At 42.2% G+C, this 72,089-nt stretch overlaps 1 protein-coding gene across 1 annotated transcript; it reads left to right on the forward strand.

Annotated features, from left to right (window-relative positions):
- The first annotated feature begins 16,259 nt into the window (after nucleotides 1-16,259).
- On the forward strand, nucleotides 16,260-49,186 carry LOC145952284 (uncharacterized). The gene is made up of 8 exons (XM_083064622.1): nucleotides 16,260-16,485; nucleotides 16,742-16,757; nucleotides 46,984-47,095; nucleotides 47,267-47,581; nucleotides 47,819-47,870; nucleotides 48,240-48,751; nucleotides 48,809-49,003; nucleotides 49,094-49,186. Exons 1-8 carry the CDS (start codon nucleotides 16,260-16,262, stop codon nucleotides 49,184-49,186), a joined length of 1,521 nt encoding a protein of 506 aa, XP_082920748.1.
- The last annotated feature ends 22,903 nt before the right edge of the window (nucleotides 49,187-72,089 follow it).

The following is a 72,089-nucleotide window of genomic DNA, read 5'->3' on the forward strand; positions in this document are numbered from 1 at the left end:
GATTATCTTGACGTTCGGTGTTTGGTTGAATACCGAATTCCGCTTGGGGAATGGGTATTGATCTTTTTGGATTTTCCTTTTTTGGAGGAGTGCCTCTGAGTAGGCGAATGGGGATTGAGGATCTTATGTATCCCAGAGTATTATTTAGAAAGCCTCTGCAGGCTTAGCTTCACTCGTCGCTCGAGTTGGAAAGCTATCTTCCACTGAGGAAGTCTGAGTCCTTTGACTCGGATATTTTGTTTGGATGATCATGCTTCCATTGGGGAATCTTGCTGATCTTGCTCTGATAGCTTTCACTGGGAATTCGGCCCAAGAGTGCAAGCTGAGATGTCTCTGGGGAGTATTATTTCGGCAAGCCTCTCCAGGCTCAGTTATTCTATACGATTTGTTGGATTTTCTGAATTTTTGCCTTTTTTGTCGATTTCGGCTTTTTCCTTTGGCTGCTGTCATACACAAGAAATTTTTCCTATTTTCTATTTTATGCGACTGCCTCATGATAAGGTCTTTGAATGTGTAACTAATGTGGTGGACGTTATGGCCAATACGGCCGTATTCATTTCAGTACGCCCGTATTGAGTTGAAAATTTGTTCATAACCCTAATTTTAGTACGGGCGTACTGAACATGGTACGGGCGCATTGTTTTTTCTGAAGTTTATATGTTTTTTTGTTTTTTGTTTTTTTGTTTTTTTGTTTTTTTGTTTTTTGTTTTGTTTTGTTTTGTTTTTTTTTTTTTTTGAATAAACAGAGAATAAGTGATCTTCCAGTACACCTATCATCTGTATGCATGTATGCGGTATGATGCACCTAATTCTATTTGATTTATTTTTCAAAAGAATTAACCGATGCGTTTCTTTGCTTGGATTTTTGCCGTTCCTCTAGACGGGCTGTGCGCTGCCGATTTCAGTAACCGAGGAACGATGCGTGTTATATCGAGATTGGTGTCATCGACCCAGTGATCATTCCCTTCCTTTAGAAGATGTATTAACCTTCCTATTGACCACTATATCTCCATGTTTCCACTAGATTATTCTAAAATCGTTTGGGACAAGAGAAAAGAAGGGAAAGGTATTTTTGTTCAAAAGTTTGTGTTTTAGAGGGGATTATTTATTGTTTTGAAAACGGTTTTTGTAAGAATGGCTGGCCAAGGTAGGCTCATGTGTTTAGGCTTGTTTGATTAAACACTTATGAAGTTAAGAAAGTCTTGTTATTGACGTTGTGATTCGACAACTTAGATAGTTTCCCTTGAACCTTTCTTTTTGAATTCAGCTCATGGTACCATCTTGGATTTCTTTTGATTTTTGATAGTCCTTATTTTTTTGCCTAAAACACCCTTTTGTGGCGTCTCAGCGGACCTTTGTTTTTGTTTATTTTTGCAACCCTAATTTTTGCCTAGGTCACCCTTTCGTGGGATTCCTAGCGGGTTCTTTGCTCTTATTTTTGCGCAGCCCCCTTTTTGGGTTTCCTGCCGAGCTTTTTTGTTTTTATGATTTTTGTTTTTAAAGGATTTCTTTTTTATCCATGATGGCACTTGTCGAGGCCAAGGAATGGTGCTCCAAGTTGTCACACACACTTCCACATAAAAATGATGCGGGTTTATTGTTATTAAGACAATTTTAACCTCATTCATGCTTATTCAAACAGGGTTAAAATAATGTGGTCTAGAAATTTATTGCAAGCAAGAAAAGAAGCAATAAGTAATAATAAAGAACGATTTTATTATAATTATAGCGGAAACATGTGCCCTATCGAGGCTCGGGGGTCGGGCTGTCCCCGAGGAGTAATCTCTAACAGTCATCAGGTCTATACATCCCTATCGGAAGGAGAAGAGCACTTGATGACGACGATCGGCCTTGACGCTTGTGAACTGGCCTTCCTAAAGATCTGGCTTAAAGAACGTCGAGAAGGATCTTGGTTCCTCTTCGTCCTTTGATCTTTATTAGGGTTGTATCCTAACCCTTGTTTCCCCGAATTATCCTTAATAATGGGTAGCTCGGGAATTCCTTGGGAATCCTTGCCAAGTCCTTGTCCAGGCAAGTATCCGTTCTTGGTGAGCATGTAGGCTACCTTCTTCATTTCTCGGGGAAACGTTTCGACATTGGCGATCTCCAATGCTTGGAAGGCGGTCTCTAGAGCTTCCTCTGCTGCATCCACGTAAGGTATGGCAGATGGCTTGCTGATGAGTATGTCATCTTCAGCTTGTACGGTCACCAGCTTGTCACCCACTATGAATTTGACTTTCTGGTGGAGCATAGAGGGAACAGCTTTCGCATCATGAATCCAAGGTCGGCCGAGGAGACAGCTGTACGCGGGAGTAATGTCCATCACTTGAAATTCGACATTAAAAATGGTGGGTCCAATTTGGATTGGAAGATTAATTTCTCCTACCACTTCTCTTTTAGAACCGTCGAAAGCTCGGACGATCATGTTGCTCGGGCGCATTTGGATTCCCTTGATTGCCACTTGATCAAGCGTTCTTTTTGGCATCACATTCAAGGAAGATCCATTATCCACCAAGACTTTAGCGATGTGATATTCCTTGCACTTTACAGAGATGTGCAAGGGCTTGTTGTGGTTCGGTCCCTCAGCAGGGATTTCTTCATCGGTGAAAGTGAGGTGATCATTAGTCGTGATGTGACTAACAATCCCCTCAAATTTGTCTTGGGAGATAGTGTGCGACACGTATGCCTCGTTCAAGACTTTCAACAGAGCTTGCCGATGCGGTTCGGAGCTTAGGATCAACGACAACAGAGTAATCTTTGCTGGCGTCTTATGAAGTTGATCCACGATGGAGTACTCGCTCTGTCGGATATATTTTAACAGCTCGTCAGTCTCCTCCTCGGATTCTTTATTTTCCTCGGTTTTCTCTTTTTCTTTTTTCTTTCCTTTATTCTTGGGAGCTTTATCATGAAGATCTTCGGGAGTGTAGATCCTGCCACTCCTAGTCATGCCCCCAAGTCCAGCGATGTTAGAGTTATCGCTGTCGGCAGAAGAATGGATGTCGTATATCCATGGCACAACCTTATTTGATTCGTAGGGAAAAGGTCTTGGAACAGTAATCTTCAACGGTGTCGGACCTTCCCCTTTATTCGTCTTGATTACCAACAATGGAGTTGATGTGCGTTCGCTTGGCGCGGTTGTTGGTTTACACTTAATAACAAACGGCGTGCGATCCATTCTGAACATACGCATCGATTAATCCTTTCTTTTTATTAATGTTATTAATGAATTACTAGGAGAGATGTATGCAATGCACTCCCCTAGATCCCTTCATGATCTTTGATAAGAATGCATGATATGAGATGATGGCGTTGAATATGCATGCACTGTATTTATTCAACTAAGCATTATCATGTTTTCAGAATGTTCTTAAGATGATGCATGATATTGCTTGGTTTGGATAAATAACTTTTTCTTTTTTGGGTATTTTGTTTTTTGTATTTTTTCGGGTGAAAAGGGAAACTACCTATATGAATGTGATGAAGGTAGATGTTAACACCATGTAATGGAAGATTCTTATTCCTATTTATTCTTATTTTAAAAGGGAATGTTGTATGTTTAAAGAATGCAATGTATGCTCAAACAATGTCACATAAACAATGCACAAACAATTCACTCATCCACGAACAGTCACGAGCGAATCACGAGGTAGGGGTATCCTGCAGAAAAGTGCATATTCAAGGAGGTTCTAACTGTTCTCACCGGTCCAAGGCCCCCAAGGTGCCCCCATTATAGGGACCCAATTCCTCTCGTCGTAAGTCGATGGAAAGCTCCAACGCACTGTCGGACTCGAGTTCATGGTTTTCACCTTGAGTGATGTTTTCCGACAACGGTCTACGGGCACCTATAGACCCATTCGACAACCGGCCGTACTAACATCCACTCCCTATGGCTTTCCACTCATGCCCCCGGGTATAGAGGGAACTGTTGTGTGCAAAGGTTCGTGTGCAGTTTGTATTTCAAACAATTGCGAAAATTTAAACATTCAACAGTTATTAAAGCCAATTAGATAAAACATATTATCATACAAGCGAGGGGTAATGAAGTAATTTTGAACTATCATTTTAGAAATAATCCATCACTAAATGGGACTGACTCTCGAGGCTTCCCCAGTGGAGTCGCCATCTGTCGCCACCCGCCGAAACGGACATTGGCATTCGCGACGATGGTCGGACTCTTTTTAAGTTTTGAAAGATGATGGATTGTTAGAACGACTTATTCTCAAACTGAGACCTCATCGAGCTAACAATTTTGTTAAATGATTCTCACCAATCCATGTTAATCCCAAGCGAGACCCTCCATGGATTAGTGGTTTTCGCAAAAAGGGGTTCTTGGAGTCGCCACCAATGTTTTACTCAAAACATTGGAAAAAGATATAAGGCAATTGATTTTCACAAATCAACTTGGCCATCACAACCAGAGTTGGGTAAGGGAGTCGATTACGTGCGGGGAAGGTGTTAGCACCCCACAACGCCCCTTTCGGGTTCCCTATGACAGATTATTTCATAAATAATAACGTAAAATTACTAAACTACCCCTATTTATTGGAACGATTATAAGTGAACTATCTACATGATGAAAACTTTAAACGTGCAATGCAACAATCAAAAAGCGGTAAAAGAAAGGATTTGGGAAGAAACCTTTGAAGCGTGCTTTTATATACTCAAAACGAAGTTTAGGAGGCTTTTTGGCGCTCCTTCCCACTACACGTCCGCTCGCTCCTTTCCCTAAAGATAATTTTTACTATGGAAATCAAAGAGATTTCCCTTCGACTTGTTCGAGTCTCAAGCTAATGGCTCATGACTCAAGAACTTCGTCGGATTGGCTCTCGGAGAGACTTCTAGGGTAGAGAATAGCTCAAAAACCCAAGAATACTCAGCACGAGGGTCCAGAAGTGTGCAAAAAGTGTGGAATGACGTGCAAATGACGTCCTATTTATAGGATTGAGGCGCAATACGGCCTGGGAGGTCAATACGGCCCGTACTGGGTTTTTGAACTACAGTACGACCGTATTGAATTTGGTACGGCCGTACTGAAGTTCAAAAACTTCAGTACGGCCGTATTGATTTCACTACGGCCCGTACTGAGTTTTTGAACTACAGTACGGCCGTATTGAATTTGGTACGGCCGTACTGAAGTTCAAAAACTTCAGTACGGCCGTATTGATTTCACTACGGCCGTATTGTAGTTCAAATGGCTCAGTACGGCCGTACTGAACCTCTAGGAGGGTGTATTGAGCTCCAATCCTCGCACACCCTTATTCTAAGCTACTCTAAGACTTCTAGACCTACAAAGAATCATCCTAGGGTCTTCCAGGAGTCCTTCCGGCTAACTTTCCTTCGGTCTTCGAGAGTCTTCGAGTCTTATTTCCGACCCGGACAATTTTAGGGGTCTACAGTGACCAACATGGACCTCGAGAGAGAACACTTAGGGAGATGGCTGCACCTGATTTCACATATGAGAGTCTATGCATTCAATATCCTGAGGAAGATGTTCCTTTTGTGCTTAAAACTGGACTAATCCATTTGTTGCCTAAGTTTCATGGTCGTGCAGGTGAGGATCCACACAAGCATCTCAAGGAGTTCCACATAGTTTGTTCCACCATGAGGCCAAAAAATGTCCCTGAAGATCACATCTACCTGAAGGCATTCCCTTTTTCATTGGAGGATCTTGCCAAGGACTGGTTGTACTATCTGGCTCCTGGTTCAATAACAAGCTGGGATGACTTGAAAAGAGTGTTCCTCGTAAAATTCTTCCCTGCATCCAGGACCACAACAATCCGAAAGGACATATCTGGAATTAGGCAACTCATGGGGGAGAGCTTATACGAGTACTGGGAGAGATTCAAGAGGCTATGTGCTAGCTACCCTCACCATCAAATTTCTGAGCAGCTATTATTGCAGTATTTCTATGAAGGGCTCAACACAATGGATAGAAGCATGATTGATGCAGCTAGTGGAGGAGCTTTAGGGAATATGACACCTGCTTCTACTAGAGGGCTGATTGAAAAAATGGCGTCCAACTCACAACAATTCAATATGAGATGCCATAGTTGTGAGGGGTGTGCATGATGTGGTAGCCTCAGATTCCACAGAACACAAAAAGTTGGAGAGTAAGATTGATGCTCTCACCACCTTGGTTTCACAACTAGCTACAAATCAAAAATCAGCTTCACCACCAGCAAGAGTATGTGGCATCTGCACTTCAATTAATCATCCAACAGATGGTTGTCCCTCCTTGCAAGACTCTTCTACAAGTCCTAATGCCCCACAAGCATATGCTGCCAACATTTACAACAACAGACCTCCTGTGCAGCAGCAACAACAGCAAAATTATGACCTATCCAGTAATAAGTACAATCCAGGTTGGAGAAATCATCTTAACCTCAAATGGTCTAACCAACAACAACAACAGCCATCCCCTCCCTTCCAAAATAATGTTAGTCCTAGTAGATATGTACCTCCTGTAGACCCCTAAAATTGTCCGGGTCGGAAATAAAGCTTGAAGACTCTCGAAGACTGAAGGAAGATCAGCCAGAAGGACTCCTGGAAGACCCTAGGAGGGTTCTCTGTAGGTCTAGAGGTCTTAGAATAGCTCAAAATAAGGAAGTGGAGGGAATGAAGCCCAATACGGCCGTACTGAACTTAATACGGCCGTATTGAAGCTTCAATACGGCCGTAGTGAACTCAATACGGCGTATTGAAGTTTCTAAAACTTCAATACGGCCGTACTGAAACCAATACGGCCGTATTGAAGCTTCAATACAGCCGCAGTGAACTCAATACGGGCGCATTGAAATTTCTGAATTTCAATACGGCCGTATTGAACTCAATACGACCGTATTGAAGTTCAAAAATTTCAATACGGCCGTATTGCTTCTGTAGGCCGTATTGCGCCTATTCCCTATAAATATGACGTCAATTGGACGTCATTCCACACTTTTTCACATAGTTTTAACCCTCTCCTTGAGTATTCTGGGGTTTTTGAGCAGTGTTCTGCCCTAGAAATGACTCGGAGAGTTGATCCGACGAAGTTCTTGAGCCCCGAGCCATTTTGCTTGAGGATCGAACCTAGTCGAAGGGAAATCCTCCGGATTTCCATAGTTAAAAGTTTTTTAGGAAGGAGCGAGCGAGCTTGTAGAGCGAGGGAACGCCAAAAAGCTTCCCAGTTTCACTCAATATATAAAAGCACGCTTCAAGAGGTTTCTTCTTAAATCCTTCCTTTTACTGCTTTCTGTGTGCATATTTAAACTGTCAACATGTAGATAGTTAATTTATAATTGCTTAGAATAAATAGGGGTAATTTAGTAATTTTACGCTATCATTTTAGAAAATAATCTGTCATAGGGAACCCGAAAGGGGCGCTGTGGGGTGCTAACACCTTCCCCACGCGTAACCGACTCCCTTACCCAACTCTGGTTGTAATGGCCAAAGTTGATTTGTAAAAATCAATTGCCATATCCCTTTTTCCAATGTTTTGAGTAAAACATTGGTGGCGACTCCACGAACCCCTCCTTTTTGCGAAAACCACTAATCCATGGAGGGTCCCGCTTGGGATTAACATGGATTGGTGAATCATTTAATAAAATTGCTCATTTGACAAGGTCTCAGTTTGAGAATACGTCATTCTAGCAATCCATATTTTTAAACAAATAAACGAGTCCAACCATCCTTCGCGAATGCCGAAAGCCCGTTTCGGGCCGGTGGCGACAGATGGCGACTCCACTGGGGAAGCCTCGAGAGTCAGTCCCATTTAGTGACAGATTATTTTTAACAAATAATAGTTAAAAATTACTTTATTACCCCTTGCTTGTATGATAACATGCTTTATATATTTGGCTTTAAATAACTGTTGTTTGTTTAAATTTCCGCAATTGTTTGAAATAAAAATTGCACACAAACCTTTGCACACAACAGTTCCCTCTATACCCGGGGGCATGAGTGGTAATCCATAGGGAGTGGATGTTAGTACGGCCGGTTGAATGGGTCTATAGGAGCCTACGAGACCGTTGTCGGAAAACATCACTCAAGGTGATAACCATGAACTTGAGTCCGACGGTGCGTTGGAGCTTTCCATCGACCTACGATGAGAGGAATTGGGTCCCTATAATGGGGGCACCTTGGGGGCCTTTGACCAAGTGAGAACAGTTAGATCCTCCTTGAATATGCACTTTTCTGCAGGAGACCCCTACCTCGTGATTCGCTCGTGACTGTTCGTGGATGAGTGAATTGTTTGTGTAAATGCTTATGTGCAATTGTTTGTGCATTAATAAATAACCTCGTGATAAGGTCTAAGAATAATCCCCATGCATGAAAATACCATGACATGAGAGGAAAAATCATGTGTGAAAATATAATAAAAGTAAGGAGCATAGGCATCATTATCAATAATACCTCATGCATCCTCATCATCATTTATAGGTTCACTAATACCCTCTCGATGTGAGTGAAAGAGACCCGTGACTATTGAGATTCTCCGTTGTGGAGAGATAATAGCCTAGGGAGGGTGATAAACTTTCATCTTAAAAAGGCAGCGCCTCAAAGATGAAAGATTATCAAGCTCACATCAAGAGTGTATTCATATCATAAATAAGCTAATTAGAATAAACATTCATTTTAGAAAGTGGCTGGTCATCTCTCTGTCCTCACACGCGCAAAGAAAATCAAGAAAATGGAAGCGCTAGAGGAACAAAACAAGAAGCTCACGACCGAGCTTTCACAGCTCAAAGAGCAGATGGCGCAAATGTTGGAACTCATGCGTCACCATAACATTCATGGATCTCATCACAGTGACCATGGGTCCCATCATGAGGGAGAGGAAGAAGAGCATGAAAAAGATCCTCCACACACTGTACCCCTTGGGGCTGGAATTATGATTAAAGAGCCCGAGGTTTCAAAAGAACAATTCCACGCCCTAGAGGATCGGTTGAGGGCTATGGAGGGGCATGATTTCGACATCAAAGATGCCGCTGACATGTGCTTGGTGAGGGACATCCAATTCCCTCCCAAATTCAAAGTGCCCGATTTCCCAAAATATGTGGGATCGACTTGCCCCAAAAGTCATCTCACCATGTATTGCCGAAAAATGGCTGCATATGCTACCAATGAAAAGCTCTTGATCCATTGCTTCCAAGAGAGCTTGGCTGACACCGCACTCAATTGGTATATGCAGCTGGATGGAAGTCAAGTGTGCACATGGAGGCAGTTGGCCGACGCCTTTCTCAAGCGCTATAAATATAACATCGACCTAACACCCGATAGGTCCGATCTTCAAGCCTTGAGTAAGACAAATGATGAATCCTTCAAGGCGTACGCCCAACGATGGAGGGAATTGGCGGCACAAATAGAGCCCCCGCTGTCGGATAAGGAGACGGTGTCCCTATTCATAAACTCGTTGACCGGTCCCTATTATGACAAGATGATAGGGAACACGACAACACTCTTCTCGGACATCATCACCATTGGCGAAAGAGTGGAACAAGGGCTGAAAAGTGGGAAGCTAGCTGGGCTTTCCCAATCATTTGAAGCCAAGAAGACCTACGGGAAGAAGAAGGAGGGAGGAGTCAATGCCGTAAATATTTCTTCATCTTCTTCCACTTCGAAGTCAGGAAAGTCGCAATTCACCCCTGTGAAGAAGTTTGATAAACTTCCGACCACCTACAGCGATCTCCTGCCGAAGCTAGTAGAAGCCAAACTTCTAGCTTACGTTCCACTAAAGAAGATTGATCCACCTCACCCCTATTGGTACAAACCGCAAGACAAATGTCTATACCATTCGGGGGCATCGGGGCATTCAACGGAGAAATGTAGAGCTCTCAAAAATAAGGTCCAAGACCTTATCGATGCAGGGTGGATCACTTTTGATTCAACAGCGCCCGACATGAGCAAGAATCCTCTACCAAAGCAGGAGTAGAGAGAAGAACAAGCCACGATAGGGCCCCTTCATATTTCTCTTTTAGGGACTCATGATCAGTACCCAAGATCATGAGAACCTTTTCATGTAAATAAGGGTTTTTGTACAGTTTTACATACATATATCAATAAAGAGGCATATTTCACACATTATTCTCTTTTTATTCTTTTCTCTCTTTCCCCATTAACATTAATAAATTCTAAACCTAAACAGAACCAATAAAATAATTATGTCTGTAATTGTTCGCTCTGACCGGGATCCAAAAGTGAATGGGTTGAGTTGGAGAGTGATGAGGAGACCATCTCTCCGGATCTGCAAAGACTGCTAAAACGAGAAGCTCGCTTACTCCAACTCGTCAAGAGAAATTGGAGACTGTGAATTTGGGGCATGGCCGAGAGATAAAAGAGGTCAACACTGGGACCCTTATCAGTGATGAAATAAGGACACATGTTTCCACTATGATTATAATAAAATCATTCTTTCTCATTGCTTCTTTTCTTGCTTATAATAAAATTCTAAACCACATTTTTTAACCCTGTTTGAATAAACATGAATGAGGTTAAAATCATCTTAATAATAATAAACCCACATCATTTTTATGTGGAAATGTGTGTGACAACTTGGAGCACCTCCCCTTGGCCTCGACAAGTGCCATCATGGATAAAAAGAAATCCTAAAAACAAAAAAGCTCGGCAGGAAACCCAAAAAGGGACTGCGCAAAAATAAGAGCAAAAAACCCGCTAGGAATCCCACGAAAGGGTGACCTAGGCAAAAGTTAGGGTTGCAAAAAATGAATAAAAACAAAAGTCCGCTAAAACGCCACAAAAGGGTGTTTTAGGCAAAAATAAGGACAATCAAAAAACAAAAGAAATCCATGATGGTACCATGAACCGAATTCAAAAAGAAAGGTTCAAGAGAAGCTATCCAAGTTGTCAAAATCACAACGTCAATAAACAAAGATTTTCTTAACTTCATAAGTGTTTAATCAAACAAGCCTAAACACATAAGCCCACCTTGGCCAAACATTCTTACAAAATCCATTTTTCAAAAATAAAATAATCCCCTCTAAAACACAAACTTTTGAAAATATATCCCTTCCTTCTTTTCTCTCTTGTCCCAAAAGATTTTGGAATAATCTAGTGGAAGCATGAAGAAATAAATCATCACTGATAATGGATCTAATCTGAACAACAAAATGGTGGAAGAACTGAGCCAAGAATTCAAGATCCAACACCACAACTCTTCCCCATATCGGCCAAAGATGAATGGGGCAGTCGAGGCAACCAAAAAGAACATCAAGAAAATAGTGCAAAAGATGGTTGTCTCATTTAAAGACTGACACGAGATATTACCCTTTGCTCTTCATGGTTATAGGACTTCAGGAGGCAGTTCTACCCGTCGAAGTCGAAAAACCTTATATAAGGGTAATCATGGAAGCAAAACTTTCCGAGGCAGAAAGGGTTCAAAGCCGATACGACCGGTTGAACCTTATCCAAGAGAAACGGCTGAACGCCATATGCCATGGTCAAGCCTATCAGAGGAAGATCAAAAAGGCTCTTGACAAGAAAGTCCACCCTCGAGTCTACCATGAGGGAGAGTTGGTAATGAAGAAATTACTACCAACTCAAAAGGACAAAATCGGAAAGTGGGCCCCAAATCACGAAGGACCGTATGTGGCAAAGCGAGCTTTCTCAAAAGGAGCATTAATCCTCATAGACATGGATGGAGAAGAACTTCGATACCCAGTCAACGCTGACGTGGTAAAGAAGTACTATGCTTGAAGACGTTGCTTGCATAGGCCCGCTAGGATGAAAACCCAAAAAGGGCATCCTAGGCAAAAGTTAGGGCAAAATAAAAAGCCTGCCAGTACAAGGGTACTAGGCAAAACAAAGGCAAATTTACCCCGTTAGGATACGTCCTAAGCAAAAGTTAGGGGCAAAAGAATAAGATATAAAAACAAAGCAAGCAACGATCACTTGAACCGAAAACCGAAAGGCGGTTCAAGTGATAATCTTCTAGAAGCAAGCGTCTTGCAGTATCTACACTCCTGGCTCAGGCATCTCACCCGAAACGATTAGGGGAACAGGAAGAGCGACAATTACAGATATAATTGTTTAAGCCAAAAATGTATAGCCTACCTTGGCCAGCCATTCTTCAGAAATTTCCTTCTGTATATCTTTCTGTAAAAACACTTGTGAATATCAATAAAAATATCCATTTGTTTCTTTTCTTTCTTGACCATGTGATTATGCCTCTGAATTGGTTTTTCATAAAAATTGTACGAAATTCCATTATTAATCGGTCAATAAAAGAAAATTGGAGGGGTTCCTGTAAAATCCATAATCTCCTGCATAAAGGCTCACAAAAATACTCCCTCGCGTCAATGACAGAAAGTCCTCCAAGAAGAAGAGGATAGGGAGAGCCACTCACTTTTCTAAATAAATGAACAAAAATAAAAATTGTATTGCATTTGTGCATCACACACACATTAGTTGCACATTCAAAGACCTTATCATGAGGCAACCGCATAAAATAGAAAAATAGAAAATTGCTTGTGTATGACAGCAGCAAGCAAAATACAAAGATTCAGAAAATCAACAGCATCATACAGAATAACTGAGCCTGGAGAGGCTTGCCGAAAGAATACTCTCAAAATAACTGAGCCTGGAGAGGCTCGCCGAAATAATACTCTCTCAGAATAATTGAGCCTGGAGAGGCTTGCCGAAATAATACTCGTACAGAATAATTGAGCCTGGAGAGGCTTGTCGAAATAATACTCCTTCAGAATAATTGAGCCTGGAGAGGCTTGCCGAAATAATACTCCTACAAAATAACTGAGCCTGGAGAGGCTTGCCGAAATAATACTCTCTCATAATAACTGAATTTAATTTCTTTAGCACTTTTAATTTCTGTACAGCAAAAGCCAAAAACATAAAAAAGGCAAAATACAGAAAAAGCCAAATCAGAAGAAAAGGCAAAATACAGGAAAAGCCGAAAATAAAAAAGGCAAGGATATAGAAAATCCAACAAACAATTTATACCGAATAACTAAGCCTGGAGAGGCTTACCAAAATAATACTCCACATCCTCCACAGTATGCAGAATAACTGAGCCTGGAGAGGCTCGCAGAAATAATACTCCCCAGAGGGAACCTCAGCTCAAGCTCACGGAAAAATCCCCAGCGAGAGCTATCAAAGAAAAATCGACGCAATCCCCAATGGAAGTGCGATCATCCAAACAGTATATACAAGTCAAAGGACTTAACACTTCCTCAGTGAAGATAGCTCTCCAACTCAAGTGTTGAGTGAGGCTAAGCCTGCAGAGGCTTCCTAAATAATACTCTGGGATACATAAGATCCCTCATTCCCCAATCGCCTACTCAGAGGCATCCCTGCAAAAAGAGAAAAATCAAAAATATCAATAAGTATTCCCCAAGCGGAATCTGGCACTCAGCCGAACACTGAACTTCAAATCCCCAGTCGCCTACACAAGAGGCACTCCTTCAAAAAGGAAAACCCAAAAAAAGAAAAAAAAATCAATAACAATTCCCCAAGTGGAATTTGGCTTTTTAGCCAATCATTGAACGTCGAACTGATACGCCTAACAGAAGAGGCTAATCAAAATCAACGACAGAATCCCCAGCGGATAACAGCCTACACAGAGGCAACAAAATCCAAAAATTAAAAAGAGTTACCCGAATAAGGACAACCGGGATACTCCACCCACGTCAAAATGACGTCAGCCAAACATAAGGCATCGCTCAACTCAGAGAGAGAGCATCTGTGTCTATACCCCAAGGAGTCAAAAATTCCCCATGGGTACCAACAATGCAATGCAAGTTGGGGCACAAGAACCTATGAATGACTGCACATCCCCTAGACGGATCCCTGCGTTATCCAGCCCTCAGTGGCACAAAAATCAAAAAACAACCGTCGAAGCAGCATCGTGGACTGTGGAGACAAAATCATCACAAATCCCTGGAAAGGAGATATTCACGCTACCCCGTCGTCACAAACACGGAGGTATGCAGCTTCCGGCTCGAGCAATGAGCGAAGCTATCTCTGGAAAGGAGGTACTCACTGCTTACCGTTGTCACAAGGGTACTTAGCTTCCGGCTCGAATAAAGAGTGAAGCTAAGCCTGGAGAGGCGGTACTCACAGCTTCCAGCTTGGGCAGCAAGCAAAGCAAAGCCTGGAGAGGCGAAACTCACACTGCTCACCGTCGTCACAAAGGTGCTTAGTTTCCGGCTCGAACAAAGAGCGAGACTAAGCCTGGAGAGGCGAAACTCACACTGCTCACCGTCGTCACAAAGGTGCTTAGTTTCCGGCTCGAACAAAGAGCGAGACTAAGCCTGGAGGGGCGAAACTCACACTGCTACCGTTGTCACAAGGGTACTTAGCTTCCGGCTCGAACAAAGAGTGAAGCTAAGCCTGGAGAGGCGGTACTCACAGCTTCCAGCTTGGGCAACAAGCAAAGCAAAACCTGGAGAGGCTACTCGACAATTTTCCACCGGAAGACGCTACAAGTCAGAAGGTCGGCGCATCACCCAACAATTGGGTCAACTCCTTTACTTGTCAGCCGGTACACCAAAAGGCCGTCCGACTAAGTAAAGGGGGGGCAGCTGTAGACCCCTAAAATTGTCCGGGTCGGAAATAAAGCTTGAAGACTCTCGAAGACTGAAGGAAGATCAGCCAGAAGGACTCCTGGAAGACCCTAGGAGGGTTCTCTGTAGGTCTAGAGGTCTTAGAATAGCTCAAAATAAGGAAGTGGAGGGAATGAAGCCCAATACGGCCGTACTGAACTTAATACGGCCGTATTGAAGCTTCAATACGGCCGCAGTGAACTCAATACGGCGTATTGAAGTTTCTAAAACTTCAATACGGCCGTACTGAAACCAATACGGCCGTATTGAAGCTTCAATACAGCCGCAGTGAACTCAATACGGGCGCATTGAAATTTCTGAATTTCAATACGGCCGTATTGAACTCAATACGACCGTATTGAAGTTCAAAAATTTCAATACGGCCGTATTGCTTCTGTAGGCCGTATTGCGCCTATTCCCTATAAATATGACGTCAATTGGACGTCATTCCACACTTTTTCACATAGTTTTAACCCTCTCCTTGAGTATTCTGGGGTTTTTGAGCAGTGTTATGCCCTAGAAATCACTCGGAGAGTTGATCCGACGAAGTTCTTGAGCCCCGAGCCATTTTGCTTGAGGATCGAACCTAGTCGAAGGGAAATCCTCCGGATTTCCATAGTTAAAAGTTTTTTAGGAAGGAGCGAGCGAGCTTGTAGAGCGAGGGAACGCCAAAAAGCTTCCCAGTTTCACTCAATATATAAAAGCACGCTTCAAGAGGTTTCTTCTTAAATCCTTCCTTTTACTGCTTTCTGTGTGCATATTTAAACTGTCAACATGTAGATAGTTAATTTATAATTGCTTAGAATAAATAGGGGTAATTTAGTAATTTTACGCTATCATTTTAGAAAATAATCTGTCATAGGGAACCCGAAAGGGGCGCTGTGGGGTGCTAACACCTTCCCCACGCGTAACCGACTCCCTTACCCAACTCTGGTTGTAATGGCCAAAGTTGATTTGTAAAAATCAATTGCCTTATCCCTTTTTCCAATGTTTTGAGTAAAACATTGGTGGCGACTCCACGAACCCCTCCTTTTTGCGAAAACCACTAATCCATGGAGGGTCCCGCTTGGGATTAACATGGATTGGTGAATCATTTAATAAAATTGCTCGTTTGACAAGGTCTCAGTTTGAGAATACGTCATTCTAGCAATCCATATTTTTAAACAAATAAACGAGTCCAACCATCCTTCGCGAATGCCGAAAGCCCGTTTCGGGCCGGTGGCGACACCTCCTCCTATCCAACAGCAACAACAGAGACAACATGAAGCTCCTGCACCACCAGCTCCTCAACCTTCTACTTCTGAACCTTCATTGGAGGAGTTAGTGAGGCAGATGACTCTTCAAAACATGCAGTTCCAAAAAGAGACCAGAGCTTCCATTCAAAGTTTGACAAATCAAATGGGTCTGATGGCCACTCAGCTAAATCAGGCACAGTCCCAAAATTCAGACAAGCTACCTTCACAAACTGTGGAAAATCTGAAGAATGTGAGTGCCATAACCTTGAGGTCTGGCAAACAAATTGACATACCAGCACCTACACCTACAGTTGTTGTACCTCCACCTGAGCCTACACTTAAGAAAGAGGGCCACACAGGTAGTAGCAAAAATTTTCATGCAGGTGGACCTTCTTCCAGTGCACACAGTGATGATCTACATCAGCCTCATATCCCTCTTCCATTTCCACCAAAACCAATTCCAAGCAAAAAGATGGAAGAGGTGGATAAGGAGATCTTGGAGACTTTAAGGAAGGTGGAGGTGAACATACCTTTGCTGGATGCTATCAAGCAAATTCCCAAATATGCTAAATTTCTGAAAGACTTGTGCACCCACAAGAGGAAGCTGAAGGGCAATGAGCGAATCAGCATGGGCAGAAATGTCTCAACACTCATAGGTAAATCTGCTCCACACATTCCTGAAAAGTGTAAGGACCCAGGTACATTTTGTGTACCTTGCATTATTGGTAACAATAAATTTGAAAATGCCATGCTTGATTTAGGAGCTTCAATTAATGTCATGCCTCTGTCTATTTTTAATTCTTTGTCTCTTGGTACTTTGCAACCTACGGGTGTGGTCATTCAGTTGGCCAATAGGAGTGTTGCCCACCCCACAGGTTTTGTTGAGGATGTCTTGGTTCGGGTTGGTGAACTTATTTTTCCTGCTGATTTTTATGTTCTTGATATGGAGGACAGATTCTCCCATGGTTCTGTCCCAATCATTCTAGGCAGACCATTTTTAAAAATAGCCTGAACTTAGATTGATGTGTATGCTGGCACCTTGTCTATGGAATTTGGTGATATTGTTGTTCATTTTAATATTTTGGATGCCATGAAATTTCCTTCTGAAGCTCATTCTATTTTTCATGCTGAATTGATTGATGATATAGTTGATGAGCACATTCATGGTTTAGATTCTTCTCATTGTCGCCACCCGCCGAAACGGACATTGGCATTCGCGACGATGGTTGGACTCTTTTTTTAGTTTTGAAAAATGATGGATTGTTAGAACGACTTATTCTCAAACTGAGACCTCATCGAACTAACAATTTTGTTAAATGATTCTCACCAATCCGTGTTAATCCCAAACGGGACCCTCCATGGATTAGTGGTTTTCGCAAAAAGGGGTTCTTGGAGTCGCCACCAATGTTTTACTCAAAACATTGGAAAAAGACATAAGGAAATTGATTTTCGCAAATCAACTTTGGCCATTACAACCAGAGTTGGGTAAGGGAGTCGATTACGTGTGGGGAAGGTGTTAGCACCCCACAACGCCCCTTTCGGGTTCCCTATGACGGATTATTTCATAAATAATAGCGTAAAATTACTAAACTACCCCTATTTATTAGAACGATTATAAGTAAACTATCTACATGATGAAAGCTTTAAACGTGCAATGCAACAATCAAAAAGCGATAAAAGAAAGCGGTAAAAGAAAGGTTTTGGAAAGAAACCTTTGAAGCGGGCTTTTATATATTCAAAAAGGAGTTAGGAGGCTTTTTGGCGCTCCTTCCACTACACGTTCGCTCGCTCCTTTCCCTAAAAATAAATATTAACTATGGAAATCAAAGAGATTTCCCTTCGACTTGTTCGAGTCTCAAGCTAAAGGCTCGTGAACTCAAGAACTTAGTCGGATCAGCTCTCGGAGAGATTTCTAGGGCAGAGAATAGCTCAAAAACCCAAGAATACTCAGCCAGAGGGTGGAGAAATGCTCCAAATGTGTGGAAGAACGAGCCAATGACGTCCTATTTATAGGATTGAGGCGCAGTACGGCCTAAGGAGTCAATACGGCCCGTACTGAGTTTTTGAACTACAGTACGACCGTACTGAATTCAGTACGGCCGTACTGAAGTTCAAAAACTTCAGTACGGCCGTACTGAACCTCTAGGAAGGCGTATTGAGCTCCAATCCTCACACACCCTTATTCTAAGCTACTCTAAGACTTCTAGACCTACAAAAAATCATCCTAGGGTCTTCTAGGAGTCCTTCCGGCTGACTTTCCTTCGGTCTTCGAGAGTCTTTGAGTCTTATTTCCGACCCGGACAATTTTAGGGGTCTACAGCTGCCCCCCCTTTACTTAGTCGAATGGCTTTTTTTGGTGTACCGGTTGACAAGTAAAGGAGTTGACCCAATTGTCCGGGGAGTAAGCCATCCTTCCGACTTGTAGTGTCTTCAGGTGGGAAAATTGTTGAGTAGCCTCTCCAGGTTGAGTTTGCCCTCTCCAGGGTGAGTATTAGTCGTCGCCTCTCCAGGCTCGTGCATACCTCGGTGTTTCTGACGACCTTGGTAGCGTGAGTTTGCCCTCTCCAGGGTCTGCATGCCTCCGTGTTTCTGACGACGTTGGCAGCTGCATACCTCCGTGTTTCTGACGACGTCGGTAGCTGAGTATTATTCGTCGCCTCTCTAGGCTCGTGCATACCTCGGTGTTTCTGACGACCTCGGTAGCGTGAGTTTGCCCTCTCCAGGGTCTGCATGCCTCCGTGTTTCTGACGACGTTGGCAACTGCATACCTCCGTGTTTCTGACGACGTCGGTAGCTGAGTATTAGTCGTCGCCTCTCCAGGCTCGTGCATACCTCGGTGTTTCTGACGACCTCGGTAGTGTGAGTTTGCCCTCTCCAGGGTCTGCATGCCTCCGTGTTTCTGACGACGTTGGCAGCTGCATACCTCCGTGTTTCTGACGACGTCGGTAGCTGAGTATTAGTCGTCGCCTCTCCAGGCTCGTGCATACCTCGGTGTTTCTGACGACCTCGGTAGCGTGAGTTTGCCCTCTCCAGGGTCTGCGGTTTGCCCTCCCCAGGGTTGCATACCTCCATGCTTCTGGTCACTTTGGTAGCGTGAGTTTGCCCTCTCCAGGGATTTGTGATGATTTTGTCTCCACAGTCATCGATGCTGCTTCGACGGTTGTTTTTGATTTTGGTGCCGCTGAGGGCTGGATAACGCAGGGATCCGTCTAGGGGATGTGCAGTTACTCATAGGTTCTTGTGTCCCAACTTTCCATTGCGTAGTTGGTGCCCACTGGGGAAATTCTGATTCCTTGGGGATGCAGACACAAAGATGCTCTTTCTGAGGTGAGCGATGCCTTATGATTGGCTGACGTCCTTTCGACGTTGGTGGAGTATCCCGGTTATCCTTATTCGGGTGACTTTTTTTGATTTTCTGGTTTTGTTGCCTCTGCGTAGGCTGTTATCCGCTGGGGGATTCTGTCGTATTGATCTTGATTGGCCTCTTCTGTTAGGCGGATTATCTTGACGTTCGGTGTTTAGCTGAATACCGAATTCCGCTTGGGGAATGGTTATTGATCTTTTCGGATTTTCTCTTTTTGAAGGAGTGCCTCTGAGTAGGCGAATGGGGATTGAGGATCTTATGTATCCCAGAGTATTATTTAGAAAGCCTCTTCAGGCTTAGCTTCACTCGTCGCTCGAGTTGGAAAGCTATCTTCCACTGAGGAAGTCTAAGTCCTTTGACTCAGATATTTTGTTTGGATGATCATGCTTCCATTGGGGAATCTTGCTGATCTTGCTCTGATAGCTTTCACTGGGAATTCGGCCCAAGAGTGCAAGCTGAGATGTCTCTGGGGAGTATTATTTCGGCAAGCCTCTCTAGGCTCAGTTATTCTGTACGATTGTTGGATTTTCTGAATTTTTTGCCTTTTTTGTCGATTTCGGCTTTTTCTGTTGGCTGCTGTCATACACAAGAAATTTTTCCTATTTTTCTATTTTATGCGACTGCCTCATGATAAGGTCTTTGAATGTGGAACTAATGTGTGTGTGATGCACAAAATGCAAGTTTAATCATTTTGTTAATGTTTTTAGAAAAATGAATGGCTCTCCCTATCCTCCTCTTCTTGGAGGAATTTCTATCGTCGACGTGAGGGAGGATTTCTGTGAGCCTCTTACGCAGGAGATTACGAATTTTATAGGAACCCCTCCAACTTTATTTATTGACCGATTATTAAAGGAATTTCGTACAATTTTTTAAGAAACACCAATTTAGAGGCATAATCACATGGTCAAGAGAAGAGAAATGAATAGATATTTTATTGATATTCACAAATGTTTTTACAGAAAGATACACAAAAGGAATTTCTGAAGAATGGCTGGCCAGGGTAGGCTATATACATTAGGCTTAACAATTATATCTGTAATTGTTGCTCTTACGTTCCCCTAATTGCTTCGGGTGAGATGCCTGAGCCAGGAGTGTAGATACTGCAAGACGCTTGCTTCTAGAAGATAATCACTTGAACCGCCTTTCGGTTTTCGATTCAAGTGATCGTTGCTTGCTTTGTTTTTGTGTCTTATTCTTTTGCCCCTAATTTTTGCCTAGGACGTATCCTAGCGGGGATAAATTCGCCTTTATTTTGCCTAATACCCTTGTACTGGCGGGCTTTTTATTTTGCCCTAACTTTTGCCTAGGACGCCCTTTTCGGGTTTTCATCCTAGCGGGCCTATGCAAGCAACGTCTTCAAGCATAGTACTTCTTTACCACGTCAGCGTTGACTGGGTATCGAAGTTCTTCTCCATCCATGTCCGTGAGGATCAATGCTCCTCCTGAGAAGGCTCGCTTCACCACGTATGGTCCTTCATAATTCGGGGCCCACTTTTCGATTTTGTCCTTTTGAGCTGGTAGCAACTTCTTCATTACCAGCTCTCCCTCATGGTAGACTCGAGGGTGGACTTTCTTGTCAAAAGCCTTTTTGATCTTCCTCTGATAGGCTTGACCATGGCATATGGCGTTCAGCCGTTTTTCTTCGATAAGATTCAACTGGTCGTATCGGCTTTGAACCCATTCTGCCTCGGAAAGTTTTGCTTCCATGATTACCCTTAGAGAAGGTATCTCGACTTCGACAGGTAGAACTGCCTCCATCCCATAGACGAGGGAGAATGGAGTAGCTCCTATAGATGTGCGTACTGAGGTCCTATAACCATGAAGAGCGAAGGGTAACATCTCATGCCAGTCTTTAAATGAGACAACCATCTTTTGCACTATTTTCTTGATGTTTTTATTGGCTGCCTCGACTGCCCCATTCATCTTTGGCCGATATGGGGAAGAGTTGTGGTGTTGGATCTTGAATTCTTGGCACAGTTCTTCCACCATTTTGTTATTCAAATTAGATCCATTATCAGTGATGATTTTATCGGGAATACCGTATCTGCATATAATGTTCTTCTTGATGAAGGATGTTACCACCTTTCGGGTCACATGAGCATACGATGCCGCTTCTACCCATTTGGTGAAGTAGTCAATGGCCACAAGGATGAATCTATGTCCATTGGATGCTTTCGGCTCGATGGGTCCAATAACATCCATGCCCCACATTGCGAATGGCCAAGGTGAAGCCAATACGTTGAGTGGAGTCGGTAGGACATGAATGTTGTTGGCGTATGCTTGACACTTATGGCATTTTCGCACGTACTGGTAACAATCCCTTTCCATGGTCGACCAATAGTATCCCGCCCTGAGGATCTTTTTAGCCATTGCAGGCCCGGGGATATGGGTACCGAAAACCCCCTCATGTACTTCTTTGATCATATTTTGAGCTTCGACTCGGTCTATACATCTCAACAAGACCGAGTCATAATTTTTCTTGTAGAGGGTTTCACCGACTAGCAGAAATCCCATAGCCCTTCTTCGGATATGCTTCTTGTCATTATCGTTGGCCGCATCAGGATATTCCTCTTTTGTTAAATATTGCTTGATGTCATGGAACCATGGACGATCATCGACAGCTTTATCTATCAGAAGGCAGAACGCTTGCTTATCGTGCCGCCGGATATTGATGATGGGCATTTCATGCTCACTATCCAAGGTGAACATCGATGAGAGCGTAGCAAGAGCGTCGGCAAACTGATTCTCCTCCCTTGGAATGTATTTAGAGACGACACTTTGGAAGAGATGTGTCAAATCTTTGATGTGCTCAACATATGGTATCAGTTTAGGATTTCGGACTTCCCAATCACCTCGTAGTTGATAGATGAATAGGGCCGAATCACCAAACACTTTGAGCTTTAGGATACCATTGTTGATGGCTGCTTGGATTCCCAACGCGCAAGCCTCGTATTCAGCCATGTTGTTTGTACAATCGAAGTTGAGTCTTGCCGTTATGGGAATGTATTTTCCTTGTGGAGAGATTAGCACTGTGCCAATCCCTCGTCCAAGCATGTTGGAGGCTCCATCAAAATACATGGTCCACGCATCATCTTTAGGCTCTTCATGTTGTAGATTCATTATATCCTCATCGGGGAAATTATCCTGAAGGGATTGGTAGTCGTTGGTCGGCCCGTGTGCTAGGTAATCAGCTAGGGTACTGCCCTTGATGGCCTTTTGTGTGACATGTTGTAGACCCCTAAAATTGTCCGGGTCGGAAATAAGACTCGAAGACTCTCAAAGATCAAAGGAAAGTCAGCCAGAAGGACTCCCAGAAGACCATAGGATGACTATCTGTAGGTTTAGAGGTCTTAGAGTAGCCAAAAATAAGAAAGTGGGAGGTTTGGAGCTCAATACGGCCTCCTTGGAGTTCAGTACGGCCGTACTGCACATTTTGTACTACAATACGGCCGTACTCAAACCAATACGGCCGTATTGAAGTTTCTGTATTTCAATACGGTCGTACTGAATTCAATACGGCCGTATTGAAGTACAAAAACTCAATACGAGCCGTATTGAACCCAGGGGTCGTACTGCGCCTCATCCCTATAAATAGGACGTCATTTGGACGTCATTCCACACTTTTCCACACAGTTTTGACTCCCTCCTTGAGTATTCTAGGGTTTTTGAGCAGTGTTCTGCCCTAGAAATCTCTCTGGGAGTCGATCCGACGAAGTTCTGGAATTCCGAGCATTTAGCTTGGAGATTCGAACTTAGTCGGAGGGAAATCTTTTGGATTTCCATAGTCAAAAATTATTTTTAGGAAGGAGCGAGCGAGCTTGTAGAGGGAGGGAGTGCCAAAAAGCCTCCTAGACTTCATTGATATATAAAAAGCACGCTTCAAGAGGTTTCTTTTCTAAAAATCCCTTCTTTTACCGCTTTCTGATTGTTGCATATTTAAATTTATCATCATGTAGATATTTAATTTACAATCGCTTATAATAAATAGGGGTAATTTAGTAATTTTGCGCTATTATTTAATAAATAATTCGTCATAGGGAACCCTAATGGGGCGCTGTGGGGGTGCTAACACCTTCCCCACACGTAACCGACTCCCTTACCCAACTCTGGTTGTAATGGCCAAAGTTGATTTATAAAATCAATTGCCTTAAATCTTTTTCCAATGTTTTGAGTAAAATATTGGTGGCGACTCCAAGAACCCTAATTTTTGCGAAAACCACTAATCCATAGAGGGTCCCGCTTGGGATTAATATGGATTGGTGAATCATTTAATAAAATTGGTAGCTCGACAAGGTCTCAGTTTGAGAATAAGTCGTTCTATCAATCCACCACTTTTCAAAACTTTAAAAAGAGTCCAACCATCGTCGCGATTGCCAAGGTCCGTTTCGGCGGGTGGCGACAGATGGCGACTCCGCTGGGGAAGCCTCGAGAGTCAGTCCCATTTAGTGATGGATTATTTTCAAAATAATAGTTTAAAATTACTTTATTACCCCTTGCGTGTATGATAACATGCTTTATCTATTTGGCTTTAATAACTGTTGTATTTTTAAATTCTCGCAATTGTTTGAAATAAAAACTGCACACAAACCTTTGCACACAACAGTTCCCTCTATACCCGGGGGCATGAGTGGTAAGCCATAGGGAGTGGATGTTAGTACGGCCGGTTGTCGAATGGGTCTATAGGTGCCCGTAGACCGTTGTCGGAAAACATCACTCAAGGTGATAACCATGAACTCAAGTCCGACAGTGCGTTGGAACTTTCCATCGACTTACGACGAGAGGAATTGGGTCCCTATAATGGGGGCACCTTGGGGGCCTCAGACCGGTGAGAACAGTTAGAACCACCTTGAATATGCACTTTTCTGCAGGATACCCCTACCTCGTGATTCGCTCGTGATTGTTCGTGGATGAGTGAATTGTTTGTGTATAGGTTTATGTGATATTGTTTGTGCATTAATAATAAACCTCGTGATAAGGTCTAAAGAATAATCCCCATGCATGAAAATACCATGACATGAGAGGAAAGACCATGTGTGGAAATATAATAAAAGTGAGGAGCATGTACATCATTACTGTAGACCCCTAAAATTGTCCGGGTCGGAAATAAAGCTTGAAGACTCTCGAAGACTGAAGGAAGATCAGCCAGAAGGACTCCTGGAAGGCCCTAGGAGGGTTCTCTGTAGGTCTAGAGGTCTTAGAATAGCTCAAAATAAGGAAGTGGAGGGAATGAAGCCCAATACGGCCGTACTGAACTTAATACGGCCGTATTGAAGCTTCAATACGGCCGCAGTAAACTCAATACGCCGTATTGAAGTTTCAATACAGCCGCAGTGAACTCAATACGGGCGCATTGAAATTTCTGAATTTCAATACGGCCGTATTGAATTCAATACGGCCGTATTGAAGTTCAAAAATTTCAATACGGCCGTATTGATTCTGTAGCCCGTATTGGGCCTGTTCCCTATAAATATGACGTCAATTGGACGTCATTCGACACTTTCACACTCAGTTTTGACTCCCTCCTTGAGTATTCTGGGGTTTTTGAGCAGTGTTCTGCCCTAGAAATCTCTCTGGGAGTCGATCCGACGAAGTTCTGGAATTCCGAGCACTTAGCTTGGAGATTCGAACCTAGTCGAAGGGAAATCCTCCGGATTTCCATAGTCAAAAGTTTTTAGGAAGGAGCGAGCGAGCTTGTAGAGCGAGGGAACGCCAAAAAGCTTCCCAGTTTTACTCAATATATAAAAGCACGCTTCAAGAGGTTTCTTCTTAAATCCTTCCTTTTACTGCTTTCTGTGTGCATATTTAAACTGTCATCATGTAGATAGTTAATTTATAATCGCTTATAATAAATAGGGGTAATTTAGTAATTTTACGCTATTATTTTAGAAATAATCTGTCATAGGGAACCCGAAAGGGACGCTGTGGGGTGCTAACACCTTCCCCACGCGTAACCGACTCCCTTACCCGACTCTGGTTGTAATGGCCAAAGTTGATTTATAAAATCAATTGCCTTATCCCTTTTTCCAATGTTTTGAGTAAAACATTGTTGGCGACTCCACGAACCCTCCTTTTGCGAAAACCACTAATCCATGGAGGGTCCCGCTTGGGATTAATATGGATTAGTGAGACTTTTAATAAATAAATTGGATAAGATCGACAAGGTCTCAGTTTGAGAACAAGTCGTTCTAATAATCCAATACATTTTCAAAACTAAAATAAAAGCGAGCTCGACCGTCTTCGCGACCGCCGAGGCCCGTTTGGGCCGGTGGCGACAGATGGCGACTTCACTGGGGAAGCTTCGAGAGTCAGTCCCATTTAGTGACAGATTATTTTTAACAAATAATAGTTAAAATTACTTCATTACCCCTTGCTTGTATGATAACATGCTTTATATATTTGGCTTTAAATAACTGTTGTTTGTTTAAATTTCCGCAATTGTTTGAAATAAAAATTGCACACAAACCTTTGCACACAACAGTTCCCTCTATACCCGGGGGCATGAGTGGTAATCCATAGGGAGTGGATGTTAGTACGGCCGGTTGAATGGGTCTATAGGAGCCTACGAGACCGTTGTCGGAAAAACATCACTCAAGGTGATAACTATGAACTTGAGTCCGACAGTGCGTTGGAGCTTTCCATCGACTTACGACGAGAGGAATTGGGTCCCTATAATGGGGGCACCTTGGGGGCCTTTGACCAAGTGAGAACAGTTAGATCCTCCTTGAATATGCACTTTTCTGCAGGAGACCCCTACCTCGTGATTCGCTCGTGACTGTTCGTGGATGAGTGAATTGTTTGTGTAAATGCTTATGTGAAATTGTTTGTGCATTAATAAATAACCTCGTGATAAGGTCTAAAGAATAATCCCCATGCATGAAAAAAACATGACATAAGAGGAAAGACCATGTGTGAAAATATAATAAAAGTGAGGAGCATGTGCATCATTACCAATAAAGATATCATGCATCCTCATAAATCATGCATTCTAGGTTCACCAATACCTCTTGACATGAGTAAAAGAGACCCATAATTATCGAGTTTCTCCGTTGAGGAGAGATCATAAGTCAAGGAGGGTGATAACACTCTGTTTTAAAAAGGCAGCGCCTTAAAAATGGAGGGTTATCAAGCTCATGTCAAGAGCGTATTCATGAATAAACTAATTAGATTAAAACATTCATTTTAGAAAGTGGCTGGTCATCTCTCTGTCCTCACACGCGCAAAGAAGATCAAGAAAATGGAAGCATTGGAGGAGCAAAACAAAAAGCTCACAACCGAGCTTTCACAACTTAAAGACCAAATGGCGCAAATGATGGAACTCATGCGTCATCACAACATCCATGGATCTCATCACAGTGATCATGGGTCCCATCATGAGGGAGAGGAGGAAGAGCATGAAAAAGATCCTCCACACGCTGTACCCCTTGGGGCTGGAATTATGATTAAAGAGCCCGAGGTTTCAAAAGAACAATTCCACGCCCTAGAGGATCGGTTGAGGGCTATGGAGGGGCATGATTTTGATGTCAAAGATGCCGCCGACATGTGCTTAGTAAGGGATATTCAATTCCCTCCCAAATTTAAAGTGCCAGATTTCCCGAGATACGTGGGATCGACTTGCCCCAAGAGTCATCTCACCATGTACTGTCGAAAGATGGCTGCATATGCCACAAACGAAAAGCTCTTGATCCACTGCTTCCAAGAGAGCTTGGCTGATACCGCGCTCAACTGGTATATGCAGCTAGATGGAAATCAAGTATGTACATGGAGGCAGTTGGCCGACGCCTTTCTCAAGCGCTACAAATACAACATCGACCTAACACCTGATAGGTCAGATCTTCAAGCCTTGAGTAAGAAAAATGATGAATCTTTCAAGGCGTACGCCCAACGATGGAGGGAGTTGGCGGCACAGATAGAGCCCCCGCTGTCAGATAAGGAGATGGTGTCCTTATTCATCAACTCGTTGACTGGTCCCTATTACGATAAAATGATAGGGAACACAACGACACTCTTCTCGGACATCATCACCATTGGGGAGAGAGTGGAACAAGGACTTAAAAGTGGGAAGCTGGCTAAGCCTTCCCAATCATATGAAGCTAAGAAGGTCTTCGGGAAGAAGAAAGAGGGAGAAGTCAATGCTATAACCATACCCTCGGCTACTTCCACTTCGAAGTCGGGAAGATCGCAATTCACCCCTGTGAAGAAGTTTGATAAACTTCCGACCACTTATAGCGATCTCCTGCCGAAGCTAGTAGAAGCCAAACTTCTAGCTCATGTTCCACCAAGGAAGATCGACCCACCTTACCCCGATTGGTACAAGCCACAAGACAAATGTTTATACCATTCGGGGGCACCAGGGCATTCAACAGAGAAATGCCTAGCTCTCAAATACAAGGTCCAAAACCTTATTGATGCCGGGTGGGTCACCTTCGATTCGACAGCGCCCGACGTGAGCAAGAATCCTCTGCCAAAGCAGGAGTAGAGAGAAGAACAAGCCACGATAGGGCCCCTTCATATTTCTCTTTTAGGGACTCATGATCAGTACCCGAGATCATGAGAACCTTTTCATGTAAATAAGGGTTTTTGTACAGTTTTAATACATATCAATAAAGAGGCATTTTTCACATTATTCTCTTTTTTGTTCTTTTCTCTCTTTCCTCATTAACATTAATAATTCTAAACCTAAACAGAACCAATAAAATAATTATGTCTGTAATTGTTCGCTCTGACCGGGATCCGAAGGTGAAAGGGTTGAGTTGGACAGTGATGAGGAGACCATTTCTCCGGATCTGCAAAGATTGCTAGATTAAGAAGCTCGTCAAGAGAAATTGGAGACTGTGAATTTGGGGCATGGCCGAGAGATAAAAGAGGTCAATATTGGGACCCATATCAGTGATGAAATAAGGACACATGTTTCCACTATGATTATAATAAAATCATTCTTTCTCATTGCTTCTTTTCTTGCTTATAATAAAATTCTAAACCACATTTTTTAACCCTGTTTGAATAAACATGAATGAGGTTAAAATCATCTTAATAATAATAAACCCACATCATTTTTATGTGGAAGTGTGTGTGACAACTTGGAGCACCTTCCCTTGGCCTCAATAAGTGCCATCATGGATAAAGAAATCCTAAAGATAATAAGCTCGGCAGGAAACCCAAAAAGGGGACCGCGCAAAAATAAGAGCAAAAGACCCGCTAGGAATCCCACGAAAGGGTGACCTAGGCAAAAGTTAGGGTTACAAAAATAAACAAAAACAAAGGTTCGCTAAAACGCCACAAAAGGGTGTTTTAGGCAAAAATAAGGACAATCAAAAAACAAAATAAATCCATGATGGTACCACGAACCGAATTCAAGAAAGGTTCAAGGGAAGCTATCCAAGTTGTCGAATCACAACACGACTTTTTTAACTTCATAAGTGTTTAATCAAGCAAGCCTAAACACATAAGCCTACCTTGGCCATCCATTCTTACAAAAACCATTTTTGAAAAATAATCCCCTCTAAAACACAAACTTCAAAACAAAAATATCTTTCCCTTCTTTTCTCTCTTGTCCCAAAAGATTTTAGAATAATCTAGTGGAAGCATGGAGAAATAAATCATCACTGATAATGGATCTAATCTGAACAACAAAATGGTGGAAGAACTGTGCCAAGAATTCAAGATCCAACACCACAACTCTTCCCCATATCGGCCAAAGATGAATGGGGCAGTCGAGGCAACCAATAAGAACATCAAAAAATAGTGCAAAAGACGGTTGTCTCATTTAAAGACTGACACGAGATGTTACCCTTCGCTCCTCATGGCTATAGGACTTCAGTACGTCCATTTACAGGAGCTACTCCATTCTCACTCGTTTATGGGGTGGAGGCAGTTCTACCCATCGAAGTCGAGATATTCTATCTAAGGGTAATCATGGAAACAAAACTTTCCGAGGCAGAATGGGTTCAAAGCCAATATGACCAGTTGAACCCTATCAAAAAGAAACGGCTGAACGCCATATGCCATGGTCAAGCCTATCAGAGGAAGATCAAAAAGGCTTTTGACAAGAAAGTCCACCCTCGAGTCTACCATGAGGGAGAGTTGGTAATGAAGAAATTACTACCAACTCAAAAAGGGCAAAATCGGAAAGTGTGCCCCAAATCACGGAGGACCATACGTGGTAAAACGAGCCTTCTCAGGAGAAGCATTGATTCTCACAAACATGGACGGCGAAGAACTTCGATACCCAGTCAACATTGACGTGGTAAAGAAGTACTATGCTTGAAGACGTTGCTTGCATAGGCCTGCTAGGATGAAAACCCAAAAAAGGCGTCCTAGGCAAAAGTTAGGGCAAAATAAAAAGCCCGCCAGTACAAGGGTACTAGGCAAAACAACGGCAAAATTATCCCCGCTAGGATACGTCCTAGGCAAAAGTTAGGGGCAAAAGAATAAGATGTAAAAGCAAAGCAAGCAACGATCGTTTGAATCGAAAACCGAAAGGCGGTTCAAGCGATTATCTTCTAGAAGCAAGCGTCTTGCAGCATCTACACTCCTGGCTCAGGCCGAAGCAATTAGGGGAACGTAAAGAGCAACAATTACAGATATAATTGTTAAGCCCAATGTATATAGCCTACCCTGGCCAGCCATTCTTCAGAAATTTCCTTCTGTATATCTTTCTGTAAAAACACTTGTGAATATCAATAAAAATATCCATTTGTTTCTTTTCTTTCTTAACCATGTGATTATGCCTCTGAATTGGTTTTTCATAAAAATTGTACGAAATTCCATTAATAATCGGTCAATAAAAGAAAATTGGAGGGGTTCCTGTAAAATCCATAATCTCCTGCATAAAGGCTCACAAAAATACTCCCTCGCGTCAATGACAGAAAGTCCTCCAAGAAGAAGAGGATAGGGAGAGCCACTCACTTTTCTAAATAAATGAACAAAAATAAAAAATTGTATTGCATTTGTGCATCACACACACATTAGTTGCACATTCAAAGACTTTATCATGAGGCAACTGCATAAAATAGAAAAATAGAAAATTGCTTGTGTATGACAGCAGCAAGCAAAATACAAAGATTCAGAAAATCAACAGCATCATACAGAATAATTGAGCCTGGAGAGGCTTGCCGAAAGAATACTCTCAAAATAACTGAGCCTGGAGAGGCTTGCCGAAATAATACTCTCTCAGAATAATTGAGCCTGGAGAGGCTTGCCGAAAGAATACTATCAGAATAATTAAGCCTGGAGAGGCTTGCCGAAAGAATACTCTCAGAATAATTGAGCCTGGAGAGGCTTGCCGAAATAATACTCATACAGAATAATTGAGCCTGGAGAGGCTTGCCGAAACAATACTCCCACAGAATAATTGAGCCTGGAGAGGCTTGTCGAAATAATACTCCTTCAGAATAACTGAGCCTGGAGAGGCTTGCCGAAATAATACTCTCTCATAATAACTGAATTTAATTTCTTTAGCACTTTTAATTTCTGTACAGCAAAAGCCAAAAACATAAAAAAGGAAAAATACAGAAAAAGCCAAATCAGAAGAAAAGGCAAAATACAGAAAAAGCCAAAAATAAAAAAGGCAAGGATATAGAAAATCCAACAAACAATTTGTACCGAATAACTAAGCCTGGAGAGGCTTACCAAAATAATACTCCACATCCTCCACAGTATGCAGAATAACTGAGCCTGGAGAGGCTCGCAGAAATAATACTCCCCAGAGGGAACCTCAGCTCAAGCTCACGGAAAAATCCCCAACGAGAGCTATCAAAGCAAAATCGACGCAATCCCCAATGGAAGTGCGATCATCCAAACAGTATATACAAGTCAAAGGACTTAACACTTCCTCAGTGGAAGATAGCTCTCCGACTCAAAGCGCTGAGCGAGGCTAAGCCTGTAGAGGCTTCCTAAAAAATACTCTGGGATACGTAAGATCCCCAAATCCCCAGTCGCCTACTCAAGAGGCATTCCTACAAAAAGAAAAGATCAAAAATTTCAATAAATATTCCCCAAGCGGAATGCGGCACTCAGCCAAACACTGAACATCAAGATAATTCGCCTACTTAGAGGCACTTCTTCAAAAAGAGAAAATCGAAAAGATCAATAATAATTCCCCAAGTGGAATCCGGCTCTTAGCCAAACATCAAGCGTCAAGATGATACGCCTAACAGAAGAGGCTAATCAAAATGAATGACAAAATCCCCCAGCGGATAATAGCCTACACAGAGGCGACAAAAATCAGAAAACCCAAAAGAGATACCCGAATAAGGATAACCGGGATACTCCACCAACGTCCAAAGGACGTCAGCCAATCATAAGGCACTGCTCATCTCAGAAAGAGCATCTTCGTGTCTACACCCCAAGGAAACAGAAATTCCTCAATGGGCGCCAACTACTCAATGGAAAGTTGGGACACAAGAACCTATGAGTAACTGCACATCCCCTAGACGGATCCCTGCGTTATCCAGCCCTCAGTGGCATAAAAATCAAAAATAATCGTTGAAGCAGCATCGTGGACTGTGGAGACAAAATCAACATCCAGAATCCCCAGCGGATAACAGCCTACACAGAGGCAGCAAAAATCAGAAAATCAAAAAGAGATACCCAAATAAGGATAAACCGGGATACTCCACCAACGTCAAAGGACGTCAGCCAAACATAAGGCATTGCTCAAATTCAAAAAGAGCATCTGTGACTACACCCAAAGGAAACAGAAATTCCCCATGGGTACCAACTAAGCAATGCAAGTTGGGGCACAAAAACCTATGAATGACTGCACATCCCCTAGACGGATCCCTGCGTTATCCAGCCCTCAGTGGCACCAAAATCAAAATCAAACCGTCGAAGCAGCATCGTGGACTGTGGAGACAAAACTATCACTAATCCCTGAAGAGGGTAAACACGTATTGCCGAAGTGATCAGAAGACACGGACGCAGACCTTGGAGAGGGCAAAACTCAGTTGCCTAGGTCGTCAAAGACAACCGAAACAAAGTCTGGAGAGACGGTACTCAAACGAAGTCTGGAGAGACGGTACTCAAACAAAGTCTGGAGAGACGGTACTCAAACGAAGTCTGGAGAGACAGTACTCAAACGAGGTCTGGAGAGACGGTACTCAAACAAGGTCTGGAGAGACGGTACTCAAACGAAGTCTGGAGAGACGGTACTCAAACGAAGTCTGGAGAGACAGTACTCAAACGAAGTCTGGAGAGACAGTACTCAAACGAAGTCTGGAGAGACAGTACTCAAACGAAGTCTGGAGAGACGGTACTCAAACGAAGTCTGGAGAGACGGTACTCAAACAAGGTCTGGAGAGACGGTACTCAAACAAAGTCTGGAGAGACGGTACTCAAAGAAAGTCTAGAGAGACGATACTCAAACAAAGTCTGGAGAGACGGTACTCAAACAAAGTCTGGAGAGACGATACTCAAACAAAGTCTGGAGAGACGGTACTCAAACAAGGTCTGGAGAGACGGTACTCAAACAAAGTCTGGAGAGACAGCACTCAAACAAAGTCTGGAGAGACGGTACTCAAAGTCTGGAGAGACAGCACTCAAACAAAGTCTGGAGAGACGGTACTCAAGGTCTGGAGAGACAGTACTCAAGGTCTGGAGAGACAGTACTCAAGGTCTGGAGAGACAATACTCAAGGTCTGGAGAGACAATACTCAGCCATCAGCGTCGTCAGAGGCACGTTGGTGTTAAACTTAGCTACCGAGGTTGTCAGAAGCGCCGAGGTATGCAACAACCTGGAGAGGCTACTCAACAATTTTCCACCGGAAGACGCTACAAGTCAGAAGGTTGGCACATCACCCGGACAATTGGGTCAACTCCTTTACTTGTCAGCCGGTACACCAAAAGACCGTTTGACTAAGTAAAGGGGGGGCAGCTGTAGACCCCTAAAATTGTCCGGGTCGGAAATAAAGCTTGAAGACTCTCGAAGACTGAAGGAAGATCAGCCAGAAGGACTCCTGGAAGGCCCTAGGAGGGTTCTCTGTAGGTCTAGAGGTCTTAGAATAGCTCAAAATAAGGAAGTGGAGGGAATGAAGCCCAATACGGCCGTACTGAACTTAATACGGCCGTATTGAAGCTTCAATACGGCCGCAGTAAACTCAATACGCCGTATTGAAGTTTCAATATAGCCGCAGTGAACTCAATACGGGCGCATTGAAATTTCTGAATTTCAATACGGCCGTATTGAATTCAATACGGCCGTATTGAAGTTCAAAAATTTCAATATGGCCGTATTGATTCTGTAGCCCGTATTGGGCCTGTTCCCTATAAATATGACGTCAATTGGACGTCATTCGACACTTTCACACTCAGTTTTGACTCCCTCCTTGAGTATTCTGGGGTTTTTGAGCAGTGTTCTGCCCTAGAAATCTCTCTGGGAGTCGATCCGACGAAGTTCTGGAATTCCGAGCACTAATCCACGAACCCTCCTTTTGCGAAAACCACTAATCCATGGAGGGTCCCGCTTGGGATTAATATGGATTAGTGAGACTTTTAATAAATAAATTGGATAAGATCGACAAGGTCTCAGTTTGAGAACAAGTCGTTCTAATAATCCAATACATTTTCAAAACTAAAATAAAAGCGAGCTCGACCGTCTTCGCGACCGCCGAGGCCCGTTTGGGCCGGTGGCGACAATTACCAATAAGACATCATGCATCCTCATAAACCATGCATTTTAGGTTCACCAATACCTCTTGACATGAGTAAAAGAGACCCATAATTATCGAGATTCTCCGTTGGGGAGGGATCATAAGTCAAGGAGGGTGGTAACACTCCGTTTTAAAAAGGCAGCGCCTTAAAGATGGAGGGTTATCAAGCTCATGTCAAGTGTGTATTCACTCCATAAATAAAATTAGATTAAACATTCATTTTAGAAAGTGGCTGGTCATCTCTCTGTCCTCACGCGCGCGCAGAAAATCAAGAAAATGGACGCGTTGGAGGAACAAAATAAGAAGCTTACAGCTGAGCTCTCACAGCTCAAGGAGCAAAATGGCGCAAATGATGGAACTCATGCGTCACCACAACATACACGGGGCTGAGCACAGTGACCATGAGTCCCATCATGTTGGAGGAAGAGTGGAACAAGAGCTGAAAAGTGGGAAGCTAGCTAAACCTTCCCAATCATTTAAAGCTAAGAAGACCTTTAGGAAGAAGAAGGAGAGAGGAGTCAATGCCGTAAATATTTCTTCATCTTCTTCCACTTCGAAGTCAGGAAAGTCGCAATACAACCCTGTGAAGAAGTTTGATAAACTTCCGACCACATATAGCGACCTCCTGCCGAAGCTAGTGGAAGCACGTCTCCAAGCTTATGTTCCACCAAAGAAAATGGATCCACCCTACCCCGATTGGTACAATCCACAAGATAAATGTCTATACCATTCGGGGGCACCGGGGCATTCAACGGAGAACTGTAGAGCTCTCAAATATAAGGTCCAAAACCTTATCGATGCTGGGTGGATCACTTTTGATTCAACAGCGCCCGACGTGAGCAAGAATCCTCTGCCGAAGCAGGAGTAGAGAGAAGATCAAGCCACGATAGGGCCCCTTCATATTTCTCTTTTAGGGACTCATGATCAGTACCCGAGATCATGAGAACCTTTTCATGTAAATAAGGGTTTTTGTACAGTTTTAATACATATCAATAAAGAGGCATTTTTCACATATCATTCTCTCTTTTGTTCTTTTCTCTCTTTCCTCATTAACATTAATAATTCTAAACTTAAACAGAACCAATAAAATAATTATGTCTGTAATTGTTCGCTCTGACCGGGATCCGAAAGTTGAGGATGAATGGGTTGAGTTGGACAGTGATGAGGAGGCCATCTCTCCGGATCTGCAAAGACCGCTAGATCAAGAAGCTCGTCTACTCCAACCGTGTCAAGAAAAATTGGAGACTGTGAATTTGGGGCAGGGCCGAGAGATAAAAGAGGTCAACATTGGGACCCATATCAGTGATGAAATAAGGACACATGTTTCCGCTATGATTATGATAAAATCATTCTTTATTCTTTCTCATTGCTTCTTTTCTTGCTTATAATAAAATTCTAAACCACATTATTTTTAACCCTGTTTGAATAAACATGAATGAGGTTAAAATCATCTTAATAACAATAAACCCGCATCATTTTTATGTGGAAGTGTGTGTGACAACTTGGAGCACCTTCCCTTGGCCTCGACAAGTGCCATCATGGATAAAAAGAAATCCTTTAAAATAAAAAAAAAGCTCGGCAGGAAACCCAAAAAGGAGGCTGCGCAAAAATAAGAGCAAAAGACCCGCTAGGAATCCCACGAAAGGGTGACCTAGGCAAAAGTTAGGGTTGCAAAAATGAACAAAAACAAAAGTCCGCTAAAACGCCACAAAAGGGTGTTTTAGGCAAAAATAAGGACAATCAAAAAACAAAAGAAATCCATGATGGTACCATGAGCCGAATTCAAAAAAAAAAAAGAAAGGTTCAAGGGGAGCTATCTAAGTTGTCAAAATCACAACGTCAATAAACAAAGATTTTCTTAACTTCATAAGTGTTTGATCAAACAAGCCTAAACACATAAGCCTACCTTGGCCAACCATTCTTACAAAAACCATTTTTGAAAAATAAATCCCCTCTAAAACACAAACTTCAGAATAAAAGTATCTTTCCCTTCTTTTCTCTCTTGTCCCAAATGATTTTAGAATAATCTAGTGGAAGCATGGAGAAATAAATCATCACTGATAATGGATCTAATCTGAACAACAAAATGGTGGAAGAACTGTGCCAAGAATTCAAGATCCAACACCATAACTCTTCGGCCAAAGATGAATGGGGCAGTCGAGGCAACCAATAAGAACATCAAGAAAATAGTGCAAAAGATGGTTGTCTCATTTAAAGACTGGCACGAGATGTTACCCTTCGCTCCTCATGGCTATAGGACTTCAGTACGTACATCTACAGGAGCTACTCCATTCTCCCTCGTTTATGGGATGGAGGCAGTTCTACCCGTCGAAGTCGAGATACCTTCTCTAAGGGTAATCATGGAAACAAAACTTTCCGAGGTAGAATGGGTTCAAAGCCGATACGACCAGTTGAACCTTATCAAAAAGAAACGGCTGAACGCCATATGCCATGGTCAAGCCTATCAGAGGAAGATCAAAAAGGCTTTTGACAAGAAAGTCCACCCTCGAGTCTACCATGAGGGAGAGTTGGTAATGAAGAAATTGCTACCAACTCAAAAGGACAAAATCGGAAAGTGTGCCCCAAATCACGAAGGACCATACGTGGAAAAACGAGCCTTCTCAGGAGGAGCATTGATCCTCACAGACATGGATGGAAAAGAACTTCGATACCCAGTCAACGCTGACGTGGTAAAGAAGTACTATACTTGAAGACGTTGCTTGCATAGGCCCGCTAGGATGAAAACCCAAAAAGGGCGTCCTATGCAAAAGTTAGGGCAAAATAAAAAGCCCGCCAGTACAAGGGTACTAGGCAAAACAAAGGCGAATTTATCCCCGCTAGGATACGTCCTAGGCAAAAGTTAGGGGCAAAAGAATAAGATGTAAAAACAAAGCAAGCAACGATCACTTGAATCGAAAACCGAAAGGCGGCTCAAGTGATTATCTTCTAGAAGCAAGCGTCTTGCAGCATCTACACTCCTGGCTCAGGCATCTCACCCAAAGCAACTAGGGGAATGTAAAGAGCAACAATTACAGATATAATTGTTAAGCCCAATGTATATAGCCTACCCTGGCCAGCCATTCTTCAGAAATTCCTTCTGTATATCTTTCTGTAAAAACACTTGTGAATATCAATAAAATATCTATTCATTTTCTTTTCTCTCTTGACCATGTGATTATGCCTCTAAAATTGGTATTTCATAAAAATTGTACGAAATTCCTTTAATAATCAGTCAATAAAGAAAATTGGAGGGGTTCCTATAAAATCCGTAATCTCCTGTGAAAAAGGCTCACAAAGATATTCCCTCACGTCGACGACAGAAATTCCTCCAAGAAAAGGAGGATAGGGAGAGCCATCCATTTAAAAAAAAAAAAAAAAAAAAAAAAAAAAAAAGCATTAATAAAATAATCAAACTTGCATTTGTGCATCACACACACATTAGTTGCACATTCAAAGACCTTATCATGAGGCAATTGCATAAAATAGAAAAATAGAAAAATTGCTTGTGTATGACAACAGTCAACAGAAAAGGCCAAAAAAAATGACAAAAAGGCAAAAATACAGAAAAAGCCAAAAAATCGACAAAAAAGGCAAAAATACAGAAAAAGCCAAAAATCAACAAAAAAGGCAAAATACAGAAAACCCAACAAATTGTACAGAATAACTGAGCCTGGAGAGGCTTGCCGAAATAATACTCTCACAGAATAACTGAGCCTGGAGAGGCTTGCCGAAATAATACTCTCTCAGAATAACTGAGCCTGGAGAGGCTCGCCGAAATAATACTCCCTCATCAGAATAGCTGAGCCTGGAGAGGCTTGCCGAAATAATACTCTCACAGAATAACTGAGCCTGGAGAGGCTTGCTGAAATAATACTCTCTCAGAATAACTGAGCCTGGAGAGGCTCGCCGAAATAATACTTTCTCAGAATAATTGAGCCTGGAGAGGCTTGCCGAAACAATACTCCCTCTTAGAATAATTGAGCCTGGAGAGGCTCGCCGAAATAATACTCTCTCAGAATAACTGAGCCTGGAGAGGCTCGCGGAAATAATACTCCCCAGAGAAACCTCAGCTTAAGCTCATGGAACAAATCCCCAGCGAGAGCTATCAAAGCAAGATCGTCAAAATCCCCAATGGAAGCACGATCATCTAAACAGAATATCCGAGTCGAAAGGACTATGACCTCCTCAGTGGAGGATAGCTTTCCAACTCAAGCGATGAGTGAAGCTAAGCCTGAAGAGGCTTTCTAAATAATACTCTGGGATATATAAACTTTAAATCCCCACTCGCCTACTCAGAGGCACCCCTTCAAGAAAAATCACAAAAGACAAATAATCATTCCCCAAGTGGAATCCGGCTCTCAGCCAAACATCAAGCGTCAAGATGATCTGCCTAACAGAAGAGGCTAATCACAACAAAACGACAAAATGCCCCAGTGGATAACAGCCTACGCAGAGGCAACAAAACCGGAAAATCAAAAGAGTCACCCGAATAAGGATAACCGGGATACTCCACCATCGTCGAAAGGACGTTAGCCAATCATAAGGCATCGCTCACATCAGAAAGAGCATCTTCGTGTCTACACCCCAAGGAAACAGAAATTCCTCAATGGGTACCAACTACGCAATGGAAAGTTGGGACACAAGAACCTATGAGTAACTGCACATCCCCTAGACGGATCCCTGCGTTATCCAGCCCTCAGTGGCACAAAAATCAAAAACAATCGTCGAAGCAGCATCGTGGACTGTGGAGACAAACTTATCTCAAAACCCTGGAGAGGGCAAACTCAGCCACCCTGGAGAGGGCAAACTCACCGTGGAGAGGGCAAACTCAGCCACCCTGGAGAGGGCAAACTCACCCTGGAGAGGGCAAACTCACCCTGGAGAGGGCAAACTCACCCTGGAGAGGGCAAACTCACCCTGGAGAGGGCAAACTCACGCTACCAAAGTGATCAGAAGCACTGAGGTATGCACAAGCCTGGAGAGGCGACGACTAATACTCACCCTGGAGAGGGCAAACTCACCCTGGAGAGGGCAAACTCACCCTGGAGAGGGCAAGACTCACGCTACCAAAGTAACTAGAAGCGCGGAGGTATGCACGAGCCTGGAGAGGCGACGACTAATACTCACCCTGGAGAGGGCAAACTCAACCTGGAGAGGCTACTCAACAATTTTCCCACCTGAAGACACTACAAGTCGGAAGGATGGATTATTCCCCGGACAATTGGGTCAACTCCTTTACTTATCAAACGGTACACCAAAAGGCCGTTTGACTAAGTAAAGGGGGGGCAGCTGTAGACCCCTAAAATTGTCCGGGTCGGAAATAAGACTCGAAGACTCTCAAAGATCAAAGGAAAGTCAGCCAGAAGGACTCCCAGAAGACCATAGGATGACTATCTGTAGGTTTAGAGGTCTTAGAGTAGCCAAAAATAAGAAAGTGGGAGGTTTGGAGCTCAATACGGCCTCCTTGGAGTTCAGTACGGCCGTACTGCACATTTTGTACTACAATACGGCCGTACTGAACCCAATACGGCCGTATTGAAGTTTCTGTATTTCAATACGGTCGTACTGAATTCAATACGGCCGTATTGAAGTACAAAAACTCAATACGAGCCGTATTGAACCCAGGGGCCGTACTACGCCTCATCCCTATAAATAGGACGTCATTTGGACGTCATTCCACACTTTTCCACACAGTTTTGACTCCCTCCTTGAGTATTCTAGGGTTTTTGAGCAGTGTTCTGCCCTAGAAATCTCTCTGGGAGTCGATCCGACGATGTTCTGGAATTCCGAGCATTTAGCTTGGAGATTCGAACTTAGTCGGAGGGAAATCTTTTGGATTTCCATAGTCAAAAATTATTTTTAGGAAGGAGCGAGCGAGCTTGTAGAGGGAGGGAGTGCCAAAAAGCCTCCTAGACTTCATTGATATATAAAAAGCACGCTTCAAGAGGTTTCTTTTCTAAAAATCCCTTCTTTTACCGCTTTCTGATTGTTGCATATTTAAATTTATCATCATGTAGATATTTAATTTACAATCGCTTATAATAAATAGGGGTAATTTAGTAATTTTGCGCTATTATTTAATAAATAATTCGTCATAGGGAACCCTAATGGGGCGCTGTGGGGGTGCTAACACCTTCCCCACACGTAACCGACTCCCTTACCCAACTCTGGTTGTAATGGCCAAAGTTGATTTATAAAATCAATTGCCTTAAATCTTTTTCCAATGTTTTGAGTAAAATATTGGTGGCGACTCCAAGAACCCTAATTTTTGCGAAAACCACTAATCCATAGAGGGTGCCGCTTGGGATTAATATGGATTGGTGAATCATTTAATAAAATTGGTAGCTCGACAAGGTCTCAGTTTGAGAATAAGTCGTTCTATCAATCCACCACTTTTCAAAACTTTAAAAAGAGTCCAACCATCGTCGCGATTGCCAAGGTCCGTTTCGGCGGGTTGCGACACATGTATGACGTCAAATTCTGATAACTGTACTTGCCATCGGGCAATCTTCCCAGTGATTATTGGTTTGTCGAACACGTACTTAATTGGATCCATTTTGGAAACCAACCAAGTAGTATGCCTAATCATATACTGCCTGAGCCGTTGTGTTGCCCACGCTAACGCACAGCACGTCTTTTCTAACGGCGTGTAGCGGGTTTCATAGTCGAGAAATTTCTTGCTCAGGTAGTAAATGGCTCGTTCTTTCTTTCCCGTTTCATCTTGTTGTCCTAGCACACCTCCCATGGACTCATCAAGCACGGTTAAGTAGAGGATTAATGGTCTTCCCTCGACAGGTGGCACCAATACTGGTGGATTGGCCAAGCACTGTTTGATCTTATCAAAAGCTTGTTGACAATCCTCATCCCAAGATTCGGAATGATTCTTGCGCAACAGCCTGAATATTGGTTTGCACGTGTCAGTCAACTGTGCGATGAACCTTGCGACATAGTTCACCCTGCCGAGGAATCCTCTTATCTCTTTCTCGGTCTTAGGAGGAGGCATTTCCATTATTGCCTTCACTTTATCGGGGTCCACCTCTATGCCTTTTTTACTGACGATGAACCCGAGAAGCTTACCCGACCGAACTCCGAAAGTACACTTAGCCGGATTTAGCTTAAGCTGATACTTGCGAAGCCGGTTGAATAATTTTCTCAAATATTGGATATGGTCCATTTCGTCCTTCGACTTTGCGATCATGTCGTCCACGTATACTTCGATTTCTTTGTGGATCATGTCGTGGAATAACATCACCATCGCTCGTTGGTAGGTGGCACCTGCATTTTTGAGTCCAAAAGGCATCACCCTGTAGCAGAAAGTGCCCCAGGGTGTAATGAAGGAAGTTTTATCGCGGTCTTCCACATTCATCTTGATTTGGTTGTACCCAGAGTACCCATCCATAAAGGAATAGAGTGTGTTCGTGGCTGTATGATCCACTAGTGTATCGATGTGCGGTAAGGGAAAATCGTCCTTTGGACTGGCACGATTCAGATCCCTGTAGTCAACATAAACTCTAACCTTTCCATTCTTTTTAATGACTGGCACGATGTTAGCCAACCATTCGGGATACTGAGATACAACCAAGAATCCCGCGTCTAATTGCTTTTCTACCTCCTCCTTGATCTTTAAAGACCACTCGGGCTTGATTCGTCGGAGCTTTTGTTTGATGGGTCGAAACCCTTCTTTCAACGGTAACTTGTGCTCGACGATGTTAGAGTCCAAACCGGGCATATCATGATACGACCATGCAAATACGTCCTTATATTCCCTTAACAATTGGATCAATTGCGCCCTTATTTCATCACTGATATGGGTCCCAATGTTGACCTCTTTTATCTCTTGGCCCTGCCCCAAATTCACGGTCTCCAATTTCTCTTGATACGGTTGGAGTAGACGAGCTTCTTGATCTAGCAGTCTTTGCAGATCCGGAGAGATGGTCTCCTCATCACTGTCCAACTCAACCCATTCATCCTCAACTTTCGGATCCCGGTCGGAGCGAACAATCACAGACATAATTGTTTTATCGGTTCTGTTTTTGGTTTAGAATTATTAATGTTAATGAGAGAAAGAGAGAAAAGAATAAATGAGAGAATGATGTGTGAAAAATGCCTCTTTATTGATATGTATAAAAAACTGAACAAAAAACCCTTATTTATATGAAAAGGATCTCATGATCTCGGGTACTGATCATGAGTCCCAAAAAGAAAAGAAAAATGTGGAGGGGCCCTATCGTGGCTTGCTCTTCTCTCTACTCCTGCTTCGGCAGAGGATTCTTGCTCACGTCGGGCGCTGTCGAATCAAAAGTGATCCACCCAACATCGATAAGGTCTTGGACCTTATATTTGAGAGCTCTACAGTTCTCCATTGAATGCCCCGGTGCCCCCGAATGGTATAGACATTTGTCTTGCGGATTGTACCAATCGGGGTAAGGTGGATCAATTTTCCTTGGTGGAATGTAAGCTAGAAGATGAGCTTGCACTAGCTTCGGCAGGAGGTCGCTATATGTGGTCGGAAGTTTATCAAACTTCTTCACAGGGTTGTACTGTGACTTTCCCGACTTCGAAGCGGAGGAAGATGAAGAAATAGTTACCGCGTTGACTCCTCCCTCCTTCTTCTTCCCATAGATCTTGTTAGCTTCAAATGATTGGGAAGGCTTAGCTAGCTTCCCACTTTTCAGCCCTTGTTCCACTCTTTCTCCAACGGTGATGATGTCCGAGAAGAGCGTTGACGAGAGGTTGTCGAAGCCTCTATCAAACACAAATGTAAAATGAGTTTAAACTTGTAGCACAGTAGTGCCCCAAAGTCGTCTCTCGAGGATCAAAGGAAATTCTTTTTATTATATTAGCAGTTTTTTGGAAAAAAAAGGGGGGGGTTTGGAGTTTGATATAATTTTTAGAACAAGAAGTTGAATAATAAACTTAGATGATAAAAACTTCAACTTGTGGATTTTCGTTCTTTGGATTTATCCTTGGTTCAAAATCTTAATCTCAAATAATAATTAATTTCTTGCATTTAAGTTCAATTAGTTAAGCACCAACAAAACTTAAATAGATTCTTTCCAAAGTTCAAGCGAACATCATTTGAGTCCATTAGGTTAGGATCAAGCGTCCAAATTTAATCCCTATTTGGTCTCTAAGTCCAAGAATCCAACAAGCCATCCATTGGAGAATTTAATTAATCAAATCTTGCTTGTCCCAAAGTTAATCAATCAAGCGTCAATTAATTTAGGAGATTCTTCAAATGTTTAAGCAAACATGATTTGAGTTAACAAGGTTAGAATTATTCATTCACATTTAATCCCTAGTTAAACTCTAAGTCCTTGAATCGGCAAACAATTAATGAGTCAATCAATTAAGTCCATGAATGTTCCTTTGTCTTTCTCAAAATTAATGTAAACAAGTGTCACATAATTCTTGGTCTTGCATTCCTTCTTAAGTCCAATGTAAGTAAGCATCACATAGGTCTTAGTTCAAGGAGTTAATGAGAACATCTTATGTAATGAATTTAAGTGATCAATTCAAATTCAATTATATAAGCATAAACAAGATAGAAAGATAAAGGTAAATTCAATTATTAAGAGTTGAGGATACACAAAATTTTCTTCAAACCTCAAAATCCATTAGAACTTATTACCACAAGCTGAATTAGAAACTTAGCTATCCATAAAATTAAAAGACATTATAACATTAAATAACAAGAAAGACTAAGAAGAAATTGAGAAGAAGAAGAAGAAAGGGAGGTAGAAGAACACCCAAGAGTAACTTATTTGAAGGTGTTTGGGACATCTTGCAATGGAGAAATGAAGGCCTATTTATAGCCTTCATACAACACATAAAAACTGTAAAATAATGGGAAAAAGTGTAGACAAAACGAAATGGGATGAGTTGTGTAGGTGGTGGGATGATTTGGTGTTGTTGGTGGGATGAGTTGGATTCCATATTCTTTTCCGCACCGATTATTGACCACCGAATTTGGCCTTCTAGATGATCGAAGTTGCCAACGGCGCCTTCTTCAAAGTTTTAGGTCTTTGTCTCAGCTTTCCAGGGCCACCAAGTTTGCTCCATTTGGATCACCACAGCCCAAGTTATGGCCTGAAAACCGAGACATGTTCATCAGCCCAAAAACAGCAAAATTTAGAATAATAATTCCCAACTATCCAATTAGGCCCAACAACACACATATCTATCTAAATCCTATAATTAGCCATGGATGGAATGTAAAATAGCTAAATTAAAGGAAAAGATACATATCAAATCATGATTTATCAAGCGTTGTCGTGTTCCCTATCATCTTGTCATAATAGGGACCGGTCAACGAGTTTATAAACAGGGACACCGTCTCCTTATCCGACAGCGGGGGCTCTATTTGTGCCGCCAACTCCCTCCATCGTTGGGCGTACGCCTTAAAGGATTCATCACTTTTCTTACTCAAGGCTTGAAGATCGGACCTATCGGGTGTTAGGTCGATGTTATACTTGTAGAGCTTGAGAAATGCGTCGGCCAACTACTTCCATGTAAGCACCTGATTCCCATCCAGCTGCATATACCAGTTGAGTGCGGTGTCAGCCAAGCTCTCTTGGAAGCAATGGATTAAGAGCTTTTCATTAGTGGCATATGCAGCCATCTTTCGGCAATACATGGTGAGATGACTTTTGGGGCAAGTCGATCCCACATACTTTGGGAGATCGGGCACTTTAAATTTGGGAGGGAATTGGATGTCCCTCACTAAGCACATGTCGGCGACATCTTTGATATCAAAATCATGCCCCTCCATAGCCCTCAGCCGGTCCTCGAGAGCGTGGAATTGCTCCTTTGAAATCTCGGGCTCTCTAATTGTAATCCCCGCCCCAAGGGGTACAGCTTGCGGAGGCTCTTGCTCTTGCTCCTCCTCATGATGGGATTCATGGTCACTGTGTTGAGCCCCGTGTATGTTTTGGTGACGCATGAGTTCCATCATTTGCGCCATTTGCTCCTTGAGCTGTGAGAGCTCGGCTGTAAGCTTCCTATTTTGTTCCTCCAACGCGTCCATCTTCTTGAGTTTCTGCGCGCGCGTGAGGACAGAGAGATGACCAGCCACTTTCTAAAATGAATGCTTAATCTAATTAGTTTATTTATGGAATGAATACACTCTTGACATGAGCTTGATAACCTTCCATCTTTAAGGTGCTACCCATTTAAGACGGAGGTTTACCACCCTCCTTGACTTATGATCTCTCCCCTAACGGAGAATCTCAATAGTCATGGGTCTCTTTCACTCATGTCAAGGGGTATTGGTGAGCCTAAAATGAATGGTTATGAGGATGCATGATGTCTTATTGGTAATGATGCACATGCTCCTCACTTTCATTATATTTTCACACGTGGTCTTTCCTCTCATGTCATGACATTTTTCATGCATGGGGGTTATTCTTAGACCTCATCACGAGGTTTATTATTAATGCACAAACAATGTCACATAGACCTATACACAAACAATTCACTCATCCACGAACAGTCACGAGCGAATCACGAGGTAGGGGTATCCTGCAGACAAGTGCATATTCAAGGAGGTTCTAACTGTTCTCACCGGTCTAAGGCCCCCAAGGTGCCCCTATTATAGGGACCCAATCCCTTTCGTCGTAAGTCGATGGAAAGCTCCAACGCACTGTCGGACTTGAGTTCATGGTTTTCACCTTGAGTGATGCTTTCCGACAACGGTCTACGGGCACCTATAGACCCATTCGACAACAGGCCGTACTAGCATCCACTCCCTATGGCTTTCCACTCATGCCCCCGGGTATAGAGGGAACTGTTGTGTGCAAAGGTTCGTGTGCAGTTTATATTTCAAACAATTGTGAAAATTTAAACACCCAACAATTATTAAAGCCAATTAGGTAAAACATATTATCATACAAGCGAGGGGTAATGAAGTAATTTTAAACTATCATTTTAGAAATAATCCATCACTAAATGGGACTGACTCTCGAGGCTTCCCCAGTGGAGTCGCCATCTGTCGCCACCCGCCGAAACAGACATTGGCATTCGCGACGATGGTTGGACTCTTTTTTTAGTTTTGAAAAATGATGGATTGTTAGAACGACTTATTCTCAAACTGAGACCTCATCGAACTAACAATTTTGTTAAATGATTCTCACCAATCCGTGTTAATCCCAAACGGGACCCTCCATGGATTAGTGGTTTTCGCAAAAAGGGGTTCTTGGAGTCGCCACCAATGTTTTACTCAAAACATTGGAAAAAGACATAAGGCAATTGATTTTCGCAAATCAACTTTGGCCATTACAACCAGAGTTGGGTAAGGGAGTCGATTACGTGTGGGGAAGGTGTTAGCACCCCACAACGCCCCTTTCGGGTTCCCTATGACGGATTATTTCATAAATAATAGCGTAAAATTACTAAACTACCCCTATTTATTAGAACGATTATAAGTAAACTATCTACATGATGAAAGCTTTAAACGTGCAATGCAACAATCAAAAAGCGATAAATGAAAGCAGTAAAAGAAAGGTTTTGGAAAGAAACCTTCGAAGCGGGCTTTTATATATTCAAAAAGGAGTTAGGAGGCTTTTTGGCGCTCCTTCCCACTACACGTTCGCTTGCTCCTTTCCCTAAAAATAAATATTAACTATGGAAATCAAAGAGATTTCCCTTCGACTTGTTCGAGTCTCAAGCTAAAGGCTCGTGAACTCAAGAACTTAGTCGGATCAGCTCTCGGAGAGATTTCTAGGGCAGAGAATAGCTCAAAAACCCAAGAATACTCAGCCAGAGGGTGGAGAAATGCTCCAAATGTGTGGAAGGACGAGCCAATGACGTCCTATTTATAGGATTGAGGCGCAGTACGGCCTAAGGAGTCAATACGGCCCGTACTTAGTTTTTGAACTACAGTACGGCCGTACTGAATTCAGTACGGCCGTATTGATTTCATTATGGCCGTATTGTAGTTCAAATGGCTCAGTACGGCCGTACTGAACCTCTAGGAGGGCGTATTGAGCTCCAATCCTCACACACCCTTATTCTAAGCTACTCTAAGACTTCTAGACCTACAAAGAATCATCCTAGGGTCTTCCAGGAGTCCTTCCGGCTGACTTTCCTTCGGTCTTCGAGAGTCTTTGAGTCTTATTTCCGACCCGGACAATTTTAGGGGTCTACACTCATCATGCTAAGAAGCATTCATTTTCATCTGATTTGTATAGCTATCTTCCATGCATTGAGTCTGAGTCTGAGTCTGAGTCTGAATCTGAATATCAATCTGAATGCGAAACTGATTATGAGGCATCTGAATTTGAATTTGACACTTTGGGTGCTGTACCTCTTGCTCTTGATTTTATACAGTCAGAATGCACTAACCATTTTGCAGGAAGTACAAAAGAATCTGACTTGCAGGTTGAGGTACAGGCTGCGGAACCCCTTCTCCCTTCTTTGGTTCCTTCTGATGTTCAACCAGCACCCACACCAGAGTTGAAGCCTCTTCCACAGAACCTCAAGTATGCTTACTTGGAGGATGGTGAGAGATTCCCTGTGATCATATCCACATCCCTTGATGCTGATCAAGAAGAGAGGTTGTTGCATGTGCTTTGGAAGCACAAGAAGGCAATTGGTTGGACCCTGGCAGACATTCCTGGCATTATCCCATCCACATGCATGCACAGGATATTATTGGAGGATGGAGCTAAACCAGTGAGACAGCCTCAGAGGAGACTTAACCCAGTGATTTTGGAAGTTGTGAAGAAAGAGGTCGTCACCAAGCTTTTGCAGGCTGGGATCATCTATCCCATTTCAGATAGTCAGTGGGTGAGTCCGGTCCAGGTGGTCCCCAAGAAGACAGGCCTCACTGTTGTGAAAAATGAGAGGGATGAGCTCATACCCACCAGAGTCCAAAATAGTTGGAGGGTTTGTATTGACTACCGGAGGCTCAACCAAGCAACAAGGAAGGATCATTTTCCTCTGCCCTTCATTGATCAGACGCTTGAGCGTCTGGCAGGGAAATCCCACTACTATTTTCTTGATGGGTTCTCTAGTTATTTTCAGATTCATATTACTCCTGAGGATCAGGAAAAGACCACATTCACCTGCCCTTTTGGTACTTTTGCCTATAGGAGGATGCCTTTTGCCCTATGCAATGCCCCTGGCACATTCCAGCGGTGCATGCTCAGTATTTTTAGTGATTTTCTTGAAAATTGCATAGAGGTGTTTATGGATGATTTTACTGTTTATGGATCCTCTTTTGATGCATGTTTGGATAGTTTGGACAGAGTTTTGAATAGATGCATTGAGACTAACCTTGTTCTTAATTTTGAGAAATGTCATTTTATGGTAGAGTAGGGCATAGTTTTAGGGCATATCATTTCTATTCGGGGCATTCAGGTTGACCCTGCAAAGATATCTGTCATTGCACAATTGCCTTACCCCTCTTGCGTGCGAGAGGTGCGATCTTTTCTTGGCCATGCAGGTTTCTGCAGGCGTTTCATTAAGGACTTCAGGAAGAAGGCCCTTCCACTATCCAGCTTGCTTCATAAGGATATTGAATTTGATTTTGATGACAGGTGTAAGGAGGCGTTTGATTGCCTCAAGAGAGCCTTGACCACCACTCCTATCATTCAGGCACCAGACTGGACAGTTCCCTTTGAGCTGATGTGTGATGCTTCAAATTATGCACTAGGGGCTGTCTTAGCACAGAGGGTTGACAAATCACCTAGGGTGATATACTACGCTTCCAGGACATTGGATGCTGCTCAAGCAAATTACACAACCACGGAAAAGGAACTTTTAGCTATTATTTTTGCACTTGATAAATTTCGATCATATTTGCTTGGTTCTCGTGTCGTTATTTTTACAGATCATGCAGCTCTAAAGTACCTGTTGAAGAAAGCTGACTCAAAGCCTAGGCTAATCAGATGGATTCTCTGGCTTCAAGAGTTTGACTTAGACATCCGTGACAGGAGCGGAGCACAAAACTTGGTGGTAGACCATCTCAGCAGGATTGAGAAAGCTGAGGATGAGGACACTTTGCCTATTTAGGATGATTTTCCTGATGAACACTTGTTAACAGTTTCTGTTCCTTCGTCCACCCCTTGGTTTGCGAACATTGTCAATTATTTAGTTGCTTCTGTTTTTCCTCCTTTAGCATCTAGAGCTCAGATTGATAAACTTAAGAGTGATGCTAAACATTATGTTTGGGATGACCCCTATTTGTGGAATTTTTGCAGTGATCAGGTAATCAGGAGATGCTTGCCGGACCATGAGATTGACTTTGTCCTGTAGTTCTGTCATTCTTCTGCATTTGGTGGTCATCTTGGCATTCAGAGGACAGCTCGCAAGGTGCTTGACTGTGGTTTTTACTGGCCCACCATCTTCAAGGATGCGTGGAAGATTTGCAGCACTTGTGAGCAGTTTTAGAGAGCAGTAGGATCCCTTACATGGAGACAACAGATGCCTCAACAGCCCATTCTATTCTGTGAGGTGTTTGATGTTTGGGGTATTGATTTCATGGGTCCCTTTCCTGTTTCTTTTGGTTTTTCCTACATTCTCCTAGCTGTTGATTATGTTTCAAAATGGGTGGAAGCCAAAGCCACCAGAACTAATGATGCTCGGGTTGTTGTGGATTTTGTCAGATCTAACATATTCTGCAGGTTTGGAGTAGCCAGAGCTATTGTTAGTGATCAGGGCACCCATTTTTGTAACAGATCCATGCAGGCTTTGCTCAAGAAGTATGGGGTAGTGCATAGAATTTCTACACCCTACCACCCTTAGTGATGGAAGAGCATGGGCTAAAGGCCCAACCACTAGAGCTATGGCCAGGAGATTACTTGAAGATTTGACTACTTCAGAGCTTAGTGGGCCCAATGGGCTTGGTGGGCCTAGGGTGCTTCTCACTTGGGCCTTCATTGATTAAACACCATGTTTTATTGCATTACTTAGTATAGGAAGTTACTTTGATGTTTGGTCTTGTATTTTGACCATAGAATAGGGTTTTTGTATTTGGGCTTATTTTTGGACTTCTTGAGCTTTGGGCTTTTGATACCCAATATTAGGCTCATTCTTCTTCTTGTAATTTTTCCTATTCATTGTATTTTCTTGACCATTGTATTTAGGTCATTAGATTAGGGTTTAAGGAGGATTTGTAGTCTAATTGGATTAGGTTAAACTAGGTTTAATTTAGGATGCATTTAAGTTACATTTTGAGTCACATGTTTGACACCACCTTGGCTGAACATGTGTGACTCAAAATTAACCCTAAATGCATACTAAATCAAAGCCAAATGCACCTAGCTCTAAGTGTGACCAGTCACCACATGTAAGCTAAGTTTTGAATTCAAATTTTTGAAATTTGAACTCAAAACTTGGCGCCACATGTGAGGCTTTCACATTAGGCTTTCACAAAGAGAGAATATTTTCCACACAAGGTGTAAAATTCTTGATAATGCTTGTTCTCTCATTGTGGATAGTGGGTCTTGTTACAATTGTTGTAGTACAAGGTTGGTGGAGAAGCTTGGTCTTACTATTATTCCCCATCCGAAACCATATCAACTTCATTGGATTAATAAAGATGGGGATATCAATGTTGATAAACAAGTGAAAGTCAAGTTCTCTATTGGTAACTATGAAGATCAAGTGGTTTGTGACATAGTTCCAATGGAGGCTTGCCATATTTTGTTGGGAAGGCCATGGCAATTTGACAAGAAAACCATGCACAATGGCCTTACCAATGAAATCACTTTCACTCATAAAGAGAAGAAATTTGTACTTCATCCTTTGTCTCCTTCACAAGTGATAGAGGATCAAGTACAAATGAAAAAGAAAAGAGAAGAAGAAAAAAAAAACTTAATTAAAAAAAAAAAGAGAAAAAGCATAAAGCTTCAAAGAAGAAGGAAGAGAAATCTTTTTCTATAGAAGGAATTCAACAAGAAACTTTAAAACAAACCCTAATTGTTGAAAAACCTTCTTACCTTCTTCTTTGTAGAGGTGTGCTTAAGTGTTATAATTTAAGCATTGAGCTTAGTTCTTTACCTCCTCAAGTTTCTCATTTATTAAAAGAATTTGATGATGTATTCCCTAGTGATGGTCCAAAGGGCCTTCCTCCTTTTAGGGGTATAGAACATCAAATTGATTTTGTGCCTGGGGCTAGTCTACCCAATAGACCAACCTATAGGACAAATCCTCAAGAAACTAAGGAGATAGAGAACCAAGTCCAAGAACTTTTGGATAAGGGGTGGGTGCAAAAAAGTTTGAGTCCCTGTACTGTGCCTGTATTGTTAGTGCCCAAGAAAGATGGAAAATGGAGAATGTGTTGTGATTGTAGGGCCATTAACAATATCACAATCAAGTACAGGCACCCAATCCCTAGACTTGATGATATGCTTGATGAATTACATGGTGCTTCTATATTTTCTAAAATTGATTTAAAAGTGGTTATCACCAAATAAGAATTAAAAAGGGTGATGAGTGGAAAACTGCTTTTAAGACCAAATTTGGATTGTATGAGTGGCTAGTTATGCCTTTTGGTTTAACTAATGCACCAAGTACATTCATGAGGCTTATGAATCATGTCTTAAGAGAGTGTATAGGAAAATTGGTTGTTGTTTATTTTGATGACATCTTAATCTATAGTAGGTCTCAAGATGATCACTTAGGACATCTTAGAAAAGTTATGATGATCCTTAGGGAAAACCAATTATTTGCAAATCTTGAAAAATGTACTTTTTGTGTGGATCATGTGGTTTTCCTAGGGTTCATTGTAAGCAAAAATGGGGTTCAAGTGGACCCCGAGAAAATCAAAGTCATTCAAGAGTGGCCCAAGCCTAAAAATGTTAGTGAAGTTAGGAGTTTTCATGGACTAGCAAGTTTTTATAGAAGATTTGTGCCTAACTTCTCTAGCATTGCTTCACCCTTGAATGAGCTAGTCAAAAAATATATTTTATTTGATTGGACTTTAAAGCATGACCAAGCATTTCAACTTCTTAAGGATCAACTTACTAATGCACCCATTTTAGCTCTACCAAATTTTGAAAAGACTTTTGAGCTAGAATGTGATGCATCAGGAGTTGGCATAGAAGCTGTGTTATTGCAAGGAGGACACCCCATTGCATATTTTAGTGAAAAACTAAAAGGTACCTCCCTCAATTACCCTACCTATGACAAGGAGTTGTATGCATTGGTTAGAGCCTTACAAACTTGGGAACACTACCTTGTGTCCAAAGAGTTTGTCATTCATAGTGACCATGAGTCACTTAAGTATTTAAGAGGTCAAGGTAAGTTAAATAAGAGGCATGGCAAATGGTTAGAGTTCCTTGAACAATTTCCATATATCATTAAATTCAAGAAAGGAAAATCAAATGTTGTAGCTGATGCTTTATCTAGAAGACATACTTTTCTTGTGTCTCGAGGTACTCAAATTCTTGGATTTGATAATATTAGGGAGTTGTATGAGGAAGATCTTGAGTTTGGTGATAATTATAAAAAATGTCAACAAAAAGCTTTTGATGGTTTCTATATGGTTGAGGGGTACTTGTATAAAGAAGGAAGGTTATGCATACCCCAAGGATCCATTAGGAAATTATTAATTAAAGAGAGTCATGAAGGTGGGCTTATGGGGCACTTTGGTGTTGAGAAAACCCTTAGTTTGCTAAAAGAAAAATTTTATTGGCCCCATATGCGAAAAAATGTCCAAAGGCATTGTTTTAGATGTTTGGCTTGTTTACAAGCTAAGTCTAAAGTAATGCCTCATGGTACATACACACCTTTGCCCGTTGCTTCTTCTCCTTGGGTAGATATTAGCATGGATTTTGTGCTAGGTTTGCCTAGAACTCCTAGGGGAATGGATTCTATCTTTGTGGTAGTGGACCGTTTTAGTAAAATGGCTCATTTTATTCCATGCCACAAAGTAGATGATGCAAGCAACATTGCAAAACTCTTATTTGGAGATGTGGTTAAGCTCCATGGGCTTCCTAGGACTATAGTTTCTGATAGAGATACAAAGTTCCTAAGCCACTTTTGGCGTGTCTTGTGGTCAAGACTAGGAACCAAACTCCTCTTTTCAACTACTTGTCATCCTCAAATAGATGGCCAAACTGAGGTAGTGAATAGATCTCTGTCAACTATGCTTAGGGCAGTCCTAAAGGGTAATTAGAAATCTTGGGATGAGTTTTTACCTCATATTGAATTTGCCTACAATAGGGTAGTTCACAAAACTACCAATATTTCTCCTTTTGAGGCTGTATATGGGTTTAATCCCTTAACTCCTTTGGACTTGATACCTCTTCCTAATGTTGAACATTTCATTCATAAGGAAGGGGCTTCAAGGGCTGATTTTGTTAAAAAACTTCATGAAAGGATTAAAACTCATATTCAAAATCAAAATGAGAAGTATGCCAAGCAAGGAAATAAAGGCAAGAAACCTATGATCTTCGAGGAAGGAGATTGGGTTTGGCTTCATTTAAGAAAAGAACATTTTCCAAATCAAAGAAAGTCCAAACTCAGTCCTAGAGGAGATGGTCCCTTTCAGGTCTTACAGCGTATCAATGATAACACTTATAGATTTGATTTACCCTCTGATTATGGAGTCAACACTACTTTTAATGTTAGTGATCTTAAATCTTTTGTAGGTGCTAGTGATGATGAGGAAGAGTCTTCAGATTCGAGGATAAATCCTTCTCAAGAGGGAGAGAATGATGGAAGAGCATGGGCTAAAGGCCCAACCACTAGAGCTATGGCTAGGAGATTACTTGAAGATTTGACTGCTTCAGAGCTTAGTGGGCCCAATGGGCTTGGTGGGCCTAGGGTGCTTCTCACTTGGGCCTTCATTGATTAAACACCATGTTTTATTGCATTACTTAGTATAGGAAGTTACTTTGATGTTTGGTCTTGTATTTTGACCATAGAATAGGGTTTTTGTATTTGGGCTTATTTTTGGGCTTCTTAAGCTTTGGGCTTTTGATACCCAATATTAGGCTCATTCTTCTTCTTGTAATTTTTCCTATTCATTGTATTTTCTTGACCATTGTATTTAGGTCATTAGATTAGGGTTTAAGGAGGATTTGTAGTCTAATTGGATTAGGTTAAACTAGGTTTAATTTAGGATGCATTTAAGTTACATTTTGAGTCACATGTTTGACGCCACCTTGGCTGAACATGTGTGACTCAAAATTAACCCTAAATGCATACTAAATCAAAGCCAAATGCACCTAGCTCTAAGTGTGACCGGTCACCACATGTGAGCTAAGTTTTGAATTCAAATTTTTGAAATTTGAACTCAAAACTTGGCGCCACATGTGAGGCTTTCACATTAGGCACCAAGTGCTTGATTCCGGATCCTTTTAAATGCCTCCTTCACACCTTGTAAATTTTACTTTGAATATTCAGAAATTTGAGAGCCATTGAGCCAAGTTTCTCCCTCAAAGTCACCGTGAATTCTCTCTAGTTTTAGGAGTTCACCATTGATCCTTCTCTTTGAAGTGAACAATCACTTGATCCTTTGTGCTTGGATGCTTCCCTCAAGGCTTAGGCCTAGTTCTTCCGTGCATTTCTCATCCTTCAAGTGTTCTTTCATTTGGATTTCAAGTCTCCTTTGAAGAAGATCCGGCCTAGGAAATTCTAAGGAGAAGCACATCCTTCACTTCTCCTAGTGTTGCCATCACCTAGACTAATGGGCAAGCTGGGATTTCAAATAGGGAGATCAAAAGGATCTTAGAGAAGATTGTGCAGCCCAACAGAAAATATTGGAGTAACAGGTTGGAGGATGCTCTTTGGGCGCATAGGACTGCCTACAAAGCACCCATAGGAATGTCTCCTTATCGGGTTGTCTTTGGCAAGGCATGTCATTTACCTGTTGAGATTGAGCATCGGGCCTACTGGGCTGTGAAGACTTGCAACTTCTCTATTGATCAGGCTGGAGAGAAAAGAAAGTTGCAACTGAGTGAGCTTGATGAGATCCGCCTTGAAGCCTATGAGAACTCTAAGTTCTACAAGGAGAAAACCAAGAAGTTCCATGACAGCTTGATAGCTAGGAAGGACTTCGTGGTTGGCCAGAAAGTTCTCTTGTAAAATTCTTGGCTCGGACTCATGGGTGGTAAGTTACGTTCTAAGTGGATTGGACCTTTTGTTGTTACTAATGTTTTTCCTTATGGTACAGTTGAGATCAAAAGTGAATCCACAGACAAGAGCTTCAAAGTTAACGGGCACCGCTACTCTCCCACCATGACTTAGGGAGTTTTCTTTCCCCCTCTCCTTCTTACTTTTATTGCACATGTCCAATTCTATTGATTATTCTGATTGCTCTGATCTTTTGTTTGTGCCACATTGGGACAATGTGTGATTTAAGTGTGGGGGGAACTGTTTTGGTTTGGTTACATGCTTTTAGGGTTTATTTGTTATTTTAGGTTTTATGTTTAGGTGTTCTGTACAGTTTTGCATGTTTCTCTTTGATTTCTGGGTCTTGATAGTTTGTAGGCACTTACTTCATTCTTGGATAGGAGCCACTTGATATTATATGGTTTGAAATCCCTGTTTTTCTCTGCTTGGAAAGATGATTTGAGGTTTGAAAGGTTGTTTTAATTGTGACAGATATACCCTGTGTGAGGATTTGAGCCACTCTCTATTCTTTCTTGTGTGTTATGCCTCTTGATTGCTTGCACAGTTGCCTTGTCTTGACTCTGTTTAATACTTCTTGATTAACATGCATGTTTGGATATGATTAAGGCATTTTGATTCTCATAAGCCTCTGGCCAAATAAGCTTACCCTGAATTAACTCCTCTGATAACCCCTGCTGAGCCTATTTTCCCTTCTTTGTTTGAAGCTTATTGCAAGCCTTAAGCGAAAAACCATGATTACCTTAACCTTAGGGAGTTTTGGAGCTTTGGAATTGTTTTGGGAATAAGTTCTTGAATAAGTGTGGGGGTGTGTGTATGTTTCATTGGATGATGTATATTGGATAGTTGATTCCTTATGCTGTACATTTTACTTCTCTTCATATTATCTTATCTCATTTCAAATTTTCGTGTGTACTGTTCACTATGTACTGTTCGTTTAAAAAAAAAAACAAAAAAAAACAAAAAAAAATGAAAAAATGAAAAAATGAAAAAGAGAAGTTGTTTGAGGAAAGAGAAAGAGGATTGATTATCATAGAGGTCATTAGAGGTTTCTGGGTTTGTTTCTTGTGCGTATTCTTGTAGTTACTTATCCATATATTATCCTCTGCCCTGTCCTTGACCTCGTTACAACCCTAAAGAGACCTTCTGATCCTTATGTGCATGTTTATTGGGTGTTCATTTTAGAGGCTTGCCAAGTCTCTCTGTGCTTGTTTTTCATGAGTGCTCTGAGAGTATAGAGTTGCCCAGACACTTGAGAGATACGGTGATACAGTGCATCTTGTGAGGTTCTGTTGCTTTTGATTCACCTCTTGAGCTGATTAATTGTCTTGCCATGTTTTGAAATGCTTGGATGATTTTCATAAGTATTTGGTTTCTCTGACTCTTTGTGTGTTGGATGTTGCCTACTCCTTTTCTTTTCCCAGGATTCATTGAGGATTGTGTAAATCTATTTATTTTCTTGTGTGTATTCTTGTTTCTGTTTCTTCTTGTTGTGTCACTCTCTTTGTTGTCTCTGGAATTGTTCCTTGCTCTACTTTTTGATTTTGCCCAGGAGTGCAAAAGGCTAAGTGTGGGGGAATTTGATGAGTCATTATTTTCCCTTATTTTCTTACCTTTCTGTACTTATTTTAATCTCCGATTTGTGCTTAATTGTTGATATTCTGCACTGTTTTCTATTTGGGCTTTAATTAGACCGGTAATTCATATTTTAACTAATTTGAATTTTCTGAATCTAATTATTCCAAATTTTATTTTCAGGGCAGTTTAATAATTATTCGGGCTTGGAATTAATTTCTGGACTTCAAGTGGAGCTGCCACGTCATCTGCCATGTCACTGCTGCACCATTTTCCACCTCAGCATTTATCTTTTGTTTTTTAGTCTATTTTATTGTTGTTGGGTCAGACTTGTAATTGTTTGGGGGCCCAATTTCGTTTTAGGTCATTTAGGTGTAGTGTAGGGATGACTTGGCAGCCACTAGATGAGGGGTCTGATTGGGACTACGTGAACAGTAGCCTCCTCTCTCATTTTATGTTTTGGCTTCCCTTTGGTTGTATTCACGTTTTATTTTTCTCTTCTTGCTCTTTGTTGAGTTTTACGTTTTAGCTTCTTCTCTGGTTGTGAACTTCTTCTCTGCCTTGTATTTTGTTTTGTTCTCCTTCCTTGCATTTTCGTTTCCATTTTCGTTTCTATTTGTATTTTCGTTTCTGTTTTGTATTTTCGTTTCTGTTTTGTATTTTCGTTTCTGTTTTGTATTTTCGTTTCTGTTTTATATTTTCGTTTCTATTTCCATTTTAATGGAAGGCTAAAACCGCAAGCTTTGGCTCCTTGAGAAGATTGCAATCTCTGATTGAGGTTTTATTTATATTTGTATATTTGTTCTGCTTGGTTCTTCTTCATTGAACCTCTGAAACGTTTTTGATACCTGTTCATGCTTAATGAATCAGGTTGCTCACAAGTTGCTTAATCTTGTGGGGAGGTTTAATGTTTTGTACGTTTGCTTAATTCGTGTAGGGAAATCTTGAGTTAATCTTCGCTTAGTTGGTTAACTCGGATGGAACAAGGATTAAGTTATGAACAGAGAAATCTTTTGAGAACCAGGGATAAAAGAGTTGTAATTCAAACAAGGAGCCAATCTTTTTTACTAGCTGTGTTTTAATTCGTTTTATAGTGTTACAAACTAAAAATTTGAAGAAAAACCCCCACTTCGTGTGTTTATGCCTTTAACAGTAAAAGACGGTCCTTGGGAGACGACCTAGGAGTTACTTCCTATTACTACATTTAATTGTATTTATTTGACCGGATACGGCTTCAATCAGCGCTTGAAATCTTGATTGATTGGAGAATGGCAAAGGAAGTCTCAGGAATGAAGAGAATCAGAGGATACTCGAAGACACTTTTTGCGAAGCTCTCGAAATCATGGAACAAGGAAGGATGCTACTCAGAAGAATGGCTCACAGCCTTGCAATCTCTCAAAGTACAAGCAAAATCAAGAAACATTCAAGTATAGTTTTCGTGGGTTACTCGAAATCCCAAGAATCTGTACATACACGAGGACACTTCATAACCTCTCAGAATGAAGAACTTAAAGGAGACATGATCTAAGAGTGGTCAAAGTAGCATGGGATAAGTGTCAAAGGCTACAGAACGGTTTAGGGAAGTTAATGAGCAGTTCCATGAATTATCCAAAGACGTGCCCGGGAATAAGCCATGATGTGGAAGTTTAGAACGCTTATGCACTTTCGGGGCACGTCAGAAACAGTTAACTTTCCTGAATCTTTGTCTATAATTGTCTATAAATTAAACGAGCTTTGCTCGTAGCAAAGGGTCAGAAATCTAATTCCCACAATACCTCACACGCACTCCGTAGCCTGCGCATAAGGCATACTGTGCATACGAGACAGCTTTGGGTACGATTTCTCGACCACTTTTCTTTTCCTTTTTTAGGAGTAGCGTAGCATAGCATAATCTAGCCTAGTGTAGTGTAGTGTAGTCATTCTGAACATGTTTCGTGATCCTTACGAATTTTAATTCTGTTACCATTTAATGAAGGATATGATTTTTGCAGTCAATATACATGTCATCTGTTCGATTCACGTTAATTATTACATGCATGAATTTGATTGTACAATTAGCATAGATCTTCTGATGTGCTGAAAAAGCATAGATCTTATGAAGTGCTAAGACTGGCATAGATCTTCTGACGTGCTCGAAATAGTGAGCATAGATCTTCTAAAGTGCCAAAACAGCATAGATCTTCTGAAGTGCTCGAAACAATGAGCATAGATCTTCTGACGTGCTGTAATAACACCCTAATTTAACTCTATTCGTTGCTTGTACGAATTTATTCTTTCACGGAAAGTCTTCGATTCTGTCATGTCATGAACACGCATAAATTGAAACGTGAACTCGTGCTAATTCGAACAAAAAGAACATACGAACGAAATCCTCCACAAACAGCAGGTAACTTTTCCTGCGGATTTTCCTGCAAATTTTAATCCGCAGGAAAAATAAAAAAAAAAATATTTAAATTTATAAGTTTAATATTTAAAAAAAAAAACTTCAAGTCCCTCATCGATTGAAAATAAAGCAATTAAAGAGTATATAACTTGGGGCAACACTTACCTTACAAGTTGATTTGTATGGTTGAGTGTTAGGCTTATAATCTACAATCTTAGAATTTAAAAGATTATGTATCACATGTTGGAGGCATTGATAGACCATGGGCCAAGGGCCTAGTGACCAGAGCTATGGCTAGGAGGATACAGGAAGAGCTGGATCTAGAGAAGACTAATGGGCTTGTCAGGCCCAAGATTATCTTCACTTGGAATGCTCTATCATGAAGAGAAGGCCTTAGTTCTACTTGTTTATATTGTACAGTTTATACATAGTCTTGTGTATAGGTTATTTTTGCCTTTGTATTTGTGAGGCACTTTACTAGCTTTTTCTAGTGTTTGTATATTGATTTTGAGGTAGGTTACTTGGAGAGTTTAACTCCATTTAACCTCCCTAGTTGACACATTCATTCTTTAGTTTTGCAGTAGGAAAAAGGGGGTGACATTTAGCAAAGTTAGGGAGTATGCTTAGAAATTGGGCCAGAGTTGGGCCTAGGCAAAATTTTACATATTGGACTCATTTTGCTCCTAATTTTTCATAGATTTGATTTAGCTAGGTTTCATCATCATATGATTGTAGACCCCTAAAATTGTCCGGGTCGGAAATAAAGCTTGAAGACTCTTGAGGACTGAAGGAAAGTCAGCCAGAAGGACTCATGGAAGGCCCTAGGAGGATTCTCTGTAGGTCTAGAGGTCTTGTAATAGCTCAAAATAAGGAAGTGAAGGGAATGAAGCCCAATACGGCCTCCCAAAAGTTCAGTACGGCCGTATTGAACATTTTGAACTACAATACGGCCGCACTGAACTCAATACGGCCGTATTGAGGTTTCTTGAACTTCAATACGGCCGCACTGAACTCAATACGGCTGTATTGAGGTTTCTTGAACTTCAATACGGCCGGACTGAATTCAATACGGCCGTATTGTAGTTCAAAACTTCAATACGGGCCGTATTGACTCCAGGGCCCGTATTGCGCCTGTTCCCTATAAATAAGACGTCATTTGGACGTCATTCTACACTTTTACACTGAGTTTTAACCCTCTTCTTGAGTATTCTGGGTTTTTTTGAGCAGTGCTCTGCCTAGAAATCACTCGGAGAGTTGATCCGACAAAGTTCTCGAGTTCTGAGCTTTTTGCTTGAGTCTCAAACTGAGTCGAAGGGAAATCCTCCGGATTTCCATAGTTAAAATTTTCTAGGAGGGAGCGAGCGGGCTTGTAGAGCGAGGGAACGCCAAAAAGCTTCCCAGTTTTACTTGAATATAAAAGCACGCTTCAAAGATTTCTTCTTAAGACCTTCCTTTTACTGCTTTCTGTGTGTATATTTAACTGTCATCATGTAGATAGTTAAGTTATAATTGTTTAGAATAAATAGGGGTAATTTAGTAATTTCGCACTATTATTTTTAGAAATAATCTGTCATAGGGAACCCGAAAGGGGCGCTGTGGGGTGCTAACACCTTCCCCACGCGTAACCGACTCCCTTACCCGACTCTGGTTGTCATGGCCGAAGTCGATTTTTGAATCGATTGCCTTAAACTTCTTTTTCCAATGTTTTGAGTAAAACATTGGTGGCGACTCCATGAACCCTTCCTTTTTATGAAAACCGCTAATCCATGGAGGGTCCCGCTTGGGATTAACATGGATTGGTGAGCCTTTTAATAAAATTGCTCGTTTGACAAGGTCTCAGTTTGAGAATAAGTCATTCTAGCAATCCATATTTTTAAACAAATAAAAGAGTCCAACCATCCTTCGCGAATGCCGAAAGCCCGTTTCGGGCCGGTGGCGACAGATGGCGACTCCACTGGGGAAGCCTCGAGAGTCAGTCCCATTTAGTGACAGATTATTTTTAACAAATAATAGTTAAAATTACTTTATTATCCCTTGTTTGTATGATAACATGTTTTATCTATTTGGCTTTAATAACTGTTGTATGTTTAAATTTCCGCAATTGTTTGAAATATAAACTGCACACAAACCTTTGCACACAACAGTTCCCTCTATACCCGGGGGCATGAGTGGAAAGCCATAGGGAGTGGATGTTAGTACGACCGGTTGTCGAATGGGTCTATAGGTGCCCGTAGACCGTTGTCGGAAAACATCACTCAAGGTGATAACCATGAACTCAAATCCGACAGTGCGTTGGAACTTTCCATCGACTTACGACGAGAGGAATTGGGTCCTTATAATGGGGGCACCTTGGGGGCCTCAGACCGGTGAGAACAGTTAGAACCACCTTGAATATGCACTTTTCTGCAGGATACCCCTACCTCGTGATTCGCTCGTGACTGTTCGTGGATGAGTGAATTGTTTGTGCATTGTTTATGTGACATTGTTTGAGCATACATTGCATTTCTTTAAACATACAACATTCCTTTTTAAAATAAGAATAAATAGGAATAAGAATCTTCCATTGCATGGTGTTAACATCTACCTTCATCACATTCATATAGGTAGTTTCCCTTTTCACCCAAAAAAATACAAAAAACAAAATACCCAAAAAAAAAAAAAAAAAGGGTTATTTATCCAAACCAAGCAATATCATGCATCATTTTAGGAATATCCCGAAAACATGATAATGCTTAGTTAAATAAACACTATGCATGCATATTCAACATCACCATTTCATATCATGCATTTTATTGTAGATTATGGAGGGATCTAGGGGAATACAAGGGCAATTGAAGAAAGTGGACTTCTTATTGTACCGTGCCGAGAGGTTGGATCACCTCTGTTCCTTGATGCCACGAGAGGCTCGTGTGGAGTTTGAAAAATCTTATGGACGAGTTCTCGATTTGATGAAGATTTGTGTGGATCCAGCTTTTCTGAGAGCCTTGGTCCATTTTTGGAGTCTCGATCTGCATTGTTTCGAGTTCCCCCAGTTTGACTTAGTTCCTACTCTCGAGGAGTATGAGCTCATGCTACGATGGCCCAAATCAGCAGGGGTCTATATCTTCCATGGAAATCATGTAGCCGTAGAGAGGGTCGCAACTCAAGTCAAACTGCCATCACGATCATCCGCTTTAGTGGGGAACGACAGTATCAGGGGTTGGAAGCTTGCTATGATTGAAGACCACCTTTCTTCCTTGGCTGGTGAGGGAGATTGGTTAGCTTTCAACAAGACTCTAGCGTTAGCCGTGTTTGGGACGATCTTATTCCCCTTTCACGCTAACATAGTGGACCATGCTGCTATGGACGCCTTCTTCGCTTGGGACGTACACATGAAGAGTCCCGTGCCTGCCATTCTTGCCGACACCTTGCTTTCTGTTAACCTATCTCAACAGAAGCAAGGGAAGACTATCCGATGCTGCACCTCCTTGTTGTATGTGTGGGGCATCACACACTTCTATGCCTCTAGTCACATGGGGACCTTGCCCGATCCGTTGAGGAGTTTTTCGAAGATCCCCGTACGCCGCCGATATGCTTCCGAGTGGAAGGAAGAGATGGAACAGTGGAGTATTGAGCACTTCACGTGGGTTTGTCCTTGGTTCCGTCCAAGTAATGTATTGACAAGATGCGGCAGTTATCCAAGCATACCATTGATAGGCCTCAGAGGTTGCATAGCCTACTCACCTAGATTGGTTATGAGACAACTAATGAGGACTCAAATTATTCCTACTAAAGCGGAGCTTGGAGGGTTGTGTTTCTCCTTTGATTCCGAGCATCAGAGGGATATGCACGCTGTCATTAGAGCGTGGGAGAAACCAATCTATGAGGGAGATCGAGAGCTTGGAAAGCCTCGGGTATCCGCCTCCACCGACTACGAGATATGGAGGAGCGAGAGGCGGGTGTCTCAACCATCCACCTCTTGCGCAACCGCAACCACAAGGAGGTTAATGCAAGAACAAGTCGACGCCTTGACCAAGAAGCTGGAAATTATGGGAGCTCAGATGAGAGTTCTTGAAGAGAAAAATGAAGAATCCAGTTTCATCATTGATGGTCTACAAAGGCAATGCAAGAAGAAAGACCACGAGATAGAGTGGCTCAAGGATGAATGTGCTAACCTCAATGAGGAGGCTACTCGGGCATCCAAAATGCCAAAGGTTGAACCGAGTAGTCAACTCCAAGAAATTAACGCAAAGATAGCACGCCTTGAAGCCGAGTATGCAAGGCAGGCACAGTTGATCAAGGACATGCAAGACGATCTGCTCTTGACTCGATCCGACGCACAACAATGGCGGGAAGTTGCTCAACAACAAACCGCAAGCCTTTCCAACTTCCGCAAGAGGGAAAGGGAAGGACTAGCACAAATGGCTAGACTCCGAGAGGAGAAGGATCGAGCCGAAGACGAGCTCAATGAGCTGCAGGCCATGATCAACTATCACATTCAAAAAGCGAAGGACGCTCAGAAGATCAGTGATGATATGAGCCAAGCGGTCCATACGCAAGTTGAAGCAATGGCACGCCATGTAGAGGAAGCCGAAGACGAATGGAGAAGAAATATGAACCCGCCTGTGGGTTTTTACCGGCTTTTCTCATATTGTAAAAAATTGCTTCAAAGCATCGTATGATAAGTTGTACACTTTTTATGATCAATGAAATCAAGTTTTTGATTTATGAAATCTCTCAATTGCCCTTGCATTTCATAGTCATTCATTTGCATACATCTCTCCAAGTAATTTAATAATAAACATTAATAAAAAGAAAGAATTAATCGATGCGTATAATCAAAGAGTGGATCGCACGCCGTTTGTTATTAAGTGTAAGCCAACAACCGCGCCAAGCGAGCATACGTCAACTCCGTTGTTGGTAATCAAGACAAACAAAGGGGAAGGTCCAACGCCGTTAAGGATCATCGCTCCAAGGCCTTTTCCCTACGAATCAAATAAGGCTGTGCCATGGATATACGACATCCATTCTTCTGCCGACAGCGATATTTCCAACATCGCTGGACTTGGGGGCATGACTAGGAGTGGCAGGATCTACACTCCCGAAGATCTTCATGATAAAGCCCCCAAGAATAAAGAAAAAGAAGAAAAGAAAACCGAGGAAAATGAATCCGAGAAGGAGACAGACGAGCTGTTAAAGTTTATCCGACAGACCGAGTACTCCATCGTGGATCAACTTCATAGGACGCCAGCAAAGATTACGCTGTTGTCGTTGATCCTAAGCTCCGAACCGCATCGGCAAGCTCTGTTGAAAGTCTTGAACGAGGCATATGTGTCGCATACTATCTCCCAAGACAAATTTGAGGGGATTGTTAGTCACATTACGGCTAATGATCACCTCTCTTTCACCGATGAAGAGATCCCCGCTGAGGGACCGAACCACAACAAGCCCTTGCACATCTCTGTAAAGTGCAAGGAGTATCACATCGCTAAAGTCTTGGTAGATAATGGATCTTCGTTGAACGTGATGCCAAAAAGAACGCTCGATCAAGTGGCAATCAAGGGAGTCCAAATGCGCCCGAGCAACATGATCGTTCGAGCTTTCGACGGATCTAAAAGAGAAGTAGTGGGAGAAATCAATCTTCCAATCCAAATTGGACCCACTATCTTCAACGTCGAATTTCAAGTGATGGACATTACTCCGGCATACAGCTGTCTCCTTGGCCGACCTTGGATTCATGATGCGAAAGCTGTACCCTCTACGCTCCACCAGAAAGTCAAGTTCATAGTGGGTGACAAACTGGTGACTGTACAAGCTGAAGATGACATACTCATCAGCAAGCCATCCAACATACCTTATGTGGATGCAGCAGAGGAAGCTTTAGAAACCGCCTTCCAAGCATTGGAGATCGCCAATGTTGAGACATTTCCCCGAGAAATGAAGAAGGTAGCCCATATGCTCACCAAGAATGGATACTTGCCGGGACAAGGACTTGGCAAGGACTCCCAAGGAATTCCGGAGCTACCCATCATCAAGGATAATCCGGGGAAACAAGGGTTAGGATACAACCCTGTTAAAGATCAAAGAACGAAGAGGAATCAAGATCCTTCTCGACGTTCTTTAAGCCAGATCTTTAGGAAGGCCGGTTCACAAGCATCAAGGCCGGTCGTCGTCATCAAGTGCTCTCCTCCTTCCGATAGGGATGTGTAAACCTGATGACTATTAGAGATTACTCCTCGGGGACAACCCGACCCCCGAGCCTCGATAGGGCACATGTTTCCACTATGATTATAATAAAATCATTCTTCATTATTTCTTATTGCTTCTTTTCTTGCTTACAATAAAATTCTAGACCGCATTATTTAACCCTGTTTGAATAAACATAAATGAGGTTAAAATCGTCTTAATAAAAATAAACCCGCATCTTTTTTCATGTGGAAGTGTGTGACAACTTGGAGCACCTTTCCTTGGCCTCAATAAGTACCGTCATGGATAAAAAGAAATCCATTCAGGACAAAAATCCTAAAAAACAAAAAGCTCGGCAGGAAACCCAAAAAGGGGACTGCGCAAAAATAAGAGCAAAAGACCCACTAGGAATCCCACAAAAGGGTGACCTAGGCAAAAATTAGGGTTACAAAATAATGAACAAAAACAAAAGCCCGCTAAAACTCCACAAATGGGTGTTTTAGGCAAAAGTTAGGGCAATCGAAAAACAGAATAAATCCATGATGGTACCACCAACTGAATTCAACAAAGGGGCTCAAGAAAAGCTATCCAAGTTATCAAATCACAAACGTTAATAACCAAGACGTGCTTAACTTCATAAGTGTTTAATCAAACAAGCCTAAACACTTAAGCCTACCATTGGCCAAGCCATTCTTACAAAATCCATTTTTCAAAAAATAAATAATCCCCTCTAAAACACAAACTTTCGAAAAAATATCCTTTCCTTCTTTTCTCTCTTGTCCCAAACGATTTTTGAATAATCTAGTGGAAACATGGAGATATAGTAGTCAATAGGAGGGTTGACACATCTTCTAAAGGAAAGGAAAATCATTTGGTTGATGACACCAAAATCAAATACGCATCATTCCTCGGTTACGGAAATCAGCAGAGCACAGCCCATCTGGAGGAATGTCAAGATCCAAACAAAAAGTGCACCGATTAATTCTTTTGAAAAAAATGAATCAAATAGAATTAGGTGCATCATATTTGCATACATGCATATAGATGATAGGTGTACTGGAAGATCACTTATTCTCTGTTTATCTTAAAAAAAAAAAAAAAAAAAAAAAAAAAAAAAAAAAAAACGCCCGTATTGGTTTCAACACGCCCGTATTGAGACTACCGTTGAAGCAACTCTTCAGATTCAACACGGGCGTATTAAAACCAATACGCCCGTATTAGCCTCCAATACGGCCGTATTGCATTCAATACAGCCGGTATTGGTTACCAATTTTGCCCACTAACGGATACGTCAATACGGCCGTATTGAATCAATACGGGCCGTATTGGCGAAATTTTGTCTATAAATAGGTTTTTCCCTTCTTATTTTTGCATTCCAATCTTCATTCCTCTGCATACCTTGCTTGTGAGTGAAACCCAGAAATCTTCTCCAAATACAAAATGGTTGAATCATCCAGAAAGAGGCAAAGAGCCCCAGCTCGACTCGTAATGACAGATCGACATCAGGAACGGCTACAGCTCATAGAGTCATTCACCTTCGAGCCGTCGAGGGCACTCGACTTTGACATTCTCCGTACAGTGGGCTTGGAGGATGAAGTCCGAGGCTACTTCGACAGTATAGGATGGGGATTCCTCCTTGATCCCCCTTCTCAGCTGTACTTGACGGCGACGAAGGAGTTTCTGGCCACTGTCGGCGTTACTAAGTCGACAAAAAGTTTTGGGGAGGTTGTCTGCTCAGTTGACTTCTGGATGAACCAGGGGTACCGCTCACTGACGTTGGACGAGTTCAACGTCCAAGCAGGATTTTTCAGCAGGACTGATCAGCTGGCATATCGAGATGCTATATGCGAGTGGCCTGATCAGTGGACCCTGGTCGGCATGTGGAGAGCGATCACAGGCCACGAAGACTATCATGCCGGGGTGAAGGGCACCCAGCTCCCGACCGCTCTTCGAATCTGTCACAAGATCCTCACCAGCACCATCCATGGCAGGTGGAAGAGCCCCGAGTCGGTGACACAGCCGGATTTATTAGCATTATACTGCATGGCCACCAGTCGGAGGGCCAACCCCGGATACTTCTTCCTCGAGCACGTCAAGAACTTGGGGGCACGAGAGGGAGGATCTAGGCAGGGATACATCCTGGTTGCCCCACTCCTCTCACGGCTTGCGGAGACTTGGGGATGCCCAGACGGCGCAGAGCCAGGGCCATTGGCACCGAAGCCAATTAATGCCTCCACCTTGATCAGTATGAAGATCATAGCGAGGTCAGGAGGGGGGTATGAACGAGCGGATGGCCCCGATGCCTTCGCCGAGCTCTTCAATGACGTTGATCTTCAGGGCGACGGCAGCCCACAGCCAGAGGCCGGCACCTCACAGTCGGATAAGGCCTACTTTGATGCCCGCTTTGACGCTTTACAGCAAAGCATCGATACTCGATTCGATGCTTTTCAACACAGTATCGGCGCATGGCAGCAGAGCACCGATACTCGACTGGACACTTTGGTGCAGGGGTTCGACAACCTCTCGGTCTGGATGCACCGCCAGTTCCCCGCTCCTCCACAGGACCCGCCGGCAGAAGAATGAAGACTGGCTTTCTTTTTCCTATTTTTATGTATTTGTTTGAATGGGCTGCGTCCCATCATTTCCCTTGTACAAAATTTCATGTTTATTTAATGAATGAAATTTTTCACTCTTTGAGTCTAAATCTTTTAGCACTTTTATTTCTGTACAACAAAAGCCAAAATCAACAAAAAAGGCAAAATACAGAAAAAGCCAAAATCAATAAAAAGGCAAAATACGGAAAAAGCCCAAAAATCAATAAAAAGGCAAAAATCCAACAAAAGTGTACAGAATAACCGAGCCTGGAGAGGCTTGCCGAAACAATACTCATCAGAATAAATGAGCCTGGAGAGGCTTGCCGAAATAATACTCTCTCAGAATAACTGAGCCTGGAGAGGCTTGCCGAAATAATACTCTCTCAGAATAATTGAGCCTGGAGAGGCTTGCTGAAATAATACTCCCCAACTGTACAGAATAAATGAGCCTGGAGAGGCTCGCAGAAATAATACTCCCCAGAGAAACCTCAGCTTAAGCTCATGGAACAAATCCCCAGCGAGAGCTATCAAAGCAAGATCGTCAAAATCCCCAATGGAAGCGCGATCATCCAAACAAAATATTCAGTCAAAGGACTTGAAACTTCCTCAGTGGAAGATAGCTCTCTGACTCAAGCACTGAGTGAGGCTAAGCCTGCAGAGGCTTCCTAAATAATACTCTGGGATACATAAGATCCCCAAAACCCCAGTCGCCTACTCAAGAGGCACCCCTACAAAAGGAGAAAAATAAAAAATATCAATAAATATTCCCCAAGCGGAATTTGGCATCCAGCCAAACACCGAATATCAAGATGATTTGCCTAACAGAAGAGGCCAGTCAAGAATTGAATGACAGAATCCCCCAGCGGATAACAGCCTACACAGAGGCTACAAAAATCAAAAAAAAAAATCAAAAGAGACACCCGAATAAGGACAACCGGGATACTCCACCAACGTCAAAGGACGTCAGCCAAACATAAGGCATCGCTCAATTCAAGAAGAGCATCTGTGTCTACACCCCAAGGAGTCAGAAATTCCCCATGGGTACCAATTATGCAAATGCAAGTTGGGGCACAAGAACCTATGAATGACTGCACATCCCCTAGACGGATCCCTGCGTTATCCAGCCCTCAGTGGCACAAAATCAGAAAAACCATCGAAGCAGCATAGTGGACTGTGGAGACAAAAAAATCATCTCAGATCCCTGGAGAGGGTAAACTCGCATTGTCGAAGTGATCAGAAGACACGGACGCAGACCCTGGAGAGGGCAAACTCAGTTGCCTAGGTCGTCAGAGACAACCGAAGCAAAGTCTGGAGAGACGGTACTCAAAGTCTGGAGAGACGGTACTCAAAGTCTGGAGAGACGGTACTCAGAGTCTGGAGAGACGGTACTCAGAGTCTGGAGAGACGGTACTCAGAGTCTGGAGAGACGGTACTCAGAGTCTGGAGAGACGGTACTCAGAGTCTGGAGAGACGGTACTCAGAGTCTGGAGAGACGGTACTCAGAGTCTGGAGAGACGGTACTCAGAGTCTGGAGAGACGGTACTCAGAGTCTGGAGAGACGGTACTCAAAGTCTGGAGAGACGGTACTCAAAGTCTGGAGAGACGGTACTCAAAGTCTGGAGAGATGGTACTCAAAGTCTGGAGAGACGGTACTCAAAGTCTGGAGAGACGGTACTCAAGGTCTGGAGAGACAGTACTCAACCATCAGCGTCGTCAGAGGCACGTTGGTGTTCAACTTCCGGCTCGGGCGTCGAGTGAAGTTGACCCTGGAGAGGGTAAACTTAGCTACCGAGGTTGTCAGAAGCGCCGAGGTATGCAACAACCTGGAGAGGCTACTCAACAATTTTCCACCGGAAGACGCTACAAGTCAGAAGGTTGGCACATCACCCGGACAATTGGGTCAACTCCTTTACTTGTCAGCCGGTACACCAAAAGGCCGTCCGACTAAGTAAAGGGGGGGGCAGCTGTAGACCCCTAAAATTGTCCGGGTCGGAAATAAAGCTTGAAGACTCTTGAGGACTGAAGGAAAGTCAGCCAGAAGGACTCATGGAAGGCCCTAGGAGGATTCTCTGTAGGTCTAGAGGTCTTGTAATAGCTCAAAATAAGGAAGTGGAGGGAATGAAGCCCAATACGGCCTCCCAAAAGTTCAGTACGGCCGTATTGAACATTTTGAACTACAATACGGCCGCACTAAACTCAATACGGCCGTATTGAGGTTTCTTGAACTTCAATACGGCCGCACTGAACTCAATACGGCTGTATTGAGGTTTCTTGAACTTCAATACGGCCGGACTGAATTCAATACGGCCGTATTGTAGTTCAAAACTTCAATACGGGCCGTATTGACTCCAGGGCCCGTATTGCGCCTGTTCCCTATAAATAAGACGTCATTTGGACGCCATTCTACACTTTTACACTGAGTTTTAACCCTCTTCTTGAGTATTCTGGGTTTTTTTGAGCAGTGCTCTGCCTAGAAATCACTCGAAGAGTTGATCCGACAAAGTTCTCGAGTTCTGAGCTTTTTGCTTGAGTCTCGAACTGAGTCGAAGGGAAATCCTCCGGATTTCCATAGTTAAAATTTTCTAGGAGGGAGCGAGCGGGCTTGTAGAGCGAGGGAACGCCAAAAAGCTTCCTAGTTTTACTTGAATATAAAAGCACGCTTCAAAGGTTTCTTCTTAAGACCTTCCTTTTACTGCTTTCTGTGTGTATATTTAACTGTCATCATGTAGATAGTTAAGTTATAATTGTTTAGAATAAATAGGGGTAATTTAGTAATTTCGCACTATTATTTTTAGAAATAATCTGTCATAGGGAACCCGAAAGGGGCGCTGTGGGGTGCTAACACCTTCCCCACGCGTAACCGACTCCCTTACCCGACTCTGGTTGTCATGGCCGAAGTCGATTTTTGAATCGATTGCCTTAAACTTCTTTTTCCAATGTTTTGAGTAAAACATTGGTGGCGACTCCATGAACCCTTCCTTTTTATGAAAACCGCTAATCCATTTAGGGTCCCGCTTGGGATTAACATGGATTGGTGAGCCTTTTAATAAAATTGCTCGTTTGACAAGGTCTCAGTTTGAGAATAAGTCATTCTAGCAATCCATATTTTTAAACAAATAAAAGAGTCCAACCATCCTTCGCGAATGCCGAAAGCCCGTTTCGGGCCGGTGGCGACAATGATGAACCTAACTAAACCAAATCAAAGATTTTCAAATTAAATCAAGGAGCAATTTGAACCATGGGCCGCCTAGCTTGTTTCCTTCTCCTTGGCCGAATTTTTTAAGCATTCTTACTTGAGTTTGAAGCTTGTCTTGCAAGCTTCTAAACTCAAGCAAGGTTAGCCTAACCTTACCATGGTTCCTAAAAGAACCATGGTCAAGGTTTAGCTTCTCCTAGAAGCTAGCTAAACCGTAGGAGTTTAAGTTAATCCTACCATGGTTCTTAATGAACCATGGTTAGGGATAACTTCTCCTACAAGCTACTATTCCCTATATATTTGATTTTCCTACACTTGTACTCACTTTTGACATAAATGAGAATCAATCTTCAGATTTTTCTCTCAAATTCAAGAGTCCAAAACCGTGAGGAACTTTCTCTCCTAAGTTCCCTCCAAAGTCTTTCAACCTTAGCTTAGGTTCCTTAAGCTTCTTCATCCAAAGGAAGTAACCGAACCTCCTTCTAAGGCATCACCTCCATTGAAGATTTCTTCAAGGAGTTTTCAAGCTTTGATCCAAGGTCTACCTCAAGAGATTCGGTCCTAAGCATGGAGCAAAGTTGAGGAACGTCAATCTCCTCTCCTAGTTCCATCATTTTTGGTATCTAGAGCCTAGTGCTCTTGAGGTTTTTGTTTCTAACTTTTCTTACTTGAATCCGTGTTGTCTATTCTTCCTTTTCTATGTCTTAAAATTGTGTTTGCTGCATGGATCTAGTTCTAATACAATTTTTGATGGATCCTATATGTCAAGTATGAAGTAAATGATTCATGTTTGCTTGTTTCTATTCTTATGAATCATTTTCGGTTTTGTGCTTTTAGGTACTCTTGAACTTGTGCATTTTTGTATTTGCTTGAGTCTTCTCCATTCATTCACATGTTTCCGTGATTGGACAACATACATTGAGTTAGATTTTGCTTTTGAATCATATGTTTTGTCTAGAGTCATGTGTAGTCCTTTGAATGTCATTGATTCCTAGACTAGCTTGTTTTGACCTAGTTTTTGTGTTGTGTTGATTGAATCCGAAATTTTTGTGTATTTTTTCTTATTGAATCTGTACCTCACCATATGTGCTTTTGTTTTACATGATTGAGTTCTTAATTTGCTATTAGTCCTAGCAAATTTCTTAGAGTTAGGTTTCTATTATGTCTTGTTAAAAGTTTTGTCAAAAAAATTCATAAACACTAATTCCTCTTAGGTTTTCCTTGAGTATGTTGTGTGGCTGAGACTTATTGAAATTTTTTGAACATTAAAACAGAACCAAAAAAGAGGTGTGAGTGTCTTAA

This window comes from Cajanus cajan, chromosome 10 (genome assembly GCF_000230855.2).
Source record: "Cajanus cajan strain Asha chromosome 10, NIPB_CcT2T_4, whole genome shotgun sequence".
Taxonomy (NCBI): domain Eukaryota; kingdom Viridiplantae; phylum Streptophyta; class Magnoliopsida; order Fabales; family Fabaceae; genus Cajanus; species Cajanus cajan.

Excerpts from the sequence above, each read along its gene's own strand:
- LOC145952284 (XM_083064622.1), top strand. The coding sequence starts at position 16,260 with ATGGAAGAGGTGGATAAGGAGATCTTGGAGACTTTAAGGAAGGTGGAG. Across the intron at positions 47,582-47,818 it reads CCATTTCAGATAGTCAGTGG|ATTCATATTACTCCTGAGGA; the intron begins GTGAGTCCGGTC and ends AGTTATTTTCAG. Across the intron at positions 47,871-48,239 it reads CACATTCACCTGCCCTTTTG|GTTTCTGCAGGCGTTTCATT; the intron begins GTACTTTTGCCT and ends TTGGCCATGCAG.